The 59,908-nt window shown below is 31.4% G+C and overlaps 4 protein-coding genes across 5 annotated transcripts; 3 read left to right on the forward strand and 1 right to left on the reverse strand.

The window, feature by feature from the left end:
- Window positions 1-3,240: 3,240 nt before the first annotated feature.
- LOC125858192 (cyclic nucleotide-gated ion channel 1) lies at window positions 3,241-9,380 on the reverse strand. 2 transcript variants are annotated; one of them, XM_049537900.1, is made up of 8 exons: window positions 9,241-9,380; window positions 8,264-8,488; window positions 7,296-7,848; window positions 6,704-6,916; window positions 6,102-6,385; window positions 4,901-5,012; window positions 4,329-4,565; window positions 3,241-4,130 (listed from the first exon to the last, which is right to left on the reverse strand). In XM_049537900.1, exons 2-8 carry the CDS (start codon window positions 8,290-8,292, stop codon window positions 3,432-3,434), a joined length of 2,127 nt encoding a protein of 708 aa, XP_049393857.1. In that variant the 5' UTR covers window positions 8,293-8,488; window positions 9,241-9,380; the 3' UTR covers window positions 3,241-3,431. The 2 variants fall into 2 exon arrangements, with proteins under 2 accessions (XP_049393857.1, XP_049393858.1); XM_049537901.1 differs by having other exon boundaries at window positions 8,264-8,502.
- Window positions 9,381-20,508: 11,128 nt separating this feature from the next.
- LOC125858202 (probable protein phosphatase 2C 76) lies at window positions 20,509-28,070 on the forward strand. The gene is made up of 9 exons (XM_049537914.1): window positions 20,509-20,843; window positions 21,237-21,535; window positions 22,776-22,903; window positions 23,995-24,093; window positions 24,410-24,568; window positions 25,077-25,163; window positions 26,278-26,369; window positions 27,188-27,262; window positions 27,545-28,070. The coding sequence occupies exons 2-9, from the start codon at window positions 21,435-21,437 to the stop codon at window positions 27,701-27,703; spliced, it is 900 nt and encodes a 299-aa protein (XP_049393871.1). The 5' UTR covers window positions 20,509-20,843; window positions 21,237-21,434; the 3' UTR covers window positions 27,704-28,070.
- Window positions 28,071-34,922: 6,852 nt separating this feature from the next.
- On the forward strand, window positions 34,923-40,011 carry LOC125858191 (uncharacterized). Its single transcript, XM_049537899.1, has 2 exons — window positions 34,923-35,096; window positions 37,085-40,011. The coding sequence occupies exon 2, from the start codon at window positions 37,253-37,255 to the stop codon at window positions 39,458-39,460; it is 2,208 nt and encodes a 735-aa protein (XP_049393856.1). The 5' UTR covers window positions 34,923-35,096; window positions 37,085-37,252; the 3' UTR covers window positions 39,461-40,011.
- An 8,627-nt stretch (window positions 40,012-48,638) lies between these two features.
- LOC125858199 (probable trehalose-phosphate phosphatase 2) lies at window positions 48,639-53,918 on the forward strand. The gene is made up of 9 exons (XM_049537909.1): window positions 48,639-48,792; window positions 51,849-52,014; window positions 52,219-52,359; window positions 52,440-52,511; window positions 52,598-52,723; window positions 52,819-52,875; window positions 52,975-53,076; window positions 53,160-53,378; window positions 53,463-53,918. Exons 2-9 carry the CDS (start codon window positions 51,853-51,855, stop codon window positions 53,607-53,609), a joined length of 1,026 nt encoding a protein of 341 aa, XP_049393866.1. The 5' UTR covers window positions 48,639-48,792; window positions 51,849-51,852; the 3' UTR covers window positions 53,610-53,918.
- The last annotated feature ends 5,990 nt before the right edge of the window (window positions 53,919-59,908 follow it).

Genomic DNA, 59,908 nt, shown 5'->3' on the forward strand with positions numbered 1-59,908 from the left:
ACCAAACTTCTATGTATAACTTACATAAATACCATAGTATAAAACCTAAATTACCTTCCATCCCTATTATTTTTGTAATTACAGAAATTTCATATTTTTTAGGCATTTCGGATACATAATTAAGAATCCGGATACATTATTGTTGATATTATGTATCAATCTGTTGCACTTATTAAGGGGGAAAAAAGCTGAAAAATCAAATTAAGATCTCATAGTATCCATTTGTTGCACTAATTAAGGGGGAAAAAAGAAGCTGAAAATCAAATTAAAATCCCATAAATTACACTATTTCATTCCAAATTATTGTCAAGAATTCAAAATCCTATAGTGTAACAAACCAAAAAATTCAAAAATTAAATTTCTTCTTCTTGTTCATCGTTCTCTCTGTTTCAAAAAAACTTTTGTCGAAATTTTGGATAAGTGAGGTGAGTTATGAAGGATGCAAAAGTGATGGAATTGTTGTTGGACAAACGATTTCTTTTGTGAATCTTCAAGTTCATTGAATATCCTTTCGATTTTGATTCAAGATTGTCAAAAAATTTGATATTCAAAATTCTTCTCCAGTTTATTGAAGATCCTTTCCCTTTTGATTCAAAATTGTTGAAAATTTTGAGAAGATACATCATGAAGATCCTTTCAATTTTAAATTGATAAGTGTTGTATTTCTACCAGATATATTAAATAAGAAAGTGTTGTCCATAAGATTTTAGGTTTGAGATCAATACATTATTATTTGATAATTGTTATGTATCAGATACATTTAGTATACATTCAAATTTACGTATCATAACTAAAAAATTAGTGCATGATACATTATTATTTAGGTATCTTATTTTGTTTGAGATGACGAAGATCCTTTCAATTTAAATTGATAAGTGTTGTATTTCTACTAGATACATTAAATAAGAAAGTGTTGCCCATAAGATTTTAAGTTTGAGATCGATACATTAATGTTTGGTAATTGTTATGTATAGATACATTTAGTATAAATTTGAATTTACTATCATATGTAAAAAATTAGTGTATGATACATTATTATTTATGTATCTTATTTTGTTTGAGAAATACTATATTTAAAAAAAATAAAAATACATTATACATGTACTTGTTCCAAAATAGCTTTTTTTTTTATGTGTGATAAATAACACAAAGTTTATGTATCAAGTACATTTATATTGAACATGATAAACACTAATCAAAGATTCAACAACATTAGAGTTATGTATCAATACCTTAAGTATAAATATTATACATTGCATAAAACAAAGGTTATTGTAGCAATGATGTATCAGATCAATGATAATACTAACAAAGACTAATTTAAGACTAAAAATAAACGAGATACATTAAAAATATGNATTCAAAATTTTTCTCCAGTTTATTGAAGATCCTTTCCGTTTTGATTCAAAATTGTTGAAAATTTTGAGAAGATACATCATGAAGATCCTTTCAATTTTAAATTGATAAGTGTTGTATTTCTACCAGATATATTAAATAAGAAAGTGTTGTCCATAAGATTTTAGGTTTGAGATCAATACATTATTATTTGATAATTGTTATGTATCAGATACATTTAGTATACATTCGAATTTACGTATCATAACTAAAAAATTAGTGCATGATACATTATTATTTAGGTATCTTATTTTGTTTGAGATGACGAAGATCCTTTCAATTTAAATTGAAAAGTGTTGTATTTCTACTAGATACATTAAATAAGAAAGTGTTGCCCATAAGATTTTAAGTTTGAGATCGATACATTAATGTTTGATAATTGTTATGTATAGATACATTTAGTATAAATTTGAATTTACTATCATAACTAAAAAATTAGTGTATGATACATTATTATTTATGTATCTTATTTTGTTTGAGAAATACTATATTTAAAAAAAATAAAAATACATTATACATGTAATTGTTCCAAAATAGCTTCTTTTTTTTTTGTGTGTGATAAATAACACAAAGTTTATGTATCAAGTACATTTATATTGAACATGATAAACACTAATCAAAGATTCAACAACATTAGAGTTATGTATCAATACCTTAAGTATGAATATTATACATTGCATAAAACAAAGGTTATTGTAGCAAGTGATGTATCAGATCAATGATAACACTAACAAAGACTAATTTAAGACTAAAAATAAACGAGATACATTAAAAATATGTATCTTTGATAGTGATGATCGTGCAATGGCAGATCCAACTTTTTTCTTCTTTTCTTTTGGACATTTTTCAATAGTAGAAACACTAAAAGAAAATAAATATTTTTCAACAAAAAATTTCAACGACAATATGATTAACTAAAATTGCAAAGGTTCAATAAGATTTCAATGAGGGCAAGGGGCGGAGGTAATTTTATTTTTATTTTTTAAGATGAAAAGATTTAAAAATAATAATAAAAGAAATAAAAAATTGAAGTGATGGAAAGAAATCTACCTCTTGAATAATTTGAAATCACTAATAGAAGATTTGAAATTCAAAAATAGATTAATTGATAAACTTGAGAGACACCTTCTGAAAATCAAAATAAATTTGAAATTTGTAACTGCTAAAAAAGTGGAGAGAATTTAGGGATAAAATGGAGGAGTGAAATGGGGAGTGAGAAACGTGGGTGTAGGCTAAAAATAGGAGTGAAATATTTATGTATCCGGAAGATTTTATGAATTGGGGGAATTAAGGGATTTTTGAAATTTTTAAAAAAGGTAGGGATAAATGGATATTAAGGCAAGTAAATGTGACATAAGTAATTTTCCCAATTTCTATTTCAACACATTTTAATATCTCTAATTTCAACCCAACCCACCCATTTTACACTCCTAATGTATATACTTAACATACATATGATATACACAATTATATATTTGTTGTGTATCATCTTATATGTACAGTGATACATAGGACATCTAGTAAACGTTGTATCATCTTATGTATACGCTGATTCATAGGATATAGTAAACATACACAACGACATACACAAAAAGAATTACACCGAACATGCACCAGACATTCAGTGAGATATATATATAATACACACATCTATTTCCACCTTCAAACCACCACCACAAAATTCACCATAGCCACCACTAACACCCCGTAATTACTTGTACATGTATGCGAAGTTGACGTTGATAAAATTACTTGAACTAGAAAGATTTAAAATATATTTGAAATGGACTAAAAAGAAAAATTAAACAAACAAATTGAAACTAAGAGAGTAGTAGTATATATAGGATAGGAGATTGAAATATAAGATTACTACAAATCGAAGAAGCCTATCATTTCCTTTGTACAAAATGATGTTTTCTTGCTAATATGCCTTGAGGATGGAAATATAAGATATTGCTACAAACAAACTAATATACAGGAAAAACATGTAATCAATCATGTACAAGAAGGCAAGCATTACAACATACTAAATACACTTACTTATCTTCAGCAGTAAAATCTGGTTCAGCTGGTTTCTGAAGCAAAATGGGTGATATCCTATCTGCCATCCTTGCTTTCTTTGCAGTATTGCGCCGCAAAGCACGAAGTGCATTAGCAGCAAATCGTGATGCATAGATAGTAGCACCCAAACTTGGCGAGCTACCACCTCCCTTTGCTAATGCATCTTGTAATCTGTTTTCTTCTTCGCAAAGAGATTCTTCTAGCTTCTTCCTACAATGACGGCGCCATGCTGCTTGTATGAAGCAAGCCGCCCAGGTTCTCCATTGCTGCGAGTAAAACCTAAAAGTATGGCGGAGTTGCTTGCTATGAAGTCTCCGGAACTGAGAGGCTACAAATTTCAAATCATCGGCCACAAGAGCAAATGCTTCGACTTCTGAGAGCGCTTGGACAGTTCGGGTTGAGATTGGGAGGTTATTTGATGGATGAGGATCCAGAGCCCAAGTAAGAAGCTCTTCTCCACAAAAATCACCAGCTTTTAGATAATCAGAGTTAAAGAACCCCGTCCTCCCTCCATTAGTGGTTACAGTCAATAGTTTGCCCCGCATTATAAAAAGCATCTCATCAACCGGATCACCTTCACGCACAATGAAGCTGTTCTCTGTGTAAAGGACGGGCCTGAGACGGTCACATAGTGCATCCAGGAGTTGCTCATCCATTTTTTCAAACATTGGAACCTTCAAATTGTAACCAAAATCACATACTACTTAAGAAATTAACAAGTAAATTGAAACATAAATTGAAAAAAAATACTTATAACCTAGCAACTCACAGAAAACCTTACTACTGCAGAAGTCATTAGGTGACGATGACATACATAGAAGAACAAGAAAGAAAATTTTATCGAGTTGCAAAGCAGGAATAACACAACGTACCCTCATGAGCAAAGCCAAACAAAGATGGCGCTTTATATCTCTTCTGAGATCTTTAGGCAGGTTGAGGATCAGATTCTCTTCATCAACACCCCTAGTTTCCTGCCACTTGTATTGCTCATAGCGCCTGATCCTCTCCCGGAGGTGCTCAGGGAGTAAGCGGTGAGACATCCACTGCTCTGCATCTCGTCTTTTCACCCTCATCTCTTCTAGCCTGAGTGTTGTGGACTGCAGATACGTCTGTCACACCACAAGTACTTCAGTTAATCAGAACATAGTGGATACTGAAAATTAATTATGACCACCGAGTCAAAACAATATCCTATCAGTTAGCCTATTCCCGGGCTGAAAAAACTTACCACCTACCTCTCATCTATCTTAGTTGTTTTAACCACATTATGCACATCAAGAATAATCAGTACATATATAATGGATATAATGAGAATTCTATAAAAATCATTTCGCAGTTGTAAGGCAAATCTGAAAAACAATCATTTTTGGTGTGTACTCAAGTGTATATGACAATTGGTGATTGCCTGAACTTTAACATAGAACTGAAAATGTGATGAGGCTACCTGCATGTTTCCAATGAGAAATGAAAATAGCACCAAGCCAGCGATGGAAATGAAAACTGCAAAGCAAATTTCCCAGACATAGGTACTTGTTTCGAGGTTTTGACCGAGGGAACTGCAACACAAAGAAGCAAAGTATCAGTTAGAATGAAAGCAAACAAAAGATCCAACTGAAAATGAACAGCACACAATTGGAGCTCCACAAAGATATTCTAGTTATGAAACGTAAAGGTCAACCAGGGATAAAAAGCTAAACCTATTAGAAGTGCTTAGGAAGTTTGACATATAAACAATGACTGAACAAAAGAAAGGCTAATATGAAACTAAGAAAGACAAGATTGTTGTTCCTTAATAATGAGGTAAATGACTTCTCTAATGGGAGTAGGGAAAAAAAGTTGCAGTAATGACATTCCACATTAATTGCGTCCTCTAACCCTCTAACACACCTCATCTTCACCCCCAACCCCCTTTTGCCCCTCATCTCACCGTCCCACACCCCTACCTCCCCACCCCTATCTCCCATAGTATTTGTCCAAATTACATACAAATGTTTTTAGGATAATATTTTTTTCTTGCCTACCGAACACAAGAAAATAAGTAAGAAACCCACTTATTTTCCTAGAGAACAGTTTTCATGGAAAACATTTTCCATGATAACGAACACACCTAGTCTTTAAAGATCCTTTTAACCTCATTGCACTCAAAATACATATATTTTTACTAAGGTTTTCCCTCAAATTTGGATATCAAAGATGTTATAAAACAACTTATCCTGAAAAAGAACTTTTCCAGGCCATTCTTTATGGACATGTAGAGATATTTTTGCACATAAAACCATGCTTTTGCATGTCTTGCACTAGCGGTATCAGCGAAATGGGCTTGTTTGTCCAAGTATTCATCTCCTACCCTCCCCTCACCGAGGCATGTCAATATTAGAGACCAATATGAAATCTTTTAAAAAGAGACTAGCCAAATGTTCTAGCATCAAATTAAGTACAGTGCACTGAACCCACAGATACAACAAATAACCCACAAGCTAGCCCCAAAAGGAGTTTCCTACTCTTCCTACCTCTGTTTCCAATATATGGCTTGTGAGCAGCAGCATAATTCATACAAATATGGTTAGACATAGCAAATGAGTAAGAGTATCAATAGCAAACATGCAGGTAAATATGCAAAACTCAAGTACACAGAGATAGCATACCTCAAGTTCTGCAAACCCCACCAGAAACAATAAAAGAACTTCTGTGGAAAATCCATTGATTCCACAACACCAGACTTTAGTGCTTCATGGAATATTCCAAAATCAAAAAGCGTTGTATTTGGTGTCTCTATAGGACATGAATCATTCAGCAATTTTATGAAATTTGTATGATCATCATCACAGTACAATGAAGAATGATGACAAGCAGATGTATTTCCACATGCTCGTTGCCAACAAGTAGATTCACGTTCAATAGAAAACAGGTACCAAAAGGCTCCAAGTACCTAAGAAAGCCGATTATGACTCATTATATGCATAATGTTTCAGCAATAATAGTGTGCCAAGTATAAGATAATGACTAAACTACTTGCTAAAAAATATTACTGAATATCTGTAGATGATATGTTTGCATGACAGAGAAAACTTATGATACAGTCATCCCAAAAGTAATTTTCAATTTAGTACCAAAAATAAAATCAATTATGAAAAATAACACCCTTAAATACAGTCATCCCAAAAGTAATTTTCAAACACATTTAAACTAGCAGAGTGCATAGTCTCTGAGTGTTTCAGAACTTAAATCAAGCTTATCACAAACTTACATGACTGGCAAGCATATAAAGAAGGAGATTAAACGCAGCTCCAGCCCATGCTGTTTCAGTGAGTATGCCAGAAGTTCTAGTGACTTCCTTATATAAAGGGTATACTCGAAGGAGCCTCGGAATATATTGGAAGAAGACGACAAATTTCAGCAAAGTCTTTGTATTCAAAGACTTAGCACCCTGCAATTTCGGAATGACAACTAAAATTGCGACCTGAAAAAAAACAGGAAAGAAACATGAGTTTAAACAATAAATATAGGATTTGTATTTGCGTAGTATGAGCTGCATGGTTTTAGTTATCAAACTAGTCCCTGTCGCAGTACAATCTCTTTCACAACTCAAGTCTAGCTTTAAAACATACAACACCCTTAACATCATAAGTGCATGACAACACAAAAGTTCACAAAATCATCCAACGCCAAAAAATGCACCATATCATAGAAATCTACCTTCTCCACGACAGATGGAATCATGGTTTGTTTAAAGCAGCATAAATCTTCGACACAATTGACCAACCACGTGTCAATTTAGTAAAATAAGAATATTCTTTAAATCAAAACTGAAATAACAATTGAAGAGAAGTCACTCTAACCTGTGGTAGAGGAAGAACTGCAAGAATATCTATTAAGAAGTAAGAGGACAAGTATCTCTTTGCTATTTCCCACGCATCTTCAACCAAAACGCCTCTTCCAAATACACGTGATGAAGGGGCGATGAAACCAGTACGAAATTGAAGCACAATATGGAAAAGGTAAAAGATATCAGTGATGGAACGCAAAACACTAGCTGTAACCTCCATTTTTCTATCCAAATGCAGGCATTTGTTGTTATTATCAATCACTGGAATGTAAAAGAACAAAGGATCCAAGGAGATGGCAATTACACAGGATAATACAAATATTTTGTTCCACTTCTGAAGAAAAGGTCCTTGAGGATCAAGCATCTTGTTTTCTGATCCCAAACTTTTGGCCAGAAGGCAATTTAAACAAGAACTTAAGGCATGTATTATGCTTTTAATCCTTCCAGAACCACTTTCCAGGGCTTTGCGTAATTCATTGGAGAACACTCCAAATTTGCCCCCGCGTACTCCATCTTTATATGTAAAATTCCCCTCTGAGCTTTTCTCTGAGTTCCAATCCTGAAACCTGCATAGAAATCAATTGAAGTGTAGAAACAAGCTTAGAGTCAGACATCTCAGCAAATTGATCCACGTTTAATATAACTTTGCTACATTAAATTACAATGGAATAGTTAATTTGCATCAAGTAGGTTAAAGTCTATGTTACAAGATCGAATTTACCAAAATAAAGTAATCCTACATAAAACCAGAATATGGGACGGATACACAGCTTTTCTCTTTCCTACAAATTCCATAATTAGTTTATTCTCCATTCCCTCTAATCTGTTCACTCATTCAATTTTCTCTTCTGTGTCAAATGCTTACATTAAGACAAGTGAAACTAGTTCAATATGCTTCCTAAACAAAAACATCAAGTGGATAGGATATAAGATAAACAAGTGAACAAATAAAAGGGGTTTCCCAGGTTCACAGAAACTGACCTCACAAATTTCTCTTGCCGGTGATTCATAACTTAAGTCAGTGCATCAAACTGTTCCAACAGGCAGTAAAACGGCAGCCTAGTGCACTAAAACTCCTGCTATGCGCGGATCCGTGGAGGGGCCGAAACACAAGGGTCTTTGTTCCAAGAGGCAGTAAGCTTCCAAAATCCTTCAAGGAACGACAGGTTTCTTCATAAAAACCACTTCGAGTAACACATCCAGGACCTACATAGCATTCCCTAAAAAAAATTATCTCCTCCCATATTATAACAGTAAAACCAGAAACCTCATGATATATTTCCTTTGAAGATGCATGATCGGAATACTTTGAGATGCTGTCACATGCAAAACTCTTCGCACAAAAATCACAAAATTTAGAATCAAGAACTGAACTTGCTTAGTCAGTTATAACATAAACTTTTCATCAGCACGGAGGAAGCCAAATATTCAATAGAAAATGTTTACACTCAACACAGCCATAGAGAAAGTAAAATAGGAGCCTAAAAATTGCATTCAAGTTCAACGACATCGAAAACTCTAACTTCCCACAAGGTCAACTAATCTAATTGAAGACATCTACATCGAAGAAAATATTCACAACATTAATACCTTTATCAGATATAATCAATCATCTAATACATCAAAACATAAAGCAAAATGTTACCTTTATCATATATAATATCCAAACATAAATCAATTTCTTCATTTCTCAAAGTTATTGTACTTGAAACATTACTTCAAACAAATTGTAGTCCACAATCAACGAAAACAAGGTTTTCCCCAAAACACGTCACTAAAACAACTGTCAAATTAAACTCAACCAACAAGAAATTAGTAGTATAATTAATATTTGCACAAATACTAACCACTTGAACAAGACAATACAGTGTAATTTAAATTAAATTTCACAAATTTCAACCATACGAATCAAACAAGTAGTAATTTCAACAATATTGAAGTGAAACGTAGATACATACCGAATCAAATTTTGCGGAGACAAACTGTACAGTACAGCAAGAAACAACTAAGATTTTTCAGAGAGAAGACGAAGACGATGATAGAGTGAAGGAAGGTTCCCGGAGACTTCTTCTGTAGGGCTGATTTTGAATTATTTTTTTTCTAATTAGATATTATCAATCAACTTGTCTTTTTAACGGAAAAAAATATAGAGGGAGAAAACAAAAAAAGACGGGTCAATGGGTCATGGACTCTATTAAAGTCCACGGCAAGTATTTGAACCGGTTCTTTGTCTTAACGGTACTTGTTTTCCAAACTAACGGCGACGGCGCGCTTGAGTGTTTTTTTTTTTCTTTTATTGATTTTGTTTTTTTGTTTACGATATTGGAATTAATTTCGTATCTTTCTTTAAGCAAAGTATAAAAATGACAATGACTCTCAATGAAGAGTTTTTATATTTGCAGTGTTTAGCGTACAAAAATAATATTAGTGGATGAGAAAGATGGCTTTTTTTTTATATACAAATTTAGAAACATAGACAATTTTTAATGTAATATAAATTTTTTGAAAAATTGGTTGAGTATTTATTTATGAATAATTATTGATATTAGCGATACTTTTTAGTTATAGCAATACTATGATAAATTTGCATTATGTGTTAAAGTAAATTATGCATGTAGTCTAAATATATTTTAAGTGTTTTGAAATATATTATGCTTGTTTAGTAAGAAATTGACATTATACGTGTATTAAAGTGTGTGATAAAAATATTATTCATCAATAAAAATTGTATTATATGTGTTTTATAAATCTGTTCTCTATAATACGTAGTAAAATTGTATTGTAGGTGTTAAGTGAAAAAAAGAAGATGATGTCATTGCTATATATAACAATATTTTCTTATTATAGCATATATTTGTAAAAATAAAGGGAAAATTTTTAAAAATAGCAAACATAATAGACATAGTAAGACTCTATAGCTATAATTTCGATAATTGCGTTCCATAGTTATAGTTCCGTTTGATATGGAGGTTGAAGTATATACAAATTCTGTATTTATACATTTAGAAATTTTTCAGAAATCCATTTGTATAATTCGTTTGTTAATATACAAACAGGGTAATTTATTACTATGATTTTTTCATAAATCGTATACAAATAGCTAGGGTAAGCATATACAAAATTCTGGATTTATACAATCAGGAACCGAGATACAAATTTTAAATTTATACAAATCATGCGAATAACAAGAATTGGGAAAACTATAGCCGTGAATTACAATTTTCTTAATTATAGCTATAGTACCTAATATTTCTCGAAAATAAAGTTTCCCATGTTATTACAACAAGATCAGTTGGGCCGTTTATGTGTATGTCTAAGTAGCACCAACGAGCCCAATGAACTAGCTCGTGTTTGCAAGAGTGTACCATTTCTTGCGAGCCCTTTTTAACCAACAAAAAGTTATAAATGATAGTATGATACACAATATTCAAAAACAAATAATGGAGAAAAGGAGGTATAGTTGAGGAAGACTAGGGATGAATTGGACTGATCTGAAGTCAAAAGTTGTAATTTATTCAGGTTAAAAAAAATTATGTGATGCATGTATTTTACATATACACATATACGTATGTATGATGAATATATACATGGGATACATAAGGTGTTGGAAATAAATAACTATTGAATTGGCTCCACGTACGGGGGGTGTTAATTAGCCCATTAGTTCATTAATTTCTCCTCTCTTAAACTATATCTATGATATATAAATACATCATTATATATGAATGTAGAGAAATATGTGATTTTTTCACGTTAAGATGAAGGGCTAGGGGTAATTTTAAAACAAAAATGTAAAATATCTAGGTTGTGGACAAAGAAAATTCATCAGCTTCGTAAGAATTTTCGACGATCAGTGACACGTGAAATCGCGATTATGGCTGATTCATTTTCGCTATGCACAAATTCATAAGTCTCCAAACTTAGTATTTATGATTCAAATACTACACAAAAAATTGCATGTGATACACATCTTATCTTCAACCATGATTATCTTCTATTTCAAATTTGGCTTCAGTTTAATTGAAACCACATCAAATCTCCATTAAATTATCCCAAAATTAAGATTCAAAATCTTTTTAAGATATGTATCCAGTCAGTTGCAATAATATCCACACAAAATTAAACCTAATCTCAGGAACTTATATTCTCAAGCTTAAACAAATTTCAATGGAGTTTTAGTTCATCTTCTACACTTTCTAAGTAACATTAACAATGTTTAATATATAAGGATCCAATCTTTCTACAACCTATTATTCTTTTTAATATATATATACTTTTTCATGAGTAGATAGGTCATAGGTTAATTACTCTACATATTTGCAGTATAACTCCCATTATTGATTATCTCCATTCGACTAAACTATTTTAGTATTTTCCTTAACAAGCTTCAACAAAAATTGAGTATTTTTATATGATGATAAAAAAAGGTTAGAAACAAAAATAAAACGTCTTTTTTTAGTCAAAGAGGATTTATTTATAATTCTAAACTTGATATGAGAAGTCAAAAATAGAAATATTTTTCTATTTTTTTCAATAGATAAATCATAAATTAAAGTTTCTTAAGCATAGAGTATGTAACTTAATGGTAAAAATAATTCTCTGGACATCTTACTATTTTTAAACTAGACTAGATATTAGCAAATGAATTCTATATAAAATAATTTTATTTTGATAACGATGGAAATTTTGGAAGCAGTGAAGTAAACATTGATATCAATGTGAGTATACGAGCTACAACAAATATAATATATTAATCAATTATGTAAGTAAGTTTTTATTTAATTTTCTTCAAATATACAAAATAAATGCCATTGATTTGAGTTTCTTCTTCTAGTTAATTATTTAATATTCGAAATTTATTTATCCAATCTATTTGAGTTCATGCTATACAAAATATGTTACATTTACTTTCCTTATAATTGAATTCAAGATTTTTAATTAAAAATAATAGATCTCATTCATCCTTTCATATTGATAGTAATAAAACAAACATTTAAGCACCATATGGCATGAGCGAGTATGGTGCATTTTCAGTATGAATGCTACCATTTTGAGTAGATTTACTACTTTAATTTTATCACCTAATTTGTATACTCAATCAAAAACAAAAAAGGACATGAGATTTACATGGTGTTTGAATAAATTTATAAATTAATTAATTTAGCCTATAAATATTTTTATATTCTTTTTAATCTGCTTGTTAAACATAAAAGTATTTAATAATAAGCCAATTGTTTATAAGTAAAATCGCATGAAAATTACAAATTTTAACTATCCATAACTTATGATTTCATAGTTTATATGTAAAAAAGTAAAAAAATGTCTCTACCATATTGGAAATGGTTTAAATTTGTTCTTTTTGCACCTATAGATTCCAATTGCCCTTAATATTCATTAAAACATATTTTTCATGATGGACGGATGAGTAACGCGTTGGATTAAAAATGTCTTCCTTCTATCTAGTAGACTACAATTATAACTTTACAACTAAACATATCAATCATTTTAACGAAATTATAAGATATCATAAGTAAGATCTTAATTAAATATATAGGCAGTATTGATTATTGATCCACGTGAATCTTAGATCCAAACTATATATAAATATCACAATCCATCTGAATTTATTTGTTAGAAATTATTGAGGCTGAATTTCTAAGAATCTCATTGTTAATTACAAGATGAAAAATTGAGTGAACTTAGATTTAAAATAAATTGAAACGTAACTTAAGTATTTGCACTGGTCTCAAATCAAACACCCAGCTTCAAATGAAAAAGACATAATTGTCTTTTGAATTAACACAATCACAAAATGTGAAGCATCAAAAGAACTTGGTACAAACAAATGGATTTTTGTTATTTTTGTTTAATCTACATGGATCAGGTTATTTTTTACCGTTTCAGCTAAGATATTACTTTTAATTATCCCTTTGTTTAATTAATGTTATTCATTTTTTACGTAAAAAAAATAATCTTTTAAAATTTATATATGTTTTTTGTAAATAGTTTGAAGGACATTTCAATTGTTTTAGCCAAAAAAGTGTTTATCAATTTTTTTTAAACACTTAATTATTCATTCAAGATTGATACTTATCAACTAGTATTAATCCATTAATTCTAGCATGTTCTTACTTTGTCTTAATTCCTCGTTATGAAGAATTTTTTTATCTCATCATGAAGTTTATAAACTAATATAAAACTTAATCCTTGCAACTTGCATATAAACTTCATTTTCTTTAACTGTAATTAAATGATTATAATATGTATTTTAATTGTTTAGTTACGTTACTTATTTCTGTGTATTATTTTCACCAATAATAGCATGTATCTGTTGATTTAAGTGACAGGTTTTAGTGGCATTGTCATGAAAAATTTAATATGGTTAAGGCCCAATCAACAATAGTTGTGTGAGACTCCATTCAATTTTTGACATTTGGATTTGTGGTTCCATTTTAACACCACACACTCTCTCACCTTATTTTTCCCCAAATTCCCCTCTTTTCCCTTCAAAATATTTTAGCTCCTTGTTCAATATTCTTCTCTTTTTCACATTTTTTTTTTCAATTCTTTGTGCTCTTTATTAATTAGTAACTTGATTAGCTCTTTCTTTCCCATTAATCATTTCTGTCACTCAGCTAAACCAATTTAAAAAATTGCCACCTCTCAACCAATTCAACTAAAATATAATTATTCCTCGTAGCCTTAGAAAAAAAAGTTTTATTTTACATATCAAAAAATTGAATCAAATTCCTAGGATACATTTAAAAGATAAATTTTGAATGAGAAATTCACACACTTTATATTTGTATTAAGAAGTATTCACTGAATATCAAAAATCGAACTAAATAAAAATTTAAGTTAAATTGAATATTTCTTTTCCTTCAATTTGTTTTCTTTTTATTTTTAAAAAAATTGACATGATCAATTTTGGTTTCAAAGTAAAAATAAATCGAAAAACCACCAAAGTGATTATAAAAATATCTCCCTCTTTAAATATAGTGTGTGTTGTGTAAAATTAATTTTTTACTCTTTTTATTTGTAATCTAGTTACCTTTATATAAATTTAATTCTATTTTTTCTATTTTTTCACTTTCTAGTTTGATTTGTAATTTTATTATGATGATTTTAAAATTTGATTTTATGTTCAAAATCACTTGTTTTTAGTCCTTTAATTATTCATTATTAGTTAATTCAACTATCATCAATCAAAACTAATTTTTTTTAAAAAAATTATACCGAAAAAAAACTCACCAATGAGTAAGTGAGAGCATACCTATAAGTATTCTAAAATCACTCGTTCTTCAATTTTTTTTAGAAATATTTTGTACTTTGTGTTGCACTTATTATTGAAATTTAAGTTAAAAATCTAAAAAAAAATCAACCAAAAAAATATATAAATCAAGAAAAGAAGACTATAATTATAATGGAGTTCAATTTTTTAATCGTATTAGCAATCACGGGAATAAAAGGCTTAAACTTGAATTGATATTAATTTACATATTTTTATTTGACTTTTGGAAAATAAAAATTTAAGACTATTAAAAAAAAAAGAGGTAAAATACTTATTATGAGGAAAAGGGAGGAATTCGAAAAAATAAGGTGAGAGAGTGTGTGGTGTTAAAATGAGAACCACAAATCCAAATGTCAAAAGTTGAATGGTGTCTCATACAACTATTGTTAGTTGGGCCTCAACCGTATTAAAAATTTTCTCACTGTCGTGTCACTTGGTAAATATTCTTGATAAGAACTTTTTGGAGAGTTAGTAACGCTCTTAAACATATGTGAATTATTATTTTTCTATTTAAATTATTATGTATTTGCAAGTTTCCTATACGATAATGTTCACTTTTTTTTTATAATTTGAACTATGATCAACTATTTATCAAAAGACATTTTACCTGACAATTGTTTTCTTTTCTTACATAGTTATAGCATATTTAGATTAAAAAAAGAAAAGAAAACAATTAATAGTTGAGATGTGCTTTGACAAATAATTGGTGATAGATCACGTAGGAAAAATGAACACTTGATAATTTAGCCAAAAGACTCACAAAAATGTGATACTTTATATGTGATTTTGATCGTTAACTCTGTTAAAAATTCACAATAATTTATATTTTATATAAATTTGATATGAAATGAACTTACATAGAGAAACATAGCCAGTGTTAATTCATCTGATCATCCATAATAACTTATTTGAGATTGAAACATACTTATAATAATTGTTTCACCCTTAATTAGTAGAAATAAATCCATGCATCCCATATATAGTTAGAGGTCAAGCATCCTTTTGGGAACAACATCTTGAACTTGTTAAGAGATGACTTGGTAGAATGCATTAGAAAATACAATGCATGCATTAACTTTGTGTATTATTATATTTTATTTAATATACTTTTTAATGTTATATAGAATCAATATTTACATTAGTTTTATACTTTATTTGGTATTATATTATATATAACAATACACAAGAAATCATAGTATACGTATTAGCAACGCAAGGGATTTTAATGTACACATTAACATAGTTAAATATATAATTGGCTTTCAAAACTTTTTTCACGCCTTTTCATCGTATTTGTATATGTTATTTTTATAATAATAATAAAAAATCATACACCATATCAAATAATCCAAATGTTATTACTTTACTATATTGTAAGAGAGAGTTTCAAGTGCACAGCCAGGCAACAAGTCAAAATGGCTACTTGAGCACTTTGAGGGTATTTTCTATAAAAAAAATAAATTGTGGTTCTTTTGTTTTAATTTGTTTGTTTTATTTTTTATTTTTTTATATAATTAAAAATTACGTAAAAAATATTATAAATCATGATAATTGATAACTTAATAAAAAAATTTGATTTGATTCTTGAAATTAATCTATCGGTGTCACATAAAATAAGACAAAAAAACATGTATTCTTTAATTTAGAAACTACGTAAAAAGCATTGTAAATCTTAATAATTATCAATATTTGATTGAGTCTTGAAATTCTATATGTGTTGCATGCATTGGCACTATGAGATTAACACTTTTAAAAATCTACGTAAAAAATGTTATAAATCACAATAATTAACAACTTAAAATGTTTAAAAATTATTTTAAAATTTAATCAACTCTCTAAATACTATCTATGTCAAATAAATCGAGACAAAATAATACTCCGTAACAAATATTAAGCTCATGCTAGCACGGACACCTATGTCTATTTATGAAACAGAGTATGCCCTTGTGTATTTCACATCCTTATTTTTCAATGTCCGTTTACACTTTACAGCATATTCCTAAAAACGTTATTAGGAGCCAAAAAAACATCTTGGTTGAAATGACTAGGAGAGGAAAGGGGAAAAGTAAAAGTCCACTACTAATAATTAAGTGCATATGAAGTCATAATGCCCAGCTGTTTGTCCTTTATTTACATGAAAAAATATACAATATGAGTGTATTCATAAGTTTTAAATTTTAACCCATGATCTGAGAAAAAGTGAGAACTCATGAAAAGCAAAAATTGCTAAACTAAGTACCCATGCAAATGTTAACTGGTGTTTGAATATACATAGGTGGAATCCCTTAAAGCTATCATTTGATCAAGAATTTTAAATATTTTTGATAAATTATATAGTAATTTGTATGAAGTTTAGACTAAAGTTTTAAAATGTGTTTGATCATAAATTTCAAAAAATATTTCACTCCTTTTAAAAAACAACAACATGAAATATGACTTATGCACATGAGTTCTAAAAACTATCAAATCATACCAAATGAACATATTTTCTAATCAAAGTTATGCAAAACCTTTATTGACGATGTTCATTATTATTATTATAAATCATACTATATTCAAATAAATTTGACACACAATCATCATTTTAATGATGAATTAGATAATACATTATCCTAGAATCAAAAAACTTCAAATAACACAATTATTAGCAACGGTAAGAGATGAGAGACCTAACTCATATATTGACACGAATTAACAATCTGAAGAAAAAGTTATACATTATAAGCAAATATTACTTTATGTAGAAGATAAGAGACCTCATATATTAACGATAGTTTACAATTCGAAGAAAAAATTATTCATATCAAGCAAAACAAATTCTAAGTATATTTATACAAAACAAGCAAAACAAATCCAAAGTAATAGATGAGGCTTTTATTTATAAAATATAAAAAAAGGGGATAAATTTTTAAAATTTAAAAAGAAATCAATGGTTATATTTTGGCTACAAAATCCTTTAATTTTTTTTTAAAAAAAGGGCTACAAAATAGGTCTAAAATAGATTTTGAGATTTGAGATTAATCTTTCAAAAATTAGATAATTTCTATGGCGCTAAAACAAATATTTGATAAAAAAATAATTTTAAAATGCTTCTAAAATTCATGGTCAAAATGAGTCCTAAAAATATCTATGCACTCCTATTGAATCCTTGAAAAGAGATTATATTTTAAAATCTATCTCACACTGGTTTGATAATCTTAAAAAGTTCAAACAATATAAGCTTAGTATTAGTTCATGATAGCTTTATAATATCCACTTTAAAAATGGTAACTTCACTTTTTCTTCTCCACTATTTTTTTTCTTCCCCTTCACTTCAATTCATCCAATTGGTAACCAATATGGTTGGGGATGGTCTTTTACTAATGATTTTTCCCTTGACTTCACCCAATTAATTAGTATCAAAAGTTTAGAAAAAGATGTTTTTACTCTTCTTTTACCCTATCTTCTTGTTTTATTTTTTCATTTACCCTAACCCAATTGATATTTAAAAGAAAATATAAAAAAAATTGGTCATAAATCACTATGGAGACGTCATAACAATTAGGAGATGGGAAATACAAAAAAATAAAATAAAATCAAGTTGAACTACCATTTTTTGCACATATAGCTCGTTAGTGAAATACAAAGGCCGGTCATATCAACATGGGTCGTGGTGTAGTACTGGTGGAACTGTTTTACCCTTGATCAAAAGTTTCGAATTCAAATTCTGAATATGGAGAAATTCCATTGGAAGCGTCACCTCTTAATGGACCCTGCATTATCTGATCTAGATTTAATCAAAAATTTAATATATACTCCAAACATCTAATAAGAAATCAAAGAAACCGAACAAAGAAATACAAAGGGTACGTTTCCCAAAAGGACTAGTAATTGATTGGATGACTTAAGACTCATATCTACACTTATATTCCTCTCATTGTCTAGTGAACCAAATTTAGAAATTGAAGTTTATAATTACTTGTGTGATGATTTTATATTAATATGCAATAAAAATTAGATTTATAATCAAATATTGATAGATTTTTGCTAAATTTTTAATACCTATACAAATTTTGAACATTTTTTTTTTACAAAATTTTTAAAATTCACATGAATTCATAGGCCATGCAAGAACAAAAATTTAACCTTCTTATCATTTGAGAATTGAGAGGAGCTGTGAACTTGCTTTTCGATATAAATTTTCTATCACTAATTTAGGGCTCGTTTGTGGTCATGGAATTTTTCCCCTTTTAAAACAATATTTAAAGTTTAAAGATGAGTTTCAAGTTGAAAGTGATTTTAATCAGTTTTTTTTTTCAAGTTAAAATTCATATAGCATAAAATATATACTTTTTTTTCAACTTTCTTTTAATATTACTACTCCTACTATTTTTCAAATATTACATTTTTAAATATCTAAACGCTTAATTATTGTAGTTATCAAAATATATATTGCCTTTATATGATGAATTTGTCATCTAATTTTTTTGAGTCTTATGTTTATTAAAAAATAAAATGGTTTTAATATCTTCACAAAATCATTGAAATAAATTTAGTTAATTAGTGGTGAATGATATCGCATAATTATTTAGCAGTCATATTCCAAAAGCAAGAAAGTCAATGAACTAAACAAGGATATATCACATGTGAGCAATTGAGCATCATTTAATGAAACCATATATAAGGTCAAAGAATTTTTTAAAGATAGATTTAAAATTAAATTTAATGATTCAATCTTTATTTATTTTTAATTATGAACTTATTGTAATTTAAAAAAAATTATATATAATATATCTGTTGAAATATAAGCGTAGACCACTAAAGATTAGCAATTGACACAAATCCTCTCATTCATAAGTAATTAACTATTGATGATAAATATCCAAACACTGTAGTATACTAGATTACTTATTGCTTGCGTGGACCATCGGTTAGATTAAAAATCAATTCAGATTTAGAGGATTAGGACCAAATATAGGCAAATAAAAAGGAAAACAACTGCATATCATTATTCAGTCTTTTCACATGAATTTAAATTTAATCAAACTTCATTTGAAGTACTAAACATTGAATGAAAAATTAAAAAAAATCACTAATCTGTCTGAAATTCTTCCTTGGCTGCTAGTTTTCTATGAAATATTCAAATTTTACGTGTTCAACTTTAAGATTATTAATATTATAGCTTTAAAACTACAATTTATTACAATTTTAGTAAGTTGTTACACCAAAATTTATGTTTTGCCTCAAAAACTATAAGTTCATTACACGTAATTATAATGCTACTACCTCCGTCCACTTTTAATTGTCATAGTTTCATTTTTAGAGTAAAACTATAAAAAATTTGACCAACATTTTATGATTTATTTCATCATATTGAACAAAGAATTGTAGTTTATAGTCATTTTTCGTATAGTTTTTGAATATATAATTTTTTTTGTTTAAAATATTGAATTAATGTAATATAATTTAACTTTAAAAATTAGTCAATATGACTTTCGAAAAGCACAATATAACAAATAAAAGTCAATGAGGGAAGTATAAATCTAAATTAATCAGATTGAGCATTACCTTTTAATTTGAATAAGTAATTAATACTATCTCCCTTCACTTTTTATTGGCTTACACTAACAATTAAAATACTACTACTATTTTAAGAATTATGTGAATATTATTTATTTTGTATCAAAATAAAACATAGTTTTAAAAAACCAACAATTATTGAGATTCCATTTGAGTGAGTTTTATCCTAGTCACACAAAAGGCATGAGAAGTAGTAATAAGTGGAATCATCTCCACGTAAGCTTTTAAAATTATTCGAAAAAAGAGTATTGGATCTGGCGTTACAATAAGCGGTGGGTCCAAAGCCCACTGGATTATATCATCTACAAAAGTGGATGCATGTGGAACGCCACGTCGCCATTCTCTCTCCCCGCCAGGCGTCTCTCTCTCTCCTCCGCCACTTCACATAAACACATTTCACTCTTTATTATCATCATCATTCACCTTTTTCCCCCCTCTCTCTTTTTTCTCTCTGCTTAGGGTTTCTTTTAATTTAATGGATCCAGAAAAAAGTTGAATCTGATTCTGGATATTCAACGATCTTCTCTGATTGGTTCCTTTTTTTACATCATTCGGTTCTGATTTTCTCTGGACCTGATGAACCTGAATGTTCTTACAGAGATCGATCTGTTAATATTAAAATTTTGTTACCTTTGAAGAAATCGGTTGATTTTTAAGTTTTTTCAAAGGCTATGTATCTACCAGAGTTTCACGGAACCTACTCTTTTGATTGTAAGATCAGATCCATTACGTTTATTAATTATTTTTTTCCCGATCCTCTTGCATACTAGCAATTGAAGTGGAGATGCTATGGTTATTAATTTTTGAGAATTGATGGAAATGGTTTAATTATCTGTCTACTTAATAGATGTAGTAATTGATAGCTTATGATGATCAGTTTTTAGATATGAACAGGTGGCCGCACAAGTAGAGTTTGATATGCTTTCTCATTTGAGAAAAATAATGCAGCAACTATCCAACGAATGTATTTAACTTGGCTTTAGTGTTTATTTCTAGTTTTGTCAGCTTAAACAAGCTTTGCAATTTTATTTTTTTGGTATGTTTGTTTTTAATTTTGTTTAATGGATTGTCTGATGATCAAAGGTGCTGGTTTTATTTTTTCAGCTTCAAATTCAGGCAGTTTATGTGGAAATCAAATTTAGATGTTATGCAATAGCTGCTGTAAGAGTTGTGGTTTTTCATACTGGCAATATTTATAGGCACATTGAGGGAAGGCAATTTATCAAACTCATTAAAAGTTTGAATGCAACTTGTAGCATAAGTTATTCTTGGAATAGTCTATATACAGCGAGGAGGAGAACCATGATGGTGGATACTGGTGCAACTGCTAAAGGCGGACCTGTTGTTGATGTTTCACTGGAGAAGGATGATAGTGGTGGTTACGCCAGCGGAGGATGGAAGAGGTGATTATTTTTAGCCGATGTACATTGTTGTGTACCTTTCCAGACTATTGTAATATTATATCTATTAGGTATGTAGTGTTGCAAGATAACTGATGGAACACTCATGGATCATAGGTTTCTGATGCAAAATGCATAACAATCTTGGTAGTTTCCATTTAGAGTCCTCCTGGCTTATGTAGGCAGTTAGACACATATTTTGCTCTGCATGGTGCTGATAAGCTCCATGAATCTTTGTGATTTTGTTCCCTCTTGTGGCTGTGATATGTACTCACAATATTTGACTTGATCATCCAGATGTCTAAGGGGACGAGTGTGCCGTCACCCTTGTCCAAGAATTAGTTTCCTTTAACATATATTCCTGTATGTAAATCAGCTAACAAGACCTATGTTTTCCAAGCTGGATATTAGCTTGCACTTGATGCCCAAAAAATAAAAATAAGTTGGCACGCGGTAGGAGGTGAGTGTGGAGAATTGATATTCTATAGTTTTGTATTACTCTCACTCTCATTAGCTTCCCTAACTGGACCATTAAAAAAGCTGCTTCCTTGTTTACCTTGTCTTTCTCGTCTTATCACAAGCTGTCAGCTTTTGGCTCATAAGTTACTCCTCCGGAGTACAGATGCATGACTTATGTCTTTACATTCAGGCTTTCATACATCAATATTCTTCTTATGATGGAAGAACAAATTGTTCTTTTTTGGACAAGGTCGAAGAACAAATTGTTTATGAATTATTCTTATAGGCCTATGTTTTTTGAGATGTACCAAATTTTAAAGTGCCAGTAGACTATTATGAGAAATCAATAAAACGAACTTAGGGATATTCATATGCAGAAAAACCTTCAAAACTATTAGAAGATTGCTTGGTGATACAGAATTTCTGATCTGTGCATCTAAAAATGACAAGCTTTTGTATGGTAAGCTTTATTATTTAACTCCTAGTTTGGTGAAGAGTATCTAACTGCCTCTAGTATTGATGATTGACTGAGAGTGAACTTTTTCTCCTTGGACTTGTTACTTTACCCTTGCCATACAAAGAGTTGATGTTGATTAAGGTTTTGGGCTTAACTAGGTATATGTTGTACATAGTGAGTTGACATAATACAGATTTCACTTTTCTCGCCATGTTAACCATACATGTATAATGATGTTCTTTTGTATTTTGCTATGAGCAGCTCATACTTGTCCAAATTCTTCTGAAAAATAACTCATGCTTATGTTTCTCCTTTTCTGCTTGGCAGTGAAGATGGAAAAATGAGTTGCGGTTATTCAAGCTTTAGAGGGAAAAGAGCCACCATGGAAGACTTTTATGACATCAAAACTTCCGAAGTTGATGGAAAGGCAGTTTGCTTATTTGGGATATTTGATGGTTAGAACTTGTCAATTCATCCTTACCTTGGAGTGTGATTTTGAATTTAAATAGATAATGAATTATGAATGATAAATCATGCCTTTGAATCTTCCTGCTTGAAGCTTGTATTTGCTATGTTTCGTCTTTATAGTAGTAGCTTGGTGTCTGCATGAATGTGTCGGTGAGCTACTGTTAACATGAACTGGTGAATTTAGGATCTATTTGTTCTACAGAATCCTGAAAACAGTTTGTTTTATTTTTGAAAACACAAACTGGTATTGTTTTTACTCTGCTGGAAAGAGTTGTTTTTATCTAAATACAAAAAACTATACCCAAGGTTATTTTCTGAAAACAATTCTTTTAACATGCAACTTGTTCTTCCATACAAATCAAAACCCATTGTATGCTCTTGTTGTCGTCCAAAAATAAAAATATACAAAAACTAAGCAACATCAAATGTGGTTGTAATGCAAATGGTTCCTATGGTTCAAAAGAGGGATGCTCTACAACAACAATATACCTAGTGTAGTCCCACAAAGATTGGAATGGAATCAATAGAACCTCAAACTAGGGAGACTTTGTACTCCTTTCTAAAATCATACACCCCTTGATCTGATTGCTTTAACTTTTTACGGTGGGGGCCTCGGGGAGAGTTGGTCCTCAGTGTAAGAGTAATCATGACCTCTACATGGGATTTCTGAAAGACTGAAATTGATTTTCCATTTAGCTTCCGCTATTAATGCTCTTACTTGGAAGCTTGCGGAACAGTTTTGCAGTCTAGAAACTGTATGTTTTCTATCTCATCTTTGCAATTAATGACCACTTTTTGTAGTCTCAAATATTTCATATGAGCGTGTGACAACTTTGTCTCTTTTTTAGATGTTTGATTGAAAAACCCTTACATTTCTGCAGATGAGGTAGAATTAGCATTTCTCTTTTTCTTGTGAGTGTCTGTGTTGCTCTTTATTTGTGTCTTCTTACATTTCTGCAGACTAGGTAGAGAAAGCATTTTCCCTTCTTTTTTATTTTCTTGTGTTTGCATTTATCTTAATTGTGTCTGAGAAAGATGGATTTTGACTTTTTCTAATCATCATGTCTTGTCACTGCAGGCCATGGTGGTTCCCGTGCAGCTGAGTTTTTGAAGGGACATCTCTTTCAGAATCTATTGAAACATCCATCATTTTCAACGAACACCAAATTGGCCATAAGTGAGTTTTATATGTTGTCTTATGGATACGTAATTTGAATCTCCACTTTTGTTCTTTCCCGGTGTACTAGAAATGTATGCTGTCTGTCCATTGAAGCTGACATATCGAAGTGTGACATATTCATGCTTCCATAACATCTGAAGTGTGAAATGCATGATCATGGCAAGGGCAATGTATTTGAAGAACATGCTAATTGAAGAATACTAAAACTTAGAAACTTCTCTCCTCTGTCGTCTCTACTCTCTTTGTCTATCTCTCACTTTTTTGAATTCTTGACACTGTTGAAGATTTATACATTACTTTCATCATATTGCAGGTGAGACGTATCAAAAAACAGATATGGAATTCTTGGACTCTGAAAAAGATACCTTCCGAGATGATGGTTCCACTGCTTCAACAGCAGTTCTAGTTGGTAACCATCTCTATGTTGCCAATGTTGGAGACTCACGGACTATAATATCGAAGAGCGGAAAAGGTAACATCAGATTCATAATGGCTTTAAAGGTCCTGGAATTTGAGAATAGAAATAGTAGCCGATAGTTTCAGCAGCCACCAGGGGGTGAGAGATGATTCTTTTATAAGTGTATTGTATCTCTGCTTCGTCTAAAAATGTGATGCTGGCAGGATGGCCATATTACATGATTTCTATTAGTGCAAAGTTTTGTGTCCTTTAAGCAGGCATACAGTGTAAAACAAGATAACAACTTAGCAATTGAGTACAATTACTTAGGTTTTTCTCTTTATGCGATAGTAAATGTAACTGATAGTATAACATGAAATTGAAGCAAGAAACAATGGGTAGCAACCAGACTCCTGAAAGCTTTACCATTCTCTCATGCCATATACTGTATTTTTTATGGTGTGTTTGTCTCATATGTTGTAGTTTATCGCTTATTGCACTCACTTGTCATATTGTAGCATGCAATGTTGAGCAACTAGCACCTTGGCTAGACTCTTAACAAGTTCAGTTTTATGCTTGGCAGCAATTCCTCTTTCCGAGGATCATAAGCCCAATAGAAATGATGAACGGAGGAGAATTGAAAGTGCTGGAGGTGTTGTGATGTGGGCTGGTGAGGAATTTTCTCTGCCTATGAAACATTACTTAAATTGGGTTTGCTTGCCTGTTAATTGAAGTTTCATCTTGTGGGTTGTCAGAAATGGAACATCACGGTTAATTTTTTGATGCTTTGAAAGTGTCATCATTAATTCGTCATCTAATACAAAGATTCAATTTGCACGTCCTCCATTTGTTTCGCATTGATGTAATACCATTGTGGTGCAGACATTTGTCAAAGGGAAGATTTTCAGGCTTCATTAATGTAATTATAGAGGTTTGAAATGTCTGCAAACTATGTAGGGTGGAAGAAGCTAAAGGAAAGAGACTTCATGTCATGAAATTTGGCTTGAGTTTTTCTGTAGTCCCCTAGTTTCTTAACGTTCTGTAGGTGGTAGATTGGCTAGAGAATTTAAGGTCATCTGGTAATCAAGTTACTCTTGAAATTGTGTTAAAAGTGATGGTGCATGCTAGAATTATGAGACGTTAGTGAATAGGAGCTCAGGCGGTGTCCATCTGGAAATAGATGCATTGCCTGTATGGTAATGTCCACTTGCATCCATCTAACGAACTATTTGTTTTCTTAGAATGAAGAAGCTAGTGGTGTAGATTTCATTGTTTTTACAAAAAAATAGGATTGAATTTCTCAAATGTTCTCCAGTTTATACTTTCCATTCTGTTGGTGGTAGATACGGCAGAGTGGTATGGATCATGTGAGAATCAAGTTACTCTTAAACTTGTATTGAAATGTGGTTGCATGTGTGCATGCTGCAATTATGAAATGTTCAGTGCATGGGAGTTGGGGACCATATGGAAATTGATGTTTTGCCTATGTAGTAATGTCCACTTGCAGTAACTAGGGTTTTCCAAGGAAACAAATAGTTTTTTTTTTCTTCTTTTCAAAGTTCTAAAAAAATTTTGTTTGGTTTCTAGGAAAACCCTAGTTACTGCCCGGTTAAATTCAATCTGTTCTTCTAAGAATCAGACCTCATGTTCTCACATTTAGTGAATGTCTTTATCAGGTGAATGGATCCTTAGATCTGTCTTATTTGTTCATGAATTTTGGTGTGATTACCATGAATGGTACCTCGGTTATACACCATTTATGTTTTCTGTTTCTGTATTATCAGGTACTTGGAGAGTTGGAGGTGTATTAGCGATGTCACGTGCTTTTGGCAATCGAATGTTGAAACAATTTGTCGTTGCTGAACCTGAGATCCAGGTAGATCTAGCTACCCTCTTTTTTCGCTTCTTTAGATGTGTGAAAATGAGTGTCATAGTGGGTAGAGGATGTGCACTACTAAGCTCCCCCTCAACCAAAGAAGCCGATTTTTTTTTTGGTCAATTGGTTTGGGATATTCTATCCCATCTGTCAAGACCTGCGTCTATCTGTAAGCAGTCACCGGCTGTTGCAATAATTTGGTTTCCATAAACTGGCATGGAAAGCCTAAATGAGGTGCAGGTCAGTGCGTGTGTTCTAGGGATTGTTAAGAGTTTAGATAACTGGGGAAGTGTGCGATTACACCCGACACTTGCATTTCATGAACAAGTTAATCTAAGCATCGCTGTTGTAGTCAATCTGTGTGTGAGAGTTGTGCATTAATACTTATTTGGCTAAAATAGAAAATGTTTCAACTTTATTACATTTCTACTCGAAGAGGACTTAACTACTTGGGTTGTGGGTAACTTATTCTTTTTCCCTTTTTTGGCTACAAAAACAGCTTCTTCCTCGTTAACTATTAATAAAAAGTAAAAACTGTTATTTCCACCACATCTCAGAAATTTTTGTCAGTTGCCAAGGCTTGTATTTGATACTCCCTTTTTGAGTGTGTAGTCCAAGTAAAATTAGCCTGCAAGGTGTGGGGACCAAAGAACTATGTATATAAAAGAATTAAGCCATTAACCAAATTGGATTATGTGCTGAGAGAAGGGTGAAGGGCCTGCTAAGTTGGAAGGATTTACTTACGAAACAAATGAGTTGGAGCCTTGAAGGCATTTGATATTTATGGAAGTCATTCATCGTCTCTCAATATGTTTCAGGATCAAGAGATTGATGAGGAAGTAGAACTACTCGTGCTTGCCAGTGATGGACTTTGGGATGTTGTACCAAATGAGGTAAGTCCTGTGCATGCATGCATGCATGCTTGCTTTAGTTTTAGTTTTCTTCCTTACCCCCTCTTATTTCTCGCTGTGTCTCGCTGTTTCCTGTCCTCCTGGCCTCCTTTTGGTGGAGTGTAACTTGAAGATATTTAAGCTATATCCCCAGCACTCTAGGAGATTTTTTTTCCTTTTGTCAGAACTCAGAGCCTAAACTTCTGAAGTGGCTTCGTCCTCCTTTGTCGATAATCTCTTTAGACGTCTCTGAGTTAAGTTACTGATGTTGTTGTCCTCCTCTAGGATGCTATTTCACTGGCTCAAGCAGAAGAAGAGCCAGAAGCAGCTGCTAGGAAGCTGACGGAAACTGCGTTTACTCGGGGTAGTGCTGATAATATTACTTGCATAGTGGTGAGGTTCAATCATAAGAAGGCTGAAGCTGAGGGGAGCCAGCAAGGCTGAAGAATTTGTTGATGTTGCAGCTTCCTTTTCTGGAGCAAGGTTGCCTCAATGGGTTGTCGCCAATGCAAATTGCTGACTATAGTAGTATCAGAAGGGGCCACCATTTTTTCATTCATTTCTTTGCATAATTTTTCCATTCTGTTTTAACTGTTGTATTTAAGGTGTCTCTGCATGTATGTTTTCTCCGTTTCTGTAGAGGGTACTGTCTGGATAAACTTTACTGTCAAACATAGTTTAAAGTAGAAAAAACTTGATAGTTCTACTTGTAAGTGTTCCTGGCTGCATGGAACCATCAATGTATTTCCATGCTATATGATCTTTCAAAGAAAAGAAGATAATGATGCATTGCGTGCTACTGTTTGGAAGTTGATTGTTTGTATATATAGCTAACTTGAGTGCTAAACCAAGTTGAAATATTAGCCCTTTCCAGAATTCAAGAAGATTTGCCAAAGTATTTTCTCCATCCGTTTTCAGGTAAGATGAGTTGTCCTGCCATAAGGAGGAGTGGTCACGCCTAGGTGCTTGCGCAAGAGGGGTTATGGTTTATGTTAAAAGCCAACACATAAGGTATGTGCACCAGTGTTTTATATTAGAAATTCTATCCACAGTTTAAACTAAGTAGACTATGGTTATCAAAGAGAATCAAAGGTCTGTTAAACCCTGGAAACTGAAATATTAGGAACGTTTTCAGGTGAGACTGCGGACTAGTGTTTGTTGCATAGGTATAGTTACAGTAGAATATTAATATGCAGGAGATGTTCATAATCGTTGCAAGTAATACTAGCTATCAAAGCATACCCAAAAGGAGAAAGTGACTGAAAATAGATTATTTATTCTTATGTATCCAACTTCTGTGAAATATGGATATCTAGGTCAATGATCTGCAACACTTTAGCAGAGCGAAATGTAATTTTCAAGAAATCAATGGAGTTGATACTTCTTGAATCAATTGATGAAAATGAAATAACAAATTTAAGTGAAATAATGAAAAGAATGAAAAAGATGTTTGACAAATATTGGTGTTAGAGGTGGACAAAATCGAATCAAATTTAAAATCAAGTCTAATTAAAAAAAAAACTGATTAGTGGCGGTTTGGTATTGAAAAAAAAATCTTATTATATTTAGATTGATTTGGTTTTAATAAAAAAAGTCAATTTGGGATTAAATCAACTTGATATTATATAAAATATATTTTATACATAAAAAAATTTACTTGGATATATAATAAATATTTTTTATAGTTTATCATAGTTTTTATCTTTTTAACATATTATTTCAAGTTTGAGACATTAAATTTTGAATGGTCCAATAAATATTGATATTAGTGAGTTAATAACTATAATAAAGCTCAAATCAATACTAATGCTAACAATTTTTTTTTTATTCAACACCAAGAAGTAAGAATGACAACAATATTGAATATTTGTTATTTAGTTTTACATTGGTTTACACAATTAAAATACATTACCTAATTTTAGTTTTCTTTAATGTTTAGCCATATAATTAATATTTATTACATAGATTTATTTTAGCATAAATTAATAATTTTATATTATGATCATTTTCATTATGACATATTAATTTTCAATACTTGCTTTATGGGATTTCATTATTATGATTTGTTGAATATTTAGTGTCATCACTAATTTGTTGAAAACCCCGAATTTTATTAGTTTGGTTTGATTTATAGATTTAACATCCAATACAAATAATTTAACTTAGGGAATCCCTTTAACTTAATATTTAAAAAATTTAAACCAACTCGATCTATATACATCCCTAATTAGGGTGATCCAACGAAAATGAATGAGTTGATTGTATGCATATTTGGTCCTCGTTTCAAATTTAATTATGTGACCATTTATACTTATGATGAAAATATATGATAAAGTAGAAGGGGGCAAAATAAGAGATAAAGTGAAGACATTATTCGACTTATTTATTCAGAAGAAAAGTTCAATAAAATCTTATTCATCATTGTCTATTGTGTTGGGTACAACACGTTTTGACTTATCATAAAGTTCAACATGATAATTAACATATATATAAACATAAATTTGAGAATGGAAGTAAAAGTAAGATAGAATTGAAAAAATATCTTCTCAAAGAAATTGAATCAGAAAATGATAATTACAATATCTTATTTTAGTAGAAAATTAATTCAATATATTTTCTATTTTTGATAAAATGGCTCGTAATGTGTTAACAATATCTATTTTATTGGAGTCCGGAGTCAAAAGGATAACTTTTTTCTTTCAAAAAACTAAAACGGCACATCAAAAAAAAATTTAACCAAAGAGGAGTTATTTTCTTCTGACAAAAGTTGTCGTACGTTAAAAAAATAAAAATTGCTCTAAAAAAAAAATCTTTTTTCTTCAAAATCGCTGCTAAGAATTTTTTTAAAAATTTAATATTCTTTTATTATTATTTATGATATATAATTCAATTTTCCTCATGCTTCAACAATTTTATTGAGTATACTGTCCGTCTTGTTTATCATTTTTATATTATTAATAATTAACAATAGGCATGAAAATAATCGCACTAGGCATGAAATCGCTTCCCCTGCAGCGATGTGTAAGGAGAAAAAAAAATTGACTTAAAACGACATCGATTTTTAATAAAAAAAAAAAAAGAGAAAAAGTTTTTAGACAAAATCGCTGCTAGGGCAGCGATTTTTCCTCATTGTTATCAGAGGGAATCACTTCGTCAGGAGCGATTTTACCCTTTTGGTTTTAAAAAAATTTGATGTGCCCTTTTGGAGTTTTTGACAATTTTTTTTACCCTTTTGGCTCCGGACTCTATTTTATTGTGGCATCAGAAAGTGCATTTAGTACTAGGCTCGTTTGGTGCGAGGGATTAAAAATAATAGTGATGAGATAAAAATGTTTTATGTTGTTTGGTTGCCATGTTTGGGATAACTTATCCCACCATTTATATCATAGTAATGGGATAAGTTATCTCATTTACATGGTGGAATAAGCTATCCCATGATAGCTAACCCCATGATAACTTATCCTGAGATAACTTGTTTCCAACCAAACGACCCCTAGAGGTCATATTCTTGGCTCATTTAGAAGTTCATTAACTCCTATGATGCAAACATTTGCCTTTAAGGTTGTCTTTGATGTGAATCTATATCTGTTGAATTGGATAAGGATTTGAATTATCTTGAGCAACTTGAAGATGGGAATTTTTTTAAGTTAAAGCATATTTTAAATTATGACTAGTTCATTTATGTTATATGTTGATGACTTTTTTTTCAGAAAAAATCTCTTAAGATTTGAGCAATATAGAAGATGTGTATCTATAATTCACATACAGTCACAAATCTATATTGTAAATTCAGAAGTCTTATTTATAAATATAACTTGTCTTTTGAGCACTTTTTTTTTCAAGTTTTTAAACAACAATTGATGGTTCGTTCAACTCTAACATGATTTTTATTCAAGGATAAATGTTTGCAATGCAGAGTTAATTTCATTGAAATTTTTTACATTTGTGATCATTTAAAAAAGGAAAATCAACCTCGACAAATGCGACACAATGAAAGACATTATAACTATGTGGCATGTGATGTAAAATATATGTCAGTAACTAAGCCAGGTTCTATTTTCTAACGAAGTTACGACATGACTTATAAAATGAAAACAACGAGACTTGAAATCTCATCGAACTAGAAGTTCGAAGATGGAAACCTAATTCGGAACAAAATCATACAAATTTGAGGGATCGTTGGTGAATCAAGTGAAATGCACTAGTTTTATGGATGACGATATGTAACATCAATAAAGGTAAGATGATAGTCACGATCTTTGTTTGAACATCTATTGGTCCATATTTCAGTATTGAGTTTTAACGTCTTACTTTTAACCTATATTGAAGAGATTCATTTGTTCACTTACTAACTGATTATAACAATCACCAAATAAAGCGTTACGAAGCTATAGTCAATCAATACATTTGTCTAACTTCTAAAAATAGAGAAGAAGTTAAAATCCTAACCATTTAACTAAGACTAGGGGTGTGCATTCGGTTTTTCGGTTCGGTTTTGTGTTATTCGGTTTGGGTTTTTCAGTTTTCGGTTTTGAAAAAGTATAACCCAATTCGAACAAAAAAAAATTGGTTTGGTTCGGTTTTTCTCTTTTCGATTTGGTTTTTTTCGGTTTGGCTATTCGGTTATAACTTATTTCATAACTAATTAATAACATAATCAAAGTTATATTTGCATACTTAAAAAATAAAAATTCCATATAAGGAAAAGTAATAATATTGAATCTCTTAAATATCCTTTCCATTATAATCACGAGTAAAACATTAAAACACAATACTATCAATAATTTCAATGAAACTAACTCTAAACTCTAAAGTACTATCACTAAACACAAATCGCATCGAGGTTGAACCAGCAATTCAACTCATGTCTTCAATTAAGATCTCTTAAACCTGAATTATGATGAAAAAACTTTTTAGAAAGAAGTAGATAAAAATTTCAAAAGCAAATAGCACACATATAAAATAAAGCAAGAAAAAAGAGCAAACTGCAAAAGTAAAAAAGTTGACTAGCGCCGCTAATTCTAGTTCAGCTAATTTTTTTTTCATGAAAGTGCAAGTAATATGTGATATTTATAGTTATAATGTAAAACCTAATGCCTAAAAATTAGTGAAATAGGATGGCAGTAATTTGATATGGGCCTAAATATTACGGTAATTCTGAATTACTAGTACTCTACGGCCTATATAGTAAACCTAAATATTATATGTGTAATTATTAATCTCTCTCTATATATATATAATTCGATTTTTTTCGGTTTTCATTTTTCTAAATTCGAAACCAAACCAAAAAACCAAACAAAGTAACTTATAAATCCAAAACCAAACCAAAAATCCAAAAAACCAATCCAAATTACAATTCGGTTTGATTTGATTTGGTTTTTCAGTTTAATCCAAATAGTGCACACCCCTAACTAAGACAGTGAAAAACTTAACTTGATGCCCTTAGGGTTTTTTACATTGCACATGAAAACTATATTTACAGCGATACTATTATCATCAATGATTTTTCTCTTCAATAATCTTTCTTTCATTATGCCAATTCAAATAACATACACAATTTCATAATAAATTTATTTGAATAGCTAAGTTGTTTGAGTCTTCCCTTTAGAGCTTCTAATATCCCTTTGTGATTTTTCATATTACACATAAAGGATTCAATAGTAATTCTCAGTTTCCTTGCCTGAGTTGAAAGTCCAAATTAATCATCACATGTTTCCTAGTATTATTACTTCTCTTTGTGTATGATTTTTACTTTTTTCGTCATACAACTATTTGGTTGTACTGTTAGTTGTCTTATTGATTAACATACAGAATAATCAAAATCGAATAACATAAAACATAACCAAAAAATCAAACGCACAACCCTAATAGGTACACATAAATATCTATGATAAGCATTAATTAATAGCATATTAAAAACAAAATAGTATTTTTTTTCAAGCATGTAACATTTCTCGCTTCAGGAGATTCAAAATATGTATTTGATGAATATATAAATAATATTTTTTTATTTTATTAATATGAGAAGAATTGCAACTTATATAGTCAAACCTTTCTATAACAATATCCTACTATGAAAACACCTCACTATAACAACCGAAATTTTTATGACAATTTTTTTTTAATATTAATAAATGTCTATCACTAAAAGACTGATATATACTAAACAAACTATTGTTATAAATTTCTTCCATCAATTTAAAAGAATTTAATTTTTAAATAGATCTAAAATTTGTGCTTTACCGCTTAAATCTTTATGTATGTAATTATGAATTTATTGAAATTTCATTAAATCTTTAATTTTGTAGTTAGCGAAGTATGCATATCTTTCAAATTTAAAAATATTTTTGTTAACATTAAAAACTATTTTTTAGTAGACTTCATGCATTTTTTAGCCTATAACAATCAATATAGCAATCAAAAATTTTGTAAATCAACAATATTGTTATAGAAAAGTTCAATTGTATACTTTTCTATAACTTTTGAATATCTTAATTTTAATTTTAAAGTCTTGAGTTTATCTAATCTAGTTTAGATTTAAAAATTAGTCAATTGACTTTAAAAGAAAGCTAAAAATGTCAAATTATTTGAAACAAAGCGAGTAACTAATATGCCATCATAATTAAATAACAATGATAATGAATGTTTTTTTAAGATCATGTTTGAATTTGTTGAATATCAAATGCAGAAAAACACTTTTAGATATTTAAATAAATAATTACATGAGCGTGGACCGTGGTTATGGCAGAATGAAATGTGCCCTTTCCCGCGAAGGAGAGGAGCCTGTCATGTAAGGAATTTAGGTCTTTCAATTAAATTGTTGAAAATGATAATCAACCGTTAATTGTTTGTTTTTCTACTCAAGTAACAAAACATCCTCAAAATTATTCCCAAAAAATAAATTTAAAAGTATTTTCACATAAATGAATGACGGAAATAGAATGAACAAATAACTAAAAATTACGTCTTACGAAACTATGTTGGAGATTACAAAAGATATAAGGGATACCATTATAAAAAAATCAAACTAAAAATGTTTATAAGCTCTAAATATTAGGGTTTGGTAGCTGGTTACTGAGTTATTCATCTATTAAATTCAACATAAGTAATGCCATGTTTAGTATCATTCTTTTGCACATGAAATTCAACACATCTAATATCGTATTTGATTTGCAATTTATAATTCACATAACTAATACATGTATAAGTTATAAAGGAATCTATATATTATTTTAAGTAGGGTAGAAAATAAGTGGTACATGAATAGCTAAATCCTGCAAAATCAATCAATGTACCCAAAAAATACATAGATTTCTTCATAATTAATTCAAAATTACTAGTATATGCACAACTTTGACCAACTACTAAACGACCCCTTAGTTATAAGAACTTTTTTATATACACATCTAGATACATCAAAAATGACTTCTAGTTTGACCAACTTACAAATCTAGTCAAATATTTTCTTAAAATGTCAGTGTATATAACTTAAATCGAAACGAAAAGTAGTACAAGAATGTTCTAGACAAAAAGTAACTATAGTTAAGATCCATGGTTTGTTAACCCTAGTTAAGAATTGTGCTTATAAAAGTAACCATAGTTAAGATCCATGAAGTAGAAGAAAAAAAAAATATAAAACCAAGCCCATGTCTGTCTGGCTGTTCATTTCCCAATTTTACAGATTATATTTTGGGCATTTTAGGGTTGTTCTTGGGCTCATAGGGGTTTTTCACAAAAAAAAACAAATAAATTTCAGTTCTTCAAAGGGTCCGATTTTGGTGGGAAAATTTGTAGGTCAACAACAGCAGCTTTTTTTCGATTCAAATGCTCATATACGGTTAGTTTCTCTTCCTTCAATTCGAAAAAGTTTTCATTTTTGTACTGAATTTTAGGGTTTTTTTTCTTTTTGACAAATTGAAATGTGAATTACGACCGTTACAAACCGCTTATGATTCAGATCCATTTGATATCTTTTCATTCGAACTTTTGAGTTTGAATCTATGATTCCTTTGTGATGATTTAGGATCGTTCTGTTGCCGTCTTTCCCTTTTTGGGTTTTTGGTTTTGTTAGGTTTGAACCGCTTAGTAATTAAAACATGGGGTGGAGTTAATTTTACAGTGGTTTGGTTGAGTTATCAATGGGCATGTAAAAGATTGAATCTTTTAGCTGGACAAAGTAGTGGGTCACATTGTTGTCTGCTTCTTAAATGTTATCATCATTTGTTGTTGTCTGCTTCTTAAACGTTTGCATCCCTTGTTGAACGTTTGGATTGTTATTTGTATGTGGACTGGTATTGTTAGAAATCCTGAATGATAATTAAAAAAGCGATTAGCTTGAGACGTGGGCATCCGTAGAATTTTGGGTACTTGATACTTTTGGGAGCAGTTAATTTATTGTCTGAATTAGTTCCCGATCGACACCTAGTTGAGAGGAAACCTAGTTGAGGTTTCCTCCACCCTAGAGGATTTGGTAAGAACTTTATATGATCCCCTCATAGTTTTATTTCTCCCTTCCATTTCGGAGTAGATTTTTAGGTTTTGTTGGTTGTGGGGATGGTAGTGGATGGTAGTGGTGGGAGATAAAATTGTGTTGATGAGTTTATCCATTGACAGAGTATTATTTGTTGAGTCTTTGGAATAAGGAAGTGAGTTGGTTAATGAATTTAGCAAAGAGAATACATGCTGGAAAGACTCAACTTTCCGAGAGATCAAGTGATCTTTACCATTGCAAGTTTCTAAAGTAAGTTTACAGTGTTTGGAAATTGTAACGCATATTACAGCTTTTAATGTTAGAATGGGAAAATGTAGAATGGTAAGAAGTAGAAGTTCACACTATCCAAGGGAGGTGGCAGGTATCCCGTTGAAATAGAATTACTCTTGCTGGTGGAGGTGGCAGGTATCCCGCGGAAATAGAATCAAAAAAGAAATAGAAGTTCTCTCTCTTGTAAGGATCAGAGGAAGTTGTTACTAATTGTTAAGTCCACTTCTATGTTTATGTCTATCTTGCTTCTCAATGGAGGTATTTTGGAATATATTACTTGAAAGACTGAACATCGAGTTAATCCTCCTACAGTTGGAAGCAAAGCTCAGAATTTTTTTTTTCCCTTTCTTGGTCAAAAAGTAAACTTGCACCTTAAATTTTGACTTTAAGATTTGAATGGTCTGGGGAAACTACTATTTATTATAGAAAACAACCATGTAGTCTAAGTAAATGTGATAGTAGCTGGTAAATTTATCCAACATTTCTGTATAGTAAAATCATCAGAAATGTCAGTGTTGTTAAACAAGATATTGTGCATCAAAAACTTTAGGATCTCAATTGTGCTAGAGAATCACATTACTTTAGCCTGGTTACAAAGTTTCTTGAAATTGAATACTAGCAATTTTTAGGGGTTTTCTTGTCCTATTGCATATCTTTCTTGGCCTTTTGGGTAAGATCAAGTGTCTTTACCCTATTATATTGCATATAATTTTGGATCATCAATTTCCAGAGAGGTAGATGTCTGTCTTAGTTGATTAATCACATATTTTGAATGATGGATCCAGCATGTCTATCTTGATGACCAATCTACCATTTACCAGGTTCAAAAGTCTATTCTTGTCAACAATAGTTATTGACCACTAAGCCCTGAGGCACTAGATTATGTATATGTGAATATGCATCAACATACATTTGCATATTTCTTGGTATTTAAATTATATTATTTTCTCTGATAAGTTATTTTTGGCTGAAACCTAGACCAATACATATAATACTTTTTTTTAGTTCTGGGACTTTAATGACACATTTCTAACAGCCACGATCTCTCCCTTGTTGTGAATCAGGTATTGGATGATTTAAAGTATACTGTGCATCAAGAAGGGGAAGAGATTGAGTCATGACTATCTGATATTCAATGAAAATGTTTTATATATTTTGGTGGTCTCAGTGATACTGAGTGGCATACTGATTGGAGATCACAAAAGGAACTTTCAAAATCACATTCACAAACTATGGAGTGCAACAAAGATGAGGCCTTCAGAGCAAAAAAAATTGCAGAGCGGAAGTTTGAACAAAAGGATTATGCTGGTGCAAAGAAATTTGCCTTGAAAGCTCAGGTTTTGTATCCAGGGCTTGACGATCTAACCCAGATGTTAACAACACTTGATGTTTACATCTCTGCCGAAAACAAAATAAGTGAGGAAGTGGATTGGTATGGAGTACTTGGTGTGAGCCCGTCAAGTGATGATGAAACGGTGAAGAAACAGTACAGGAAGCTAGCTCTTGTCCTCCACCCTGATAAAAATAAATCTATTGGTGCTGAAGGTGCATTTAAACTTCTCTCTGAGGCCTGGAGCTTGTTATCTGATAAATCCAAGAGGTTGGCATATAACCAGAGAAGGAGTTCAAAAGGATTCCAGCAGAAACAACAGAAAGTTCCAGTGCCCTCAGGTGGTCCATCAGCACCTCCACGAAATGGATTTCATAATTTTACCAGTAGGACTTCAGGTTCAAAGACTCAGAAAAATGCTTCTCGGATGCCCTCTTCATCAGTCAATGCTTCATCCAATCAAAGAAGTGATACTTTCTGGACCATTTGCCACCGATGCAAGATGCATTATGAGTATTTGAAGATATATCTTAACCACACTCTTCTTTGCCCCAACTGTCATGAAGCTTTTATGGCTACAGAAACATCCCCACCGTTCAATCATTCAAAATCATCCAATTCTACTAGTCAGTGGCAGCAGAATCTAGGGAATCGTGCACCAAATGGAAATCAGTTCCCCATAGGAAAAAATGCTAGTGCTGGTAAAACAGCAGGATCAGCAGCAGCAAGTTCTAATACTGCGAAATACTCAAACTTTCAGCAGGATCCATTTTCCAGAATGGGTGGTGTTGGTAGCTCGGATCCCTCCATTGCAGCAAAAGCAGCAAATGTTGTCCAGCAGGCACATGAGAGAATGAAGAGAGAACGTGATGATTCACTGACTAGACAGACAGCTTTTAAACAGAGAAGGCTCGATGAGGATGGAATGCGTTTTGGATCCAATGCACCTCACTATGCTGAAAGGACTTATGGTTTTTCTTCTAGCAAGTTTAATAGTACCAGGGAGCTGACACCACTTGAAAACCGGAATATGCTGATGGGGAAAGCTCGGAAAGAGATACTTAAGAAGTTGAATGAATGGAGATCACAGCCGCAAGATGCACAAAAATACAAGGTAAAAGAGGGCAAAAAAGAAAAACAGAGGACTGCTAATGTTCTTGGTCATAATGTAAATGGGAATGTAGAGTTATCAGCTATGAAGGGAGTAAAGAAAGCTGTCAATGCTTCAGCTAATGATGCACATCAAGAGGATCCAGTGCCAGAATCAATGAATGTACCAGATCCTGATTTTCATAATTTCGACCAGGATAGGAGCGAAAGTTGTTTCGAAGACAATGAAGTCTGGGCTTCATATGATGCTGATGATGGCATGCCCCGTTTCTATGCTCTGATAAACAAAGTCCTCTCAAGGGAACCATTTAAAGTGAGGCTCAGTTGGCTTAATTCAAAAACAAACAATGAATTTGGTCCAATGGAATGGGTAGCTTCAGGTTTCTACAAAACTTCTGGTGAATTTAGGATTGGCAGATACGAAATGGGTAAGTCGGTGAATTCCTTCTCCCACAAGGTTCGGTGGTCAAAGGGCCCTCGTGGAACTGTTCTAATATATCCGCTAAAGGGGGATGTTTGGGCCCTCTACAGAAATTGGTGTGCTGACTGGAATCAGAATACACCTGATGATGTTATACACAAGTATGACATGGTCCTAGTTCTTGACGACTACAATGAGGAGCAAGGAATTTCAGTAGCTCCTCTCATCAAAGTTGCTGGTTTTAAGACAGTCTTTCGTCCAGACTTGAATAAAGAGAAGGTGATGAGAATAACCAGAGAAGAGATGTTTCGTTTCTCTCATCAGGTCCCAAGCCACTTGCTTACAGGTGAAGAAGGTCAAAATGCTCCAAAGGGTTGCCAGGAGCTTGATCCAGCTGCTACTCCATTGGAGCTTCTTCAGACACTAACAGAAACTAATGAGGTGCCAGCCATGCAGAACGACAAAGAGGCCAATGGAGGTTCATCACAGAATGTTCAGGAAACCAAAACTAGTGAGACTGCTGATCATACTCTCAAATCCAGGGAAGGCGGGATGGTAGAAAGTGAAGGAGCTCCATGAAAATGCAGGGGAGCAACTTGAACAACTTTTTGCAGCTGAGGGTTTGAATTATGCCAGAATATTAGTGTAATGAGGAGATATTTTGAAGATACATCTAGTTGTAGACTTTTGGTCAGACCTTTAGACTTTAACTGAATGGGATTAGTCTTGGTTCTGAACAAAGCACAAGTATGGGCTTCTATTCATGGAGCAGGCCTATTACGTGGAGTTTGATTGAGATGGTTACTTTGGAGGCCCTCATTTTGTACCTTACTCAAAGCAAATGGGTGATCAGAAAAAATATCAAACACAGTTTAATGCTAATAGCGAAAAGGATCAAGGATCTCCATTCCCCAGATACACAAGTCTGCTCCCTAACTTTTTATTCTCTTTGGATGCCTTATATTCCCATAGGTGTACTTGAACCTTTCCTTTTGGTTTTGAATCCTGTAAAGGCATCCGCAAAGGTTTTTGTTTCTCTACAAACTAGAATATCTTCTATTCTTGGATCTGCCGGAGTAAAGTTATAATTGTTTGCCTTATATGAATATCTTAGAGATTGTTTTCTGCTATATACTGAAATCATGGAATGTTAATCTCAAGAGATATTTTCAGTTATATCATCTCAGTTCAGTGTTATTATTTGAGGAAGCATTTTCCTGTGATTTGAAAAGTTTAACCATCTATGGTTTCCGTCTATTCGTCTCTTAATTGTTTTGCTTGCCGGTTAATTGTGACTTTCCCACTTCATGGCCAACCTCTCCTGCTGCAGTTTGGAGGTGGTCTTGTTTGCCTAGTTGTTCTTCAGTCTTCTTGGGGTGCTCCTCATTCCACTGTATTTCCTGATTTTCTCAATGTACTTATTGGTAGATAAATTCTGGCAGCAGAGGAATTTGGTTGTTTGAGATACTAGGCTGACAATCAGTCTCCTCAGTATGTTAATGCCTCTGTTGTTGTTTTCTCTTTGTCAATGCCTATTTGTTATATAGATATTCTTTGGTCCGTGACATTATTAGTGAGGTTTTATATAGTTGATGCGAGTAAGTTTGGAATTGAGACGTAGTTGTTTCTCCCTCTATCCAATTTAAGGGGCAAAGACACAAGATGTAGTTTTAAGAAACTATTTCTTTAAGACAAGAGTGTTGAATTGTCCATTGACTTGCAATTCTCTTCTTTATTACTTTCAGGGTCGTTAGGTCGGTAGGATGCATTAGTTCTGTGTGTTACTAATAATTTTATTAGGTATACTTTTGTAATTTATGTATACTTGGTATTATGTTATATATAACTCATGCATGCGAAGCTATGATATTAGTAATGCAAAGGGTTTTAAGGCATATATTAGCATGATCAAAGATATGATTAGCCATCCAGACCTTTTCACATTTTTTGCACTGTATTGTGGAGGGTGCTTTTGAATAAATATTTTTTTTAGAAATTATGCGAAGTATGTTATTTTTAGTACATCAAGTCAAACATTATATAGGAAAAATACTGTCAGCATTACTCATACATTTTATTCAATACTATTTTTATACACCCAACTAAATGACGTGAGTTTATTTGAGTGTCTTCAACAAAAGAAATGCCAAACATTTTCACAAGATTTATACTGATTAGAAACAAAGGAATTTTATTCATTCAACAATAAAACTTGGTGGTGACGTTTGAAGTTTGAAGCGAAAAAAAGCTTTTAGAAACGAGTGATGCTTCAATTGATCGTCCTTAAATATGGTCAAATTAATAATCGGTTGATTTGTAACTCTAATTGACGTATGAAAAAAAATTATCAATTTTTTTTTATCAATATCCCTCTTCACGTATTTCCACCAATAGTGTGGGCAGATTGTCTTGTACATCTTAGTGTTTTCTTGGTGCAGAAAAATAAAAAGGTGAGCTATATATATTTACAAATATCCCTTTTCATGGATGGCTCACTAATTTATTATTTATTAACTCAATTCATTTTAATCTATCTAAATTTAATTCAAACTCACTCATTTGATGTCCCTAATTATGTATAAGGAAGTTCATCGAATTTGTTAAATACAAAAAGATGCATGGGACTTAAATAAGTTGTATCCTTTGATTGATTGGGAGGAATAAGTTAACATAGGGTTGTTCATATTTCTTTATTAATGAAAATGCGTATTACGATTTAATTTCACAAGACAGGGATTTAATTTTTTTTTTGTCTTATCCAATATAAATCGTGTAGTATCTAAATCGTAAGACATAAATTTAGAATTTTTTTGTCTTTATTCGTCAAAAAATATCATGTCACTCAAGACATATTTTATTAATTGCGAAACTAAATTTATGCCTCCATCAATAAAAGTTCTGCAAAAATTAAATTATGTCTTATAAAATATACTAACTATGAATTATAAACTTTTTAAAAATAGAACGTTCTGAAACTTAACTTATGTTATGAAAATTATAAGATAAAACTTGTGCCTCGTATATTTTACCTTTCGAACGATCCTATTATTTATGCAAATTTAGAGCCCCATTTAACATTTTTTTTATAACCATGATATCTGACCAATTTTCGTATACGCCAACTATTTCCAATTTATTATGAATGTCATGAACTTTGAATCCTTAAATTTTGTTCTTTTTCTCAATCAAAGGGAACTTTTATTCAACTCATCTTTCCTAACCGTGCACGTTACAAGTTTCTATAACTTGTCGTCACCCACTCTAAAGTACTAATACTTACTTTATTATATTTTTATATAAAAAAATTATTGGAACAATAATTGGGTATATATTTGAAATTCACTTGGTCAATTAAATCTATGTTTGAGTTGGTAGACTCACTAAAAAGGTAAAACACTTAATATAGAAATATTTCTATTTACAAGGTTTAAACATATCTAATTATATTGAGTATATTATTATTATAGAATAAAATACTTTCTTTATAAGAATTCACTCTACTCTTTTAATGGATTATCCCATGCAAATTTAAATAAGTTAGATTAATGAATTTTGACGAAATAAGGGCTGATCGGTAGGATAAGAAATAACTTACACAAGTATTTATTTTCGTAGAACTTATACAATGTCTGGTAAGTAGATAGAAAATTAAACTATTTATGTATAAAATTAATATGACGTTTGATATAATATATAAACTTGTATAAGTTATGCGAGAATCCATGCAAGATACAAGATGAAATAACTAATACATATCTAATTCCTAAATAACGAATATCAACATAAAATAATAGAGAGTTATCCTCATCACTAATTTATACATTACTATAGTAATATGTGCATAACTCTAACCGGCTATTAGATCCAGATAAAAAAGTATTCATAAGTATTTAAATATTGGTTAAATAATTTGACTGTAAGTATAGTAAACTGAAAAATGATGAGTGTGTGTATATAGACAGATGGAGTAACAGTTATGTTCTGATTTGGTCAAACAGGAGGACAAAAAGACTTTCTAGAACTGTAATTCTATTGGTTCAGCTGACATCTTCTGCATAAATGCAGGCAAATCTGAAGTTTCCAAGAGTCATGTTCACACTAATTCCAGCACAGTCAAATTAGTACTCCCCCTATTATTTTATTTTTTGTTCGATATTTATATTAGAATCTGACTAAGTCAATTTATATCGAATATGATCTCAATTGGGAGATAGTGTTTGTTATCAAGAATTTTTTCATACTTAAAACTCAAATTCGAGACCTTTGATTAAAAATATCAGTCACATTCACTACACCACATCAATACTCTCTTAATTTCAATTTATTCGATTTTCTTGTCTTGATTCAAAGTTGACGATGTCAAACTAATATTTTAACTTTTTACATATATGCGGACTATATAAAGAATAAGTCACATTAACTAAAACTTCAAAATAATTTTAAACCAATTTTCCAATTCTATGCATTTGACAAATTAAAATACTCACTTCTTCTTGATCGTTTTTATTTAGACGACAATTTTTACTAGAGAAAAGGAATCTTCAACAACTAGTATTAGTTGTGTGAGACATATCATTGTATATTTTTATTTAGACTAAACGCACATGAAGTATGTTGAGAGAAAAAATAAATAATATAATAAGTACATATGATTAGCGAGTAATTTAATTACAAGACTTGTTATAACTTTATTATGCTAATTAAATTTGACAATACTTTGCGATTATGTAATATATAACATTGACTAGGGAAATTTCCATGCAAATGGTTCAAACTAAAGGAATACTCAAAAGTCCAAAAGTGTGTTGGTAGCGTTGTTAGGGTGTTGCCCTAATTTTCTTGTCTTATTTGAAATTTATTTTTTCCTAAAAGGAAAGACAAAATATTATCATAAATGCTCTAACTTTTTTTGAAAGGAAACATTAGTTTCTTTCATATTTAATTTATTCTTTTCTTAGAGGAAAAATTTGGAACTCTATAAATTGAAGGTCACTTTTCTCATATCAAGAACACAATATCATCTACAATGTAGTTGTTTAGCGACTTTTGTTTATGAGAAGATTTTCTCCTAAACATTATGACTTTCAATATTAGTTTTATAATATGTGGGTCACTTGACCAAACCAAATTAATAATATGTTTTTTAATATGCTTTTATATGTCATTTGATTTATTGATGTCATGTTTGCAATTGTAAGTTTCCGCATGACGCCCTAATCACTTTCAAATCCAACAAGTGGTATCAGAACACATGGTTCAATGATCCAATGGAACAAAGTTGAAGACATGTTCAAGTCGATTTCAAATCAATTTGCAATCAATGTGATGATAATGAAGATTGGAGAAAATTTTCAAATATATTTTCAACAATCCTGCTACATCATCCTTTAAAACAAAATCAATTTTCAACCCATGATTACTCTAATGTGTGAGTTCTAACTTTCAACCCTTGCAAACTTTTAATGCTCGGACTCCATTTTCAACTCATGAGTTCCACTTTCAACTCATGCATATTACTTTTAACACATGCGCTTTACTTTTAACTCATGCATATTACTTTTAAATGCATGAGCTCCACTATTAACTTTGCTCATAACTTTTAACACATGACTCTAATTTTTAACACATGAATTCTCTCCGAAAATATGTAATAAATAGGCACAATTAATTGATGGTCATTCAATCAACTTAAATACAGACACGCAGTTGAAAAAGTAGTTAGCTAGAAAATGACTAAATCATATTAAAATGTAACAAGAAGTCATCCTATGAAAGATTCTACCAAAATTCTAGATATAAGAAATTTAGCTATTAATAATATATTTAAAAAGCATAGCATAGACTTCCATAATGAACCAATAAATTAAGAAAAGAAGGTAAAACTCAAAGTCGAAATTTTATCACTTATTTTTTCCACAATACTTTCTCTTTCCCTAATTACTTGTCTACTTTTAAATTAACACACATATTAAGAAAATAATTAATGACATAATTAGTTTACCATTTTACTCCTATTAATTATTAAGTGGATGAAAAGTTCTATATTTTTCAAAATAATTAGTCATTTAACTGAGGGTATAATAGGTAAAAAAAATATTATTCTTTCTTGATTTGTCAAAATGAACAACTAATTAAGGACAACTATAAAAGAAAAAATGAACAAGTAATTAGGGACAGAGCTAGAGAGTATGTTTTTATTCAAGTCTCCCCAGGACCTAGGATGTTTTATTATTTTGCTTCACATCAAGCAAAAATCATTTTATTTTAGTTGTCTTCATCCAACACATTTTCTATACACATAGACTCATAATAAACTTAAAAAACCCAAGATATATAGCAATGTAACGACACAATTATGCATAAGATCATATGAAGCGATAACGTAACATTAATATACATTTTTAGTTGAATATCAGGATTTCAACATCCGATACTTGAGTTATAAATTTAATATTTGTGCATATTTAATAATTTCTTCACGCATACATATAAAATTTGAATCAAATTTAATGAATTTTTACAAAACTCATGTCATAATTACTTATAAAGACTAGATCCACAACTATCTTGAAAAGGCCAAATACTAGTTGAAATTAAAAAATAAAAGATATTCATAACGTACGGTGGTAACTATAGTTGAGTTTGACAAAAGCAAATTTACAATTAATGATTTTACATATTTTTGTTTGAATTGTCAACTAAACCTAATGTTGCATGTTATTCAAAACCTATATATGTAGTGTTCAGAAACCCCTTTGACATGTCTACATTATTAATTGAGCTATACAAGTATGAATGAAGTAGCAATAGAAGTAATTAAAATTATATTATATACTCCTCCTAAAAATTTATCATAGAACAAGAACCAAATAAATATCTATAAGAAAATTAGGAATAAGAAGATATAGGCATGGAATAATGCTTTATATGACTGGTGTTTGTCTCTTGCAAATTGCAATAATTAAGATTCATGAATGGAGTATGATGGATCAAATCAATGAGAGATTTGCATAATCTGATGATTTACTTTTTTTCCCAAGTATTATTGACTAATATATATATATATAAATCGACGTTGTTTCAAAAATAACTCTTTACTTATCTTTATGAGATAAAAATAAGGTTTACATACATTTATTTTTTCTCTTCATACTTCACTAAGTATGTTATTATTGTTGCTCCAATTTTGTTTATTTTCACTTGTCGTATTTGGACTTGACACACTAGTTAAAAAATAATAATTGACATGACTATTTACCACACTACGTGCCCCTATTAATTGATGCATATGGAATTAAATGCAAAACACGTTGAATACTCCCTATGTCCCTAATTACTTGTCCACTTTTCATTTTTTAGTTGTCCCTAATTACTTGTCCATTTTGACAAATCAAGAAAGGATATTATTTTTACCTATTATACCCTCAATTAATTACTTTGAAAAAGGTAGAACATTTTGAAAACCTTAAGTTTTTAATTCATCAACTTCATAATTAATAGGGGTAAAATGGTAAACTCACTATGTCAATAATTATTTTCTTAATAGGTGTGTCGATTTAAAAATAGACAAGTAATTAGGGATATAAGGGATATCAGAGACCATTCTTTAATTAAAGTAGGAGAATTTAGTTATTAATGTTCCTATTTATCCCACGAATATTCTGCATCAATGGAATTGAATCGTAATACAGTAAAAAGTTAACAAAAATTATACAATCTTGATAGGTGTGAATGTGAAAGATATTCAAAGATATCAACAATGTGATGAAATATATAGCAAGATCATATTGGAATAAAGATTGAATATATTTTTAGAACATACATATAATTTTAATTGAGATCATGAAGTATTTGATTGAGCTTATAACACATACATATAATTTTAATCGTGATCATGAAATTGTTTCATTGAGCTTATAATACATACATATAATTTTAATTGTGATTATGAAGTTATTTGATCGAACTAGTAACACGTACCTATAATTTTAATTGTGATCATGAAGCTATTTGATTGAACTTGTACCAAATATATATAAATTTAATCGTGATCATGAAGTTATTTGATTGAACCTGTAATACATACATATAATTTTAATTGATCATGAAATTATTTGATTGAACTTATAATATATACATATAATTTTATTCGTAATCATAAAATTATTTGATTAAACATGTAACACATACATATAATTTTAATCGTAATCATGCGGTTATTTATTTGAATCTATATCACAATCATATAAATTTAATCATAATCACAGAATTATTTGATTGAGCTTGTACCACGTATAAAAAAGACTTTTTTTTCTTTCATTTGTGACAGTAAAATATAAATGTAGAGACTTTAAAAGAGTACAAGTTGTATAACTCTTTTTGTTCAATTAAAAAGACAAAGATATGAAACATGAAGCATGTGTAAGAGAGACCTAGATACAAGGGCAGTGTGCAGTTGTACCACTAAAAATAAAAAACCTTTTTTCTACTTTCCTCCTCTTTTTTTTTTAAAAGTCAAGGTCAAATGTTAATAAACAACTGTTAAAATACAAAAATGTATCTGTCCTTTATTTATGTCTTTATCAACCTCTTACTAATTAGTACTCACTTTACTTCTCCAATTTTCCGTTCCATTTTATGTGACACTATTTTCTTATTTATTCGTTTAGAAAATGTCATTATACTATAGTTAAAAATCAATTTAGTCATAGATAATTATCCTTTTTATCTAAGGATTATTTTAGATCTTAGGTTTTAATTTTTTATTATGTAAATAAAATAGAAAAAAAGGATAAATATACTCCCGAACTATCGTAAATGGTATGTGGATACCCTCCGTCATACTTTTGGGACATTGGTGCCCCTGTCGTCCAAAAACTAGAGCTTATATGCCCTTCACTTTAACGGAAGACTAAATAGGGACACGTGGCACAATCTTATCAGTTGAAAGAAAAAAATACTCTCTCCGTCCCAAATTATGTGACTTACTTTCATTTTTAATCAGTCCCAAAAAAATGACATATTTCTATATTAAGTAATAATTTAATTATAAAATGTATATTTTACCTTTAACGAAATGATTTACAGCCACACAAATTTCTATCTTTCATTTTAGACCACAAGTTTTAAAAGTCTTTCTNTTTAATTTTTTACTATGTAAATAAAATAGAAAAAAAGGATAAATATACCCCCGAACTATCGTAAATGGTATGTGGATACCCTCCGTCATACTTTTGGGACATTGGTGCCCTTGTCGTCCAAAAACTAGAGCTTATATGCCCTTCACTCTAACAGAAAACTAAATAGGGACACGTGGCGCAATCTTATCCGTTGAAAGAAAAAACGTACTCCCTCCGTCCCAATTTATGTGACTTACTTTCATTGTTAGTCAGTCCCAAAAAAATGACATATTTCTATATTAAGTAATAATTTAACTATAAATGTATATTTTACCCTTAACGAAATGATTTACAGCCACACAAATTTCTATCTTTCATTTTAGGTCACAAGTTTTAAAAGTCTTTCTTTCGTTCTTAAATTTTGTGCCGAATCAAACTACCTCATAAAATGAGACGGAGGGAGTATCATTTATTTTATCATTATTTACCGGGCAAGTACGTTAATTTAGCGAGTATAATCTGAAGTAATAAATTAATAATATTGACATTGATAGGGGTAATAAATGTAAATAAAAACCTGGTGTCATTAAAGCAAAATCACACCTACCCACAACCCACACCCTCACCCACCCCTACCCCCCACTAAAACCCTTCTGCCATCTATATAAACTCCCTAAACTTCTCCACTTTTCCTTCCCTCTTCTCCTTCTTCTCTTCCGTTCAAATTACAATTTATAGCTCAAAAGTAACAGTTGCTCAAAATTCTCCCACAAGTTTCTCTGTTTTCAGCACGTAAGTTCCCTTTCTCTCTCATTATCTTCTTCTTCTTCCTGTTTACTGATTCCAGTTATTGAATTATTCGATCGATAACTTATCGCCTTCATGAATGGCGGTCGCATTCTCAGGTGCGATTGCCAAACGCTGCGGCCGTTTTTTTTTCGTTTGTTTTGTATCTGTCTGTTTTTTTTGTCAAATTTTGGGATAGAATACGGGATTTAAACCTTTGGACGTAAATTTATGCGTCAAACAACTGAGCTATTAAAATTTTTGGTTTATACGGCGGGGATCGTTGTTCTAGTGATTTACGGGCGTGTTTTAGTGACTAAAATAGGTACGAAAAAGCAGTTTGGTGTTCGTTTTTTGTTTTTTAACCGGTGAAGCAAATTGAGTTCTCACTAGCTCACGCGCGTGAGATATAGTTGCTTGTTTTAACCATCTGATGTTGGCGTTGGTTGTCACGCGCTAGAGGTAGGAGTTGGATTGATACCGTGACGCTTTTTCGGTTACATTCACCGGCGGTTACGTGTGGTATCTGGACTGTACACGTGTATTATGCTAGGGTCCACAAACTTGACTGGGCTAGGGCCCATTTTTGACCCACTTAATTTGACCCACGTAGTAGTTATAATTTCTATGATTTCTCTGAATATTTATTATTGGCCGTTAGGTCGATGCGATATAGATTGTGGAATCGGACCCAGTGACCGACCTTGTTAATATCTTTTTTAGTGTTTTACGTGTTAGATGTCACTGTTAGTGCTAAATCATAATACCTGGAGAGTTATGAATTGACCTTCTCTATTTAATTTGTATATACCATACATCGTGTTTCCTTGGCAAGAAAGTCGTTAAATATTTGAAAATTAAATGTGATACTACATCGGAACATCTAATTTCTTTATTTTCCTTACAATTACTATGTCGATTAATTAATCATTTTAACTTAAACTATTTATAGCTTTTTTGACTTGGTCCATTTGTATTAGTTGAATATGTTACCTTAGTTATTATTATTCTATATTATATTCAACTTCTAGGTAGTTTCTCTAGTGTCGTCTCATGTTGTGTGTATGTCCTTTTGTGTAGCATCCATAGTTATTTTTTTATATAGTTTTAAGTCCTTTTCTTACTGACATGGATTGTGATGTTAATGGTGAGACTATTTCACCCTTAACTAGAAGTCTCGAGGTTAAATTTTAGATATGGAGAAAATTCTACTGGAACGAATGAAAATAAAAAAAGAAAGTCGTTTTCTTAAGCCTTGTCTAAAAGATGTTCCTAATGTGTCAAGTTTATAATCCTCAAAAATTACCTTCTAGATGGTTTATGATTTTTTTTCCTCCCTCTAAGCGACACGTAAATCTTTTTCTTTTTTTAAACCCTTTTTATTAGTTGGAAAATGGTCCTAAAGACTCTTTGAGTCTTGGTTTCAATTTAGTTTTCTTGTTCACACATATGTTTTCAAAAGTCAAATCACTCACTTCCTGTTTTTTTTTTTTTAATCCACACTTTTTATTTATTTTTTACTACTAATATAAAAAAGTTTAGATTCCATTCTCCTTGTACACGTCTCACTTTTTTACGTGGCAAGGTTTCTATGTTCGGTTTCATGTGAGTATATATATACATGCACGACCACGAGCAATTCTGTGGGTCGGATGAATTCTATGGTAATAATAATAAAGTGTTGGTGGTGGCTCCAAAAGTTGAAAAGAGAAGCAAAACTAGTGGCTCTAGTACATTCTGTTGGTGGGTCCTAGAATGATATAGAAATGGTTAGATATCTTGTTCAATTTACGTGACATTGTTTAATTGAACATTATGAAATAAAGGAACAAATTTTTAAAACATTAGTGTGTACATAGTTTTGTTCATATCTTATGAAGACAGATAAACTTTTTCTAATAGGTCATCAGTCATTTCAAAGGAGACTAATAAGAAAAATACAGATGGGGAGTAGCTAGTAAATTTAAACTCCAACTAGAGTACTTATTAGGGAGTCTAATCATTCTTCAATTGTTTATTATGTTATGTGTTGCTGTCTTAAGTATTAAAGCAGGGTTGAAAACTGACAAATTTAAACACTAGATTTTCTGTAGAGGAATAGCTCTGACTAAAGTAACAATTAATGTTTAGATTATAATATACATAATTGTATAAAGCACAATCAACGCCACAATTTGTGTTACTACAATAATTCGTCCTAGTCCACATTCTATATGAATATTTGTATTTATCACAATTATTTTGTCCCAACTTGAATGCCCTATTTTATTTCCATTTAAATCATTTTTTCCTAGCTATCTAGCTGTAGCAGTTTGTTCATTCTACTTATTGTCTTTTTTAGTTTCCAAAACAGGTGGCAACTATAAAAAGCATAGAAATTGGTAGTTATAACAAAGCCAACGGTATTAACGCATTAAAGTTTGCAATTTTTTATATTTAAAGAAATTGAACTAACATTAATTTTTGTCGGTGTGTGCTGAATCAGTTTGATTAAGACCTTAACTCTAAGTAGCTTTTAAAAAGTTGCCATGTAACGTTGAGTCACCAAATAGGACTTTAATATTTGATTAATGTCCTTTCTTTTTACTTCCTTTTGTCTTCTTCTTGTTTTTATTATGTTAGTTCTTTTCAAATCAAATTATTGTTATAGCGACCTTTCTTTAATAATAATAAAAAAAGACATATTTTAAGTCTTGGAATATCAACTAATCATTTACTTACACATGTATTATTATTTTCTCGTCTCCCTAATATCTTATGCTCCAAATTATTTGTCACTAGTGACAATCTTTGAAAAAGACTTTATTTCTATTTTTTTTTTAATATACAATCTCTACTTCTTAGTATTTTACTTTTATATTTTTAATGAAACGTTTATGTAGCTTCACCTAACATATTCCAAGTTTAAATATTAATAAACTTGCTTGTTCCTGATTTTATGGGATTTCAACTCCAATTTACCTTTGATTATTTTAAAGACTTGTAGTTGACCTTAATATTTATTCATTGAATTTAAAACAATTGATTACATATGTACTTACTTTTTTCTTTTTTTTTTACAGTAAAATGAGAGAAAATTTGACAAGGTGGTTTTACCAGGCTATGGGATTCCAGAATGGGCTGGCTAGGACTCAAAGAATTGAGTCCATTTCAAAAGCAACTAAGCTTAATAAGACTGAGCCCAAGGAAGAATCTAAGCCTGCTGACCAAATGGACATTTCTTGGTTGGTGAGTAGAACATTTTTATTCTCAATGTTACATAATAAAGTGTACGTACTAAAGTTATTGAGTTCTGCTGAGTCTGTAAGTTGAACCATAGTTCCGTCCCTAGTGCATGGTATGATCATAGCATTGATAAGAAAGCAAAACAAATAACTAGTCATTTTATTTTGCCTAGAGCCTCATTTGGAAGGTTTTTTTGTTTCATTTCAGAAAGAGCATCCTTCAGCATTAAGCTCTTTTGAGGAGATGATGGACGAAGCAAAGGGGAAATGGGTTGTAGTGTTTTTAGATTATGATGGGACTTTATCGCCAATTGTGAATGATCCTGAACGTGCCTTCATGTCTGATATGGTAATTTATAACTAACCATGTTGCTGTCCTCGTTTAATTTCTTAAATTGTGTCTTTCTAATAGCATGCATTACAATGCAGATGCGCTCAGCTGTAGGTGATGTTGCAAAGCTCTATCCAACAGCTATAATAAGTGGAAGAAGTCGACAGAAGGTAATTAAACGAATTACTTTGATCTCAAGCCAAATTATTTATTTATTTTGTTGATAAAATGTCTAATTTGTTGTTTGCATTATTAGGTTTATGGTTTTGTAAAGTTGGATGATGTGTTTTACGCGGGGAGCCATGGGATGGACATAATGGGACCGGCAATTCAAGCTAATTGTTATGATGGAAAGTACCAAAGCAAGGCCCTTGATCAAAAGGTTTATTTGATTTCCTTTTAAGCCCAAAATACATTTGATTCCCTATAGCGCTATAGTACTTATCTTATCTATGTGTCCGCTATTATATATTACAGGGGAATGAACTCACTGTCTTTCAGCCTGCTCAGGACTTTCTGCCTTCAATTGAAAAGGTTGGTTAACATTTCAATTTGTCCATCAAGGTTTTTAATTTGTTTATAAAACATTGTGTTGTTGATTACATAATGCTTACAAAATGTTCATGTATGTAGATGTTGAATGAGTTGGAGGAAACAACTTCGGAGATAAATGGAGCTCTGGTTGAGGACAACAGGTTCTGCATCTCTGTTCATTACCGGCATGTCTTACAAGAGGTACACGATCAAATTAGATTTTATTTCAGTTATAATCTGCCAAGTCATGTGCACGATGTTGAATTTGTATTCCAAATTTTCAGGATTTGGGGCTGCTGGAAAAGAAAGTTCAGGCACTAGTTGCCAAGTACCCTGATTTTCATCTTACAAGGGGTAAGAAAGTTATAGAAATACGTCCATCCATTAAGTGGAACAAAGGCGATGCTCTGGTTTACTTGCTTGAGACTCTAGGATTCACCAACTCAAGTGATGTTCTCCCGATTTACATAGGGGATGATAAAACTGACGAAGATGCTTTTAAGGTTCGAGTCTTAACAATTGTTGTGTATATACCCAAGTTTGTCGTATGACATTTACTAATAATAATGTCTTAATAATTTGTGCAGGTACTTAAGTGTAGAGGACAGGGGTATCCTATTATAGTGTCTAGTAATCCAAGGGACACATTGGCATCTTACTCTTTGCGTGATCCATCTGAAGTGTTGTCATTTCTGAAACGGCTGGCCAGATGGGGGGAGGTTTCCGCGGTGTAGATTGCTTATGAAGTGGAGCTGTGACGGATAAGTTAATTATATCTATCCAATATACAGTTTAAATATATATATATATACAAGGTAAAACTGAAAGGAGTGGGAGCTAAGGTATACAAGGCGTTTTTTGTGGTCTGCCTGATATGCTCCCATTAAGTTTACAAAGTACTAGTAATATTATATAGAATGAAACTGCAGTTGGGTGAAGTTTTTTGCATCATTTCCCAATTACTGCAGCTTATCAATGGAAACTTTTGAACTTTTTGGTTTTATGTCAAGTTTTTGTTGCAATGCAATGGTTTTTCACTTCGATTTATGTTACTAGTTGTTGTTTCTTGCACTTTGATTATCATGTTATATTGTTGAAGTTATTGTTCAGAATGTTTTGTTTTGCTTTCAATTTCGTTTTTTTTTCTTTTCTGGACCGCAAAGATTTAGTAGTTGGTGCTTAAAATCTGCTTTCATTCAGTAAAGGGAAACAGGTTAGTGTTTTACCAACTGCTTTCATTACGCTGGCCGTCTCATAACTTCCAAACTTATTGGGCTTATCGGTAATGTTCAGCCCACTCTTTTATTTTTGTTGGTAGAATCCTTCTTCCTTTTCAGTAGAGTGAAATGGCCCAGTATAATTTCTCTTAAAGGCTCACGCTATTGTTGGTTAACTTACGAAAATCTCACTAGTTTAGGAGTTAATTACTTAGATACATGCTAGTTTGCAATATTATGAATCTTATCAGATTTTGGTGCATCCCAATACTTGCATCTCGAAATACATGAGTTCAAAATTAGGTATAGTTTATTCTAGATACATTGTATCCAAGTGGATTCGTATGTATCTGAGATATGTAGACAAATCTCACTCGCTTCTCTTCCATCTCACACGTCACTTTCCTATCTAGCTAGTGTATGTGGTATCCCATGTACATGCGAATCACACTAGTCGTCACCAGTGGCGGATGTAGAGTGTGTCCAGGGGGGTCATCCGACCCCCCTCGGAANTCGGTAATGTTCAGCCCACTCTTTTATTTTTGTTGGTAGAATCCTTCTTCCTTTTCAGTAGAGTGAAATGGCCCAGTATAATTTCTCTTAAAGGCTCACGCTATTGTTGGTTAACTTACGAAAATCTCACTAGTTTAGGAGTTAATTACTTAGATACATGCTAGTTTGCAATATTATGAATCTTATCAGATTTTGGTGCATCTTGAAATACATGAGTTCAAAATTAGGTATAGTTTATTCTACGTATCTAAGTGGATTTGTATGTATCTGAGATATATAGACAAATCTCACTCGCTTCTCTTCCATCTCACACGTCACTCTCCTATCTAGCTAGTGTATGTGGTATCCCATGTACATGCAAATCACACCAGTCGTCACCAGAGACATGTATCTTGTGTGTATGTAATGTGATTCGTATGTATCTGTGATACATAGACAAATTCGCTGGTCTCCCTCATGTTCTCATTGACCTCTCCTTTTTTCAGTGTATCTGGTAGCAAAAAACATGTGTTTAGATGTATCTGACTTGAAAAATGGAAAATGAATGATATAAAATTCAGTAATGTCATTTGTAATTTAGTCATCCATGATCATCTATCGTACCCAAAAATATAACAAAATTACAACAACAAAAAAACCAAGCTTAGGCGTAGGACTATTTCAGCATAGCATCTTTCTGCCGTTCGAGTAGAGGCAACAAATATTGAGTCGATAAGCATCCGGCCAACAAGTATATACAATTGATAAATCATCGAAGGATTTCGAATTATTTTTTATTCGATCGGCCAGCATTAGGCACGATAAATTCCTATATAAGTCTAATTAATTTGTTTGAAGCATTGATAGTAAGGTATTTTAATTTCTCATTGAACATTTGTGAACTTAATTAGCAATGGAGAAAAATGCAACCTTGCCATTGTTGATAATATTGGCACTATGTTTTCAAGTTATAATAGCCACTTCAGATGAAATTGAAAAAATGACCAATTTGGCCATGCACAGAAGTCTAGAGGATACTAATTGTGTTTGCTATAATTGTGGTAGCTTTCAATGCTATTGCACAGGTTGTTCTTCTGAATTTTGCTGCTTATAATTAATCTCTTATGTATTGAATCATATCTTCTTATAATATATGTATATGTTGTGTGTTGATTTATGTTGGTTGGTTGTATAGGCGGAACTAGATCAATTTGAAGTTTACTAATTTCGTATCAATAGTTTATTTTAGTTTTGGGATTTCACAATTAAATATATGCAATATTGATCCCTAGTTGGCCATAACCTACCGTGTAAAACATGGCATATTTTGTCTAACTATGTTTAGATGTGGTACTTATATAATATGGTTTAAATAAGCTTAAATATTACTAGTATCTTATTTTTGTTTTGTGTGGAATAATTTAATTTTGAATCGTCATGATATTGATATTCCAAAAGAAACGTCAAAGTGCATGAGGGCATCTAGAGCTGTCAAAATGGGCTGGCGGCTAGAGAGTTAAATGGATTGGGATGGGCTGGCCCTTTTAATTAAAGAGTCTGTAAAATAGCAGCCCAATCCAACCCTAAGCGGGCCACGGGTTGGGACGGATTGACCCTTCAACAAAAAAATGGATAACATTGCCCTCTTAGAAAGAGTACGAACGTTGATGTCTGATGAACACAACATCGATACATACAAAAATTCATTCATGGATTACACATACTTCAGTGAATATTTAAGAAATAAAAACATAATAGCAAAGATACAATATTCATAAGATTCATGCGAACAAAAAACGTTACATGATCACTATTTTCATAAACAAGACAATAAAGGAGAAGTGAAAAATTAGGCAGAAAAATAAAAGTAGAAGAGGTTAAAGATTCATAGTAATAATGGAGTAATGAGTTTGGGCTAATAAGAAAATTTAGTGGAATAAAGGCCCTAAAATGTAAAAGATATGTAAAGAAGTTAGACTTGAATTTATATTGATATTTTAAAAATATTTATTGACAAAATCTTAATAAATAAAACACTACTTAAAATATATATAATAAATATTTTATGTATAAATTTTAGGAATCACATAGTTTTAATATAAAATTACAATCTATCCATATTTAGTTTGTAATTACATTAATCCCTGAAAAAGAAAACAAATCAGATACATAATATGTAGCTCAGATACATTATAAAATAAACCGGATACATAATATGTAGCTCGGATACATTAAAAACTAGCTCGGATACATTATAAAATAATTTAGAATTAGGAGAGAAATAAGGGATTTTAGAAATAGAAGGGAATATTAGAAATAAGGTAAATATAAGACGTGTATTTCAGTAATTTTTTCATATTTGTAAAATTCACAGCCCACGAACTGGCCTCTGAGGCTTGCGGGTTGGGCCTCTGAGACTAGCGGGCCAAATAAGGGTTGGGTTGGATAGGTCTAGTGGCCAAGCCCATTTTGACAGCTCTAAGGGCATCTATGACTCTTTTAAAGTTTTTAATATTGTTCCCACTATCAACTTTTATTGTTTTGTAATCTAATGCCTTAAAGAGTCATTTAGGGGTCGTTTGGTAGAGTGTATTAGGAAAAATAACGCATGCATTAGCACTGTGTATTACTAGTACCTTGTTTGGTACTCTTTTCCAACATAAGTATAACTAATGCTTGCATTAGTTATACACTCTATTGTGTATTAAAGTGTGTATTGCTAATACCATGGATTTCTAGGTATTAGCAATGCAATGGTTTTAATGCATGCATTAGATTAACTAATGACAAAACTACCCTCTATTAATAATAATAATAATAATAATAATTATTATTATTATAATTATTATAGTAATTATTATTATAATTATAATTATAATAATTATTATTATATTATAATAATAATTATTATATTATTATTATTATTATTATTATTATTTTTGTAAAAGAATGTGGGGGTATTTTTGTAAACAAATATTTTTTTAATAGTCTTTATACAAGGCTTGCTATTTCCAATACATCAAACCAAGCAATGTATAAGAAATAATGCAAGCATAACTAATGTAAGCATTACTAATGCTTGCATTGCTAATGCATGCATTACTAATACATCATATTCAACATTATTTTTATACACTCTACCAAACGACCCCTTAGTGTATTGCGGAGGTGTAGTAATTAATTACAATAACACTATCTTTACGTCTCAAATAAGATAATTAAAGAACTTTTTTTTGGGGGGGGGGGGGTATTCACTTTATTTGATAATCATGGATTGGAAAAAAATCATCTAGTTGAGAAAAATGAACTATTGCATTGTATAATGTATAAAGTTTGTATACAACGGACTGATTATGTAACACCTCATATCCGAAACAGACCAAAAATGCAGATTTTGAGAAGTTGCAGGAGCAACCCAAAGACCGTAGGTCAGACCACGGCCCGTGTTGGTGGTCTGTGGTTCACCACGCAACCCCTCCCCAAATCCAGCTCAGAAAATCGGCTAAGTCTCGACCCACGGACAGACCCATGGTCCGGAGGTTAGACCACGGTCCGTGGTTTGTGTCCGTGAATCAAGACTCATTTACCCAACCTCTGACACGAACTACGATCGACCAACACGGATCGTCGTTCAATGCACGGTCCGTAGGTCTGACCGTAGATGAGGGTTAACAGCCAGTTAGAGGAAATTGTTGATTGAGTCAACTTCAAATGGTCATAACTCTTAGCACAAAATGAATTAGGTGTCCCGTGACCTGTGATATGATAGAGAATTGAATCCTCTTTCCAACGCTACCGAGTTTGCTAAAATTCGACCTCCGAGGAAAAAATTATGCTTATTTTAGTGAAGCATTGTCAAGCAGAGTTGATCGACGACCCCAATCTACGGACCGTAGATTGAACTACGGCCCATAGGTCCAATCCGTCGGTCACTCTGACAGTAGTTAAGTTAGGGGTATTTTGGTATTTTCCTATTTCGTTGGACCCCTAAGATACGTCGTTTAGAGCCTAAATCATGAGGTTTTAGTCAGTTTTAGCCTAGAAACATAACTAAAACTTATCTAAGTCAAATCATTAATCAAAACTTAGAAAAATTGGAGCGTAAAAGGAGAAAAAAGGTCAAGAACCCTAGTTCAAGAACTCAACAAGTTTCCTTCAGTTCCTTCCCCGAAATTGAAAGATTTCTCCGTGAAATTCGTCACCATGTATGTGGGATTTCACTAGTGGGTTCCTTCCGCTCATTAGGTCCGTAGAATTCAGTCAGATTCTTGATTCCATGATTATGAACAAACCTAGGGTTTCTAGAATTTCAACAGATCATCATGAATTAGTTATTTAAATATTTCAAATCAGACTATCACCTTATTACTCAGTTTATTGTATGAATTTCAGAATCCTAGTTATGTATTTCTTTTGTTCTTGAATTACACGTGCTAGGTCAAATATCTCAGTTATTTAGTTATACATGCCTCAGTTATTAATGCATCATTATCAGATTATTTGTTGCATTCTCAATTTGCATGTTCAGTTTTGAGCTATCTAGTATTTACAGAAATTCAGTTATAACCAGTTAACCACTTAATTCATTGGGAGTAGCATAATACCGAGTTGGACTAGGGTTCAGCGTACCCATATAGTCCCAAAACTACGAGCCACGTAGGTGTAAGTCCCCTCTGTGGGCAACATCAGTTTAATGATCACGCCAGTCATGCATCTATACCTTTGGTCAGGTATATTGGGTCCTCTCGATAGGGAGTATACATCGGAATCCACATTTAGCTCATGTGATTTTATTGTCGGTCATTAGTAGCTACCACAGTTCACTCAGATTTTATTGCATTGACCTCATTTACAGTACAGTCAGTATTTAGTTTCATCATGTTATAAATTTGGTCATTGCATTCAGTTAACTCAGTATTCAATATCTATATCATGTTCAGATTATTTCATTGCTTTATTGCTTTGTTCAGTTATATGTTACTTCAACTATACTCTATTATGCATGCTCGGTACCTTTCAAGTACTGACGCATATGCGCGTTACATCTTCTCGTGATGTAGGTTCAGGTTCTCAGCATCTAAATCACGCGTAGATTGGTTCCTGATCTCCAGTTCAACAGAATCAGTGGTGAATCCTCATTCTCCGATGACAATAGTCATGAGTCTCTTTTCAGTATTATTTTAGTCCTTTAGTTTCAGTTTTGCTAGACCTAATTAGGGCATGTCCCAACATTTCTAGTTAGTTTAAAGGCTTATTTCAAACATAAATAGATTCAACTTAGGGTGTGTTTGGTATGAAGGAAAACATTTTCCGAAAAATATTTT

Source organism: Solanum stenotomum, chromosome 3, assembly GCF_019186545.1.
Source record: "Solanum stenotomum isolate F172 chromosome 3, ASM1918654v1, whole genome shotgun sequence".
Lineage (NCBI taxonomy): Eukaryota > Viridiplantae > Streptophyta > Magnoliopsida > Solanales > Solanaceae > Solanum > Solanum stenotomum.

What these genes read in the sequence shown, in the direction of transcription:
- LOC125858202 (XM_049537914.1), top strand. Translation starts at nt 21,435, where the DNA reads ATGATGGTGGATACTGGTGCAACTGCTAAAGGCGGACCTGTTGTTGAT. An exon ending in CTTATTTGGGATATTTGATG is followed by an intron (nt 22,904 to 23,994) that starts GTTAGAACTTGT and finishes TTGTCACTGCAG; the next exon opens with GCCATGGTGGTTCCCGTGCA. An exon ending in AATATCGAAGAGCGGAAAAG is followed by an intron (nt 24,569 to 25,076) that starts GTAACATCAGAT and finishes TATGCTTGGCAG; the next exon opens with CAATTCCTCTTTCCGAGGAT.
- LOC125858191 (XM_049537899.1), top strand. Translation starts at nt 37,253, where the DNA reads ATGGAGTGCAACAAAGATGAGGCCTTCAGAGCAAAAAAAATTGCAGAG.
- LOC125858192 (XM_049537900.1), bottom strand. Translation starts at nt 8,292, where the DNA reads ATGAATCACCGGCAAGAGAAATTTGTGAG. An exon ending in TGGGGTTTGCAGAACTTGAG is followed by an intron (nt 5,013 to 6,101) that starts GTATGCTATCTC and finishes TTTGTGTTGCAG; the next exon opens with TTCCCTCGGTCAAAACCTCG. An exon ending in TTCTCATTGGAAACATGCAG is followed by an intron (nt 4,566 to 4,900) that starts GTAGCCTCATCA and finishes GTGGTGTGACAG; the next exon opens with ACGTATCTGCAGTCCACAAC.
- LOC125858199 (XM_049537909.1), top strand. Translation starts at nt 51,853, where the DNA reads ATGAGAGAAAATTTGACAAGGTGGTTTTACCAGGCTATGGGATTCCAG. An exon ending in ACCGGCATGTCTTACAAGAG is followed by an intron (nt 53,077 to 53,159) that starts GTACACGATCAA and finishes CCAAATTTTCAG; the next exon opens with GATTTGGGGCTGCTGGAAAA. An exon ending in CTGACGAAGATGCTTTTAAG is followed by an intron (nt 53,379 to 53,462) that starts GTTCGAGTCTTA and finishes TAATTTGTGCAG; the next exon opens with GTACTTAAGTGTAGAGGACA.